Source organism: Vidua chalybeata, chromosome 6 (genome assembly GCF_026979565.1).
Source record: "Vidua chalybeata isolate OUT-0048 chromosome 6, bVidCha1 merged haplotype, whole genome shotgun sequence".
Lineage (NCBI taxonomy): Eukaryota > Metazoa > Chordata > Aves > Passeriformes > Viduidae > Vidua > Vidua chalybeata.
In genome coordinates, this window is record NC_071535.1 from 62,413,353 (window position 1) to 62,476,535 (window position 63,183).

Genomic DNA, 63,183 nt, shown 5'->3' on the forward strand with positions numbered 1-63,183 from the left:
TTGCTGTGGATTAACTTCAGCGAAATATTTCCTGAGCAATTATAAATTATTATTCCACACGCTCACATGTTGATTAATTCTTTAGTTAATTTGTCACCTGTCTGTTCTTGAAGCAGCTACCACTGTCATCGTCACTAGCTGTCACCAGACAAGAAAGGGATTCCTTCTGGAGTACGAGACAGCAACCTGAAGGAAATATTCACAGAGGTACAGATTTTCTGTTGTGTGGAAAGAAATGAGAGGTACCATAATTAAACATTTTCCAAGCACTCCTGATAAGAAAAGCAGCTGGCTGGTATGAAGAAAGTATGTTGTGTATAAATATTCTGATTTTCTTTTTAACGTAATCATTTCCTGTTCTACTTAGTGGCTGAGAATCTAACTCTTGCAAGACTACAGGTACATACTGATAGCATGCTCTGAAATACGGATTTCTCATTTCTGTTTTGAGGTTGCTGCTCAAAAAGGTAGGAAATGAGCAATTCCACTAAAGAGTCTGAGGAGACTGAGTGCACACGGGTTACTAGCACAGTAAAGGGTGTCATGTGCTAATCACTGAAATGCACTGCTGGGACAGGAACAAGAAAGAGCAGCTGGGAATGTTTCTGCAAATATTTAGTTTACATGCAACAGTTACACAGGCAAGGGAGAAGAAAATACAGAATTCTAGTTGAATAACTTAGAAAATGGTTCATGGTGATAGGGTATGGTGGCTAAGATTTAAGCAAGATTTCTTGAAAAAAAATCCAGTAACGTTGCATGTCAAAGCTCTTAAAAATAGTTGTTATTAAGATCACTAAATAAACCATTGATCCCCTAGTTCTCAAATCAGCAAAATATTATCAATTTTTAAAAAATAAGCAAATAATTCCTGATAAATTGTCAGGTATTTCTAGCAAAAATGACAACAACAAAGAAGCAGTAAAGATGAAAAAGGACAAGTACAAGTATATGAAGACATTCAGAGACAAAAATCTAGACTAAAATAAAGGTCTCAGCTCTCAGTGAAAGCTGAGACCATCAGGTGTTCGTAGAGTCGGTCCCAAACAATGTCCAGTATTTCAAATAAAAGATGGCCGTGTTGCAGAGGTTGGCTGCTGCACTGACCTTGTCAGTTTTTCTGCAGGATGCATTCCTCTCCTTCCCTGCGGGCAGTGCTGTCAGGAGAAAATCAGGTTTGCAGGAGGCTGCACTGGGGGAGGAGCTGCGGGCCCAGCACATGGACATCCTGGCATGTCCAGCAGCTGCCCTTTGCAGGGGTGCTGCACAGCCAGATGATTCAGTTCCCTGGGAAATCCCTTCAGAACCTGATCGTGTTCTGTGAACCATCAGTCCTTGTGCTGCTCTCTCTCTTCTGCCCTCCCCTCCCTAGGGCTGGGAAACCTCTCTGGGCAGAAGGGAGGAGGGAAACAAAGAGCACCTCACAGTTCAGGTAGTGGTTGCAAGGGTTGCTTGCAGAAGGGAGTTAAAACACACTGCAGCAGCTACCCTATTCCATCCACAGCCACATGCTTTTGAGAACCCATAAGGGAGCTTTGCTTCCAAAGGTGGTTCTGCTACTTAAAGGGCCTTGGCATGTCCCTCCTCTAACAGAAATGGAAGCTGCTTGTCCCTCCTAACCAAGCTCCACAAAGGGCCTGACTGAGTTCCCAAAATTCCACAGCAGTGTAAGCAGGCTTCCCCTGGGCATCTGGGCATCTCCATATCCCAGACTGGGAGTTGAATTACCCAGCAGATATGCCGTGGCATTACAGTGACCACGTGGTAATTGGTGCATGGGAAGGCAATGCTTCAGCTGCCTGCAGTAATTATTTACCAGTGCTCCCATCAGGAGGGGAGGAGCACCAGCTCTGAGCCTGGATACATGGGATAATCCTATGGACTGTCCTTGGGCAGGAAATGCAGTAATCTACAGAGGAATAACACAGCCTCCAGCTCCCCAGAGCTGACACCACCCTGCCACATCTCATCACCGTTCACGTGTGAAACAGCTGCCCATCTCCCGCCACCTCAGGTTTTCAGCCAGAAGAATTGCTGAAATACATCTTTTAAGCTTACAAGACTTTTTAAAACATGCATAAGGCTTGAACATGGAATGTTACTCAATTATTTGTAGGCACCTTTACAGCCAATTTCTGGTATGTCTCTGATGAGACATATCAAACATCTTTTAGAAAGCAGCTCAGTCTTAACAATGGACTTTATTGCATCTCCTTTTTGATAGTATGAATGTTTTACCATACAGCCATCACTGATCTCATTTCTCTTAGCTGGATTTTGTTCTTAAAAACAAAGCTTAAAAAACAAATATTTTACATTTACGTATATAAAACAGTTTAGCAGGAAGGTAAATTGCTAGTCTTAGTTGTTTGAAAGCAGTGAAAACGAGAAAAAATTAATTTGGTCCAAAGTAGATGGTAAAAAATGAGGTTGGAGTTTCTCAGTGGAGTTAGTAAGAGTTATTACTTAATAAAATTAGTTTGAGTAGAACAGTAGGTGCTGGTGATCCAGAGTTCATGGTGTATGCTTTTGGGGGTGGTGAATATGCTCCAGCTGAGCTCTGTGCTGGTTTTATAGGCAGAACACCACTAGAAGCTGCGTGCATCTTCTGGTTCAGTCCTACTCTGCACAGCCTAATGTTGCTCTCACAGGTGAACCACACTGGTTACATGGGCACAGTAGAAATTATTCACTTCACAGGCTTCAAAGCTCCCAGGCTGCATCTACATCAGTGTTTCAGTCTGATGTGCGATTCTGGGTGCGATGGAATCAGTTGATCTCCTTGGAATTGTTCTGGGACAAGGTTCTTGAGATCCCCTGGGTGTAATCCTTCACGTTGCAATTCAGAAGGTAGAGGAGAAGTCCCAGCTTGGAAAGTGTTGCCACCAGGAGAGAGAGCACCTTTTGTTTTACTATGCGGGTACTGTTTTTGCAGAACAGAAATATTCCCCATCAGCTGTGTATTTGTTTGGTTTTGTTTCCTTGTTTGTTGCCTCAATAAAACCTGCACCTGTTTGTTTTGGCAGCAGGAACATTCAGTTATCTGGCCTGGGTAAACATTTCCCACCTGCCTTGCTTATCTTTCCTCCCGTGATAAATACTCACTGCTCTTGTTGTGGGTGATTAGCAGACCAGTTAATCCAGCAGAGGCAAATTCTTTAGGACATCTGCGAACACTTCTTTTTTAACACGTGCTTTTGTGTTAGAAATGACGAGAGAGGGTTTTTATTTATTTAAGATACAAGGGGAGACAGAAAAGGCCTTTCTGGATGATGTGCTGGTATGATGAGCAGGCATTAATAATTGACACCGGCGGTGAGGCAGAAGGCAGAGCACGCTCTGAGGGACTGTGATGATATCATGGTAACCATGAGAGCAAAGCCCGAGTGGTCTGTGATGACGGCAGATGCGTGCATTGCTCTACACAAGCTGTTCCTCTGCTGGGCACTTTGCATTTGATGGAAATCCCTTTATTAAACTCATACGTAAAACAGCTACTCCTGGAAGTTTGCTGGGGACGGGGCTGGGTCAGCTCAGTGGCACAAACACGGGGAGCAGGAGCAGCTGCTGACGAGCATCGCCCCAGAAATGGAAACGGAGCGGAATTTCTGTCCTTGTGCTGCAAGGGAGGAACCTGCAGATGGATGAGCCTGTGTTCCAGAACCAGGAGGTGAGATTTTCATCCTGTGTGCCCAGGATGCAGCCTGCTTTTTATGAGATAGCCCCCATGAATTGCTGTAGTTGTGATTTCCTTTGGTAATCTCGGTCCTGTCCCAAATAAAGTGCAAAGATGTATCTCCCCTGTGGATACTGGCATGCATCTCCTTGGATTTGTGTCACTTAAAAAGAGTCTGATCATACAGAGAGCTGCCTGTATTCCTCACACAATCACAAACCACTGTACAGCAACTCCTGAGAAAAAGATTGTTTTCTCAGATCTTTATTTTTTACTTGATAATTAATACACTTATCGAAATACAAATAGTTATTATTTTCACTCTAATCATTTAGCAGCTCAGTTAACATGGTGATAGCCCCCTCAAAGGGCAGCTTTTTGACTCGGGTCCCAGCTTTTCAGGATGGTGAAAGTGGGCAGGTTTGGAGCTGAGGACAGAGGACCTCCAACCCACTTTTTGCTGAGGTGTCAGCACCTCGGTTTTCTGCTGCCTCTCCTTTTCCACGAGGGAAGGATGCATGCACACAGGGCATCACACAGAGCTGCTGCTTGTCTCACCGTGTTTAACTGAGGCCTTCTTGTACATTCCCAGTTTTCACTGCAGTTCAGGCATCCTGCTTAGCTGCATCAGCTGGAAAGAAACTGACTTTTGACGCTGGAGAATCAGCCTGGCGTGTGAATTCCTTCCTTCACTGGAAGAGGGGTCTCTGCCCCCACAGCAGCAGTGTGACAAGGGACCAGCCACCACTGGGCTCTGCTGGGCTGCAGTTGGAATATGCCTGGAAAAGAAATGTGTAGCACGATGCTGCAGAGCTTTACTTGACATAAAGCATGTTCTTGGTCTGTGCCTGGTGTGCAGCCCTGCTGTACAAGCTCTCTTTTGGGTAGTGCCTCTTTGGCACTAGTGTTGCTTCAGGCTAAGTAGGAGCAGGGTTGTCACATCTTGTTTGTCTTACTCTTTGCATAAAGGATGACAAAATCCTGAAAAGTTTTAGACATAAGATTTGTGCTCTTATTCCCAGCCTTCTAAGACATGGACTGGGCTCTCAAGTGCTGCCATTAATTGAATATTTTTGTTTATTTCTTCTTCTGCCTGAATACACTGCTGAGGCAGTTTTGAAATTCTTTTTCTTAGCTGATAGCTTAGTTTTATGGAAAAGCATTCATATAACTTTGGAATGCATAAATATGTAAACTCAAATAAATATGTACTTACAGGTTTGGAGAAAAAGGAATGTTGGTTGGAAAAAAGAAAAGCTCTTCAACACTGGGGTTTTAGTTATCACTGCAATGTAAGGTACTGAATAATGGTAAATCTAGGTAGTTCTTTGGGTTAAGACATGATCAGCTTGCTATATGAGAAAATCTTTGAAAGAATGGAAGTGGAATAATGTGTTCTTTATAATTCCTCACTGTCCAGAGGGATGGGTAAGGATTGCTGCCCGAGTTCCTCAGTTCTTCCCATACAATATCTGTAGCCTAGTTATCTGGATTCCCTCTTAGGCTTTTCCTGTTATCATCTGTTTTAGTATTATTTCCACATAAATTGAAGTATTTAACAAAAAAAATTATTTTAAATGGATAAGAAAGCATAAATCTAACAAAAATGTACTTCATTTCCTTTTCTCCCCCTTCCCCTGATACTCAGATGTTCTGTGTGAAGATGAAACATTTGAGTCACCTGGGGGAGACAGGAAGAAACATTCAGTGACAGGAAATTTTGAACTTCATCTTTATGAATGACAGACCCATTTCAGGTAAATACAAACTTTTCTGGTGTCTGTCCAGAGAACCTGTGGAGCTTATTGATCTTCTGCACTTGCACTATCTCCTCAGACATTCATTGCCACAAGGTAGGTTAAAAGACAAGTCTCTACAGAGTCTGAAAATCAGCCTTTAAAGCTGAATAATTTGTGTTGTATTTTCACCCTGCTTTTCCCCCAGGCTCAAAGAGTTATTATGTGTGGGATTTACCTACCAAAATTAACGTGTTTTGTTTCTATTAGCATTCAAATTTAGCTCAGAAGAAAGTATTCATCCATTTCACGTTTCTGGTTTGTGCCAACCCACCTTATTACAGGCTAGAAGGGCCGGAGTCAAATGCAAAAATTGGCATTAGTTTTCCCATTAAAAAAAGCAGGAAACATACAATATTGGCATAAACCGTGTATTTCCTCTTTTAGAACACAAGGTGTAAGTAAACACCATGTTTTTAGTCCAATCAATGAGCTCTCTTCCAAGAAAACAAAATGAAATGGCTCTTTCTGTTTGCTTTGTATCAAAGTCGTTTGTTGAGAACTGAGCCCTCGTAAAAGCACAATTAACAATTATTTGCTCATTTATGACAACATTATTACATCTGTTTCTCTCAGCAGGAGTGGCAGGTCAGGCTGTTCTTGCCGTGATGTCAACAGTTCATTCCTGTCCTGTGGAGTTATTTTCCACAGGCTTTTTTTTCAGGCCAGACTGATGGAGTTGACATGATTTCATAAGCAGCAGCTTGAGAGGAACCTGTGGGCAGTGAGTGGAGAGGAGAAAGTTTGAAAAGATGGGGCTGAACTGGGAGTGTCCGTGGAACCAGGATTCCAAAACTGTCCTTGCCAGGGCGGGCTTGCCTCTTCCCAGCCGAGCCTGACCCCGTGTCCAGTCACAAAGGTTTGTCTTGGAGTCCAGGCAGGGGCTCTGTGTTCTTTGGTTGACAGGCATGCTCAGTCCTGGTGTCTTGTCCCACCTGCTTTTCCAAGAGTTCTTAAGAGTTCCCCTTCAGATTTAGGCAGTTGCACTGCTTTGTTTTGCTTTGCATTAAACATTTTAGACTATGCTTTAATCTGTTTCTGTGTATTGGGGTTTTTTTGTCTGATGTTTCAGGTGCAACAAGAAAGTTGTTTAAGTTTCCAAAAAAAGTTATTTTGGTTTCAAGAATACCACGTAAATATTTTTCTTTTAGTTTCAATACTAGATTGTGACCAATTATGTATTTTTCCAGGCTGCTTGAAATAGTAATGATATACTTTTATATATGGATACTGTGGGTATTCAAAAAGATTTTACCCTCCAAAACCAGATATGAACACATTTTATTTCTCTGTTTTACTTTGAAGATTAAATTTGTATCATAGAAGCCTAGAACATCCTGAACTGGAAGGGACCCCTAAGGATCATTGATGTCCAGCTCCTGGCCCTGCACAGGACTACTCCAAGAATCACACCAGGTACTTGAAGGCAGTGTGCAAAATTATTCCACTAACATTTGGGAATTATTTATGGGTAGCAGATTTACATATTTAATATTAAAAATTAAATTTTAAATGGGAATTATGAATTGAGGCTATGAATCTCTTTTTTTTCCACCAAGCAGGCAATATAGCAGAATTCTTAATGTGAGATATTTTCACAAATGGCACTGCAGTAGCTGAAGATGGAGTAGAAATTTGAGTGATGTCGATGGACATCTGTGCATTGGTACTGAGCAGGAATGCACACCAGCTAATTATAGCATAGGATAAATCTCCCTCACTTCTCAGAGCAGTCAGTGGAGAGAGAGCAACTTTTCCAAGGGGCAGTTTAGAGCAGGAGCTTAGCACAGCTGTTCCTGTTTGTGCCCTGAAGGGCCACGTGGTAGAGTCCCGTAAGTCTCTAATTATCTGTATAACCTAAGGTTTGTGTGAGATCCAATGGTACAGCAGTTTCCCCTGCCACGTGTTAGATAAGTATTATGATATAAAATGACAGGATTCATTTCAACTTTACATAGAGTTGCAGTGTTGGTAGGTTTTATAAAAATGTCTGCTACAAAATTACACAGAAGCACATTATCATTTTCAACAAACAAAGACGAAAAGATGAGCAGCTGAACATTTAAACTTCCTTTTAGGCAGATTTCTTAAAGACAGCTAAGGGGTCAGTGAAGGAGGAATGTGTCCCATTATTCAGCAGTTAATAGGTACCATTACTTGCTATCCCTGATTAGTAAAGCTGTGCCTCTTGCTTCAGGCATGCACACCACACACACATCTCATTTTCTGGAAAAGTACTCTGAAAGATTTATTGCATCTTGCCTTTGAGTTTTAAGGGAAAAGGTTAAAAAAGTGTGGTAAGGCATTTCATGATGTGAAATACGTGAAGTCTCACGGAAGTATCACAAGTCCCAGCACTACCAGGGAGAAGAGTTCTTATGGTTTCTTCCTAAATCCCTGCAAATGTCAGTTTCCTTCGGTCAAATCACAGCACTGTGTATTCTTGTTAGGACACTTTTTTTTCCCAAGGATTATGTATTTCACTTTCTTGGCTCATCTTACTGCATCCTGAGGCATTCCCAGCTTTGTTCTCAGCGCAGTTATCAGTTCCACATGTCATCAAAGGAATGCACAGGCTGTGGGTGCCTCTTTAATACGCTCCTTTTAGTTTCACTTTCTCAATTTACTCAACAGCTGCACAGAAAAAAAAAAAAAACTGAAAGCAACCCAGATGTGTTTAAAACATGCAGTTGTATGAATACTATGCCTGATAAAACATTAATATCTAAACTGTTAGTTTAATTAAGGCAAATATAATCCTATGGCACACACCTTAACATTGTGAAAATGACAGGGTTCGCCGCTGTCCACAACCTAAAACTCGTGCCCAAAGATGTATACTGGAGAAAAGCTATCTGCTAAAAAATAGGCAAGGTAAGCTGCAGCACTGTGGTATTGTCTAACATTTAATCAACGCTCAGGAAGCCTGAGGCTGCTCTGGGGTGTACCTATGTTTCAGGAGCAGTGCTGGTTTAATTAGGCTGCATTAGGCTCCACCTCCAGCTGCTCATTCCTCTCATTCCCTTCCAGTGTGCCGGGACAGCTAGCTGTGCAGCTGAGGAGCTCAACCGACTCAAACCCGTTCTTTTCTCTGCTGGACACCTGTCAGTGAGATCAGTGCTCCACTTGGGTTCACACTGTGCATGAGTAAACACTTATGCCAGGAGGTCAAGGTGCTTTAACTGGTCAAAGGCTGTTGAAAGTTTTAGAGACAGTAGAGAAACTTTTTACACCTTCCTATGTCAGTGAGGTTCAAGTAATTCATACTTTTCCTTACTTGTACTCAAGAACTCTTTAATATGTACATATAAATCAAAGATTGTGAAGGAGTGGACTAAAAAATTCAGTCTGTCATCGTTTAGGAGTGGTATTCTCCATGCCTCTATGGAACTGCCACAGCATTTTTTTTTTTCAAATATTCTGCCACTTTATCAGGGCCCTGTAGTTGTTCAGGGGTGAACTTCCAAACCACTGAAGCAGAACAATCCTTCAAAAAATGACCCATTTTCTCCCACATTCCATGCCACTCATGTCTATCCACTCTTGGGGCAGATCTCCCTAGAAATCTCTTTGATGACTCTAAACATGGTGTGGACCCCACTGAGGAGACCTTGGAAGACTTGGGAACAAGAATATGCTTCCCTTAACATCCAAAGGGAATTCAAGTCTCAAAAGCTGTTGTAACAGGCCTGAAGGAGGAAAAGGAGGTAAAAAAAGAGGTAAAAGGCTGGGGGAAATCACCCTCCCCTGGATCCACACGCTGGATATGATTATTAATGGACTCCCAAAGGTAGTGCCGAGGCAAGGGCAGGGAGCAGCACTGCACACACATCCCAAACACCTTCACTGCCCTTGCTGCCACCAGCTCATGAACTGATATTCCACAGCACAGAAATCCTGGTCCCTCTCCCTGCTTGGACAAGGAGCACCGTGGCGGGCACAGAGTGCAAGCATGGAAAGGTGCACGGGGTCAGGGCCACGGCCACACGCACAGACCAAGCACACAGTGAGCAGGGGCACCAGACCCAGCACAGCAAATGCTCCAGTCAAGCTTGTTTCCAGCCTGCTCTGGCAGCTCTGCTGTCACCTCAACCCTTCCTGACCCACACTGGGCACCAAACACGGCCGCTGTGGTTTTGGAATGGCACTCCTGAACTTGGTGCTCCCACTGGAACCAGCCCAAAACATGCACCGCTCGCTCCCTCTTCCCTGCCTCACTCCACGCCCTGCGTGGCACTGAGAGGAGAATGGGGAGCCCCAGAGATCGGGGCTGAGGTAAGGACAATTTACAGGAAATGCAATGGGATAAGAAAATAACAAGTAACCAACAGATAAACCGCAAAAGTGAGCAAGGGAGGGGAGGGATTCCCGTGGGAATTCCCACCGTTCTCCCACAGGCGTACCTGACTGCCACCACACTGCGCTGCCCTGGGAAGGACCCTTTCCCCTGCCCAGAAAATGCCATGAGGTGGTATAAAAACCCTCTGGGTTCTGGCCGTGGCCCTCCTGGCTACTGCAGGGGTTAACCCTGTCCTGGCCAGAACCAGGACACAGGCATAGCAAGCAACAAATCATCCTTTCTGAGGAGCTGTTAACTTTTCCAGTGTAACTTCAGCCCACAAATTATTTTATCTACCATGCACTTATATCAGGAGTTTTTTTCATTGCATAGTGCATCTTTTTTTTCTGTAAATATGTTGCAGATGTCCTTTCTCACAAAAAGAAGGGGACAAGGTGAAGAAGTCTATTATCTTTGTTCTCTGAGTGACGTTCAAGGCAAATAAAGGGTAAGTATCCAAGGCCATTCTTTCTCTTGTTTATCCAGTTCTGTGTATAAGAACAGGATTTTAAGAGCCATACTAGATGATCACTGTTAACATTGTAAAGGAAGATTTTTTTTTTCCCTTTTATTCATGAGTATTTCTGTGACATGCCAGAAATTCTTTTTTTATAGCAGTTGAATGAGTTATGCTGGCCCACTTAGAGATTGTATTAGAGTATGAGTATCATAGTGTTTTTCAACATCTCTGTTTAATACAGCCTTCCTACCTGCATACTCTGATAGGATCCTTTCTTCTTTTAAGCCAGAAAGCCAATTTTAGAGGCTTTTGTTTCTAGACAATTCTTCCTGACCCCATGCCACAGTTCTGGTTGTGCCAGCTCTCCTGCACGTGGAGTTGCCTGGGTGAGGAAAAAAAGCTTTCAGGCTTTTCCAGTTTGCTTTTTAACCTGAAAACTTTAACTGCGTGCATCTACAGCATATTGCCATAAATGCTTCAAATTGCCACAACTCAGGTGACAGTATCAGAAGGGCAGGAAACATTGGTAAGGGGGAAGAGTGATGTATGGAAATCAGGAGGGTATCTTGTGAGATAGTTTGTGATTGATATTTTTAATAAAGTTAAAGCCTTTTTGAAGTTATTAAAATTTAAACCATGTCACAAAAGTCAGGGAAAATTTTTTTTAGTTATGGTTCCTCTTTTTCAGCACCACACCTTTTGGACATATTCTTAGTAATTTTATTCCTGGTATTTCTGTTATGTGCAGAAGTGGAACACATGTCCAGGTTCAGTTTTTCCCTCTGTCCATGTTTTAAAATCTTTTGATAATGTTTGTTTTCGGGGAAAGTTTGTTCTTCTGCTCTTAATGGCCCGGGTCATAATTTCTGTTGCTGTTTGATGTTTCTAGAGTGTGAATTTGGTAGCAGTAATACTAGTAATAACAACACCCCAGCAGGTAAGAAATATAAAACAGAGGATTTAATAGTCCCATCACCAGAACACGTTTTTCATGTGAATAACACGTGCCTGAAACAGCTCTCTTAAATGAAATGAAATTAAATTAACTAATGTTCAAATCTTCCAAGTCTTCCATACTTGTGGAATTTGGATTTGGTCCTTTGCTCTTGCTCACTTTGGGGCTGGGCCATTATGAGACACCTTTTCTTTTCTTCTTGTGGATCTGCTGCTTGTTCAGTTGTCTGGGCACTAGAGCTGTCAGGTAGCTGCATTTTCCACTTCTGCTGCTCAGGGGAGAAAGGGGATGGACCTTCTAGGACCAGTGACCTTCTCTACACCAATCCCTCCTCCAGAAAAGGGCTACGTTTTTTCTGATTCATTTGGCTTTCTATGGGATTGCTACTTGTACAACCTTGAAGGCAATAGCTCTTTACACTTTGAAATCAGGACAAGCTGGTTTTAATCTTTATTGCTGAAGCCATGAAAGAGCTTGCTTTAATATTGTCAGTAATGTTTTCCCAAAATTTATTTTCACGTCAGTACACTCTCTTCACACCCTCAATAATTCCACTGCCTATTCTCCAGTACTTAAAATAACTAGTTATTTCTTTAGCTTCCAGCTCTACCTTTGGGAAGAGTAGCAGATTTTCCTCTCATTAATTCCATTTCCATTATTTAATCTCAGCCATTTTTATTTTCAGTTACATGTCTTATTAATATGCTCATGTGATAGCTTTCCTAGTCATCACTGACCATTTTTATTTCAGAGTTTGACATTTTCTCTTTAATGTCTCTTACTTTTAATTTAACATAGACTATTTTTTTAAATCATCAGTTTCCCAGTAACCTATTTTGCTGTCTTTCATCCTTTCCTATATAATGAAATTTGACTAATTTTATGGTTTATCTGTTGATTCCTCAATTATGAACTGTAGAGAATATGGACAGGTTTTATGTGATATATATTACAGAAGCAGGGTTTTGGCTGTGAAAGTAAACAGGAATTTAAAAATTCATCAGAGTTAAATGAAGTGGAATCCTAAATCCACATGCTAGGCAAAGACCCTAATTTGTCTTGCCATGCATAACATAGGTTTTTCTTTAAACAGGCCTTCACCAAGAAAAATAGATATGCTGACCTCTTACCCTTAGCTCTATCAGAGGGCATGCAGAAGTGTCTCACACTCCATAGCGTGTGGCCATACACACTTAAAGCTAATATTATATATAACTAGCATTATATTTAACTAGTATTATATATATATATAGTATTTTTTATATATATAGTGTTGTATAGATTATATAGTACTAGATATAGTATTATAGCCAGTATTATATATATACTAGTATTACATCTATAAGCTAATATTATATATATTATATATATATAGCTAGTATCATTCATATCTAATATTATCTCTAAAGCTATAATTATATATAACTGCCTCTCACTCTTTGTGTAGAAAGATAACAATAGCCTCTCACTGGAGACTGTAAAGTTTGGAGGAATCACCACCAACTTTGGGCCATAAAGAGGTAGGTTCAGTTCTCGTTAAGTCTGTTCCCACTGAAATCTGCCAGACTTGAGACAGGAGGGTTTCCCTGTCAGTTCTCCTGTGTTAACCCTTTGTTCTGCTGCTCAGAGTGATCAGTGGCTGTTTGAACAGGGCTGGTGGCACAGGTGCTCTGGCAAACTGCACTGATGCCACGCTGCAGGGCTCAAGGGTTACGCTCCCCTCAACGGACCCAAAGAGCTCCAAAAATTCCCACCCACAACCACCACCACTTCCCAGCCTCATGTTGCTGTCTTTGCCTCACCTCTTCACTCCACATGCCACTGTCTGGGTGTACACGGTGACTGTTCAGGCGTTTTGATGGCATGGCCATGAAATCACAAATCCTTTTTTCTCAATTCCAGTCACTCTTTCTTCCCTACTTGCTTAAATGGCGTCGGTTACTACCTTCTGCAGCTGCTATCTGTCTGCACAAATGAGCAGGTAAGATGTTTTGCTTCAAATATGAGCAAATTTTTGAGAAACTGACCCTTGATTCCAACACTCAGTAATTTAGAAGCTGATAATTTTCTATATAAGGTTTTCATTATGGTCTCATTTATGGCAGTTCTATTATTGTAAAATTGGCAAATCTCTTGGATAGCAAATATTCTATTTGGAAGCATGACTTCACACATGTTAAGCACTACACATTTAATTTTACTGATAAGTCTGAAATTCATGTTATCTCACAACCTTACATCTTCTTTAAATTAAAAAATAGTCTCCTTCTATGTCTGCCCCTTTCCACACTGCTAGAAATGGCAAAATCAGGCTTATGAGATTCCCTTGTTCTCTTCAAGTGAAATGCAAAGGTTTAAAAATCACTGGAGAAAACATGAATTCAAGCCCTGTATTATTTACATGAATAAGAATTCCACAGATGGAGCCTGACATAAAGGTGATTCCGTGGTGTGGGTTAAGGACAAATTTCTCCAAACCTTTTTACACAAAGAGGAATATCTCACCTAGTGTTTTTCTGAGACTTGGAAAGAAAAATATCCTTTTTTCCCCTTCTGTATTGTATTTTGAGTAATTATGCATTCCAAGTATTTTCTTTATGTGTGGACTGCAACTGACTTTTAATTGGGCAGTGAGGTAGATTGGTAATATCTAATTTGTAGTCTTTGCTTCCAAGACAGGACTACTAAAGGGACCTTGCAGTAATTCCCCCAGTTTAAATTTGCAAGTGCGCATGGCTCCAGCTGTGGGCAGGCTCACAGATGTGTTTTACCACAAGCCATAGCGTGCCTACAGCAAACACCTCTATCACCGCGGTGTGCTCCGCTGGTTTCCCCGGCCTGGAGTTCATTTTCTCCCCAGGGGCTGAGCTGGGGCGGGTTTGGATTCCTGCTGGGCACAGCAGGGAGCAGACACAGCTGGGCAGGTGAGCCAGGCGCGCCCGAGGGACATTGCAGCCCAAAGGACGCGGTGCTCCGTTCAGCGAGGGGGGAGAGGGCGAGCGGGGCGCTGGCACCGCTGCTCCCGGTGACCGCCGTTCCCTGCGACGGGCCCCGCTCTGCTGGATTCGGCCGGCCCCAGGGGAAGGCGTTCCTGGCTCTGCCCTGCCTGTCCGCACGGCTTCGGGCTGCCCCGCTGACCCCGCTCCGCCTCAGCCGCCCTTTCTGCCCCTCCGGCCTTCCCCTCCTGCCCCGGCCCCGCCGTGAGGCGAGGAGCGGCCGAACGGGACAGGCCCGCCCTGCCCTGGGGCTGCCGGAGGGCCTCTGCTCGCGGCCACCGCCTGCTGCGCTCGGAGATCTTCTCTCAGGCGAGCGCAGTCCGTGTTTTATGGCATTTCTGTGACAGCGCTCGCCTGCAGGGCAGCGGGCCCCGCCGCGGGCTGCGCCTCGGGCTCGGCCCCGCGCTGAGCGGGGCAAAGGCAGCGAGGGCCAAGCCCCCGCCCCGCAGCGCTTTTGCTCGGAGGCCGCCGGAGCGGCGGCAGCGGCCCGCTCCGCGCCGGGCCCGAGCGGGACAGGGGCCGGGGCCGGCCCCGCCCGAGCCGGGCTGGCCGCACACGCGGAGCAGAGGCCGCCCGCTCGCCCGGCAGCGCCTCCCTTCCCTCCGTGCCTCCCTCCCCTCATGCCCGGCCTGTCTCCCTCCGTGCTTCTCTTCCCTCATCCCCGGCCCCCCTTCCCTCCGTGCTTCTCTTCCCTCATTGCCCGATTCCCTCCCGGCCTCCCCGCGCACGGCGCTGCGCGCGCAGCCCCACGCCGGCGCTGTGGTGACGTCCCGGGGCGCAGCCAATGGGAAGGCGAGGAGCGCGGCCTGGCCGTGTTTGAATCCCGCGGATGGCGGTTGGTGCGGCCGCGGCCCGCGGGGAGAGCGGGAGCGAGCCCGGAACGGCCGCGGCACGGCCCGGGTGAGACACAGACACAGAGAGAGAGAGAGAGACCGGGAACGGCCGCGGCACGGCCCGGGTGAGACACAGACACAGAGAGAGAGAGAGAGACCGGGAACGGCCGCGGCACGGCCCGGGTGAGACACAGACACAGAGAGAGAGAGAGAGAGACCGGGAACGGCCGCGGCACGGCCCGGGTGAGACACAGACACAGAGAGAGAGAGAGAGAGACCGGGAACGGCCGCGGCACGGCCCGGGTGAGACACAGAGAGAGAGAGACCGGGAACGGCCGCGGCGCGGCCGGGCTCACAGAGCGGGCACGGCCGGGCTCAGATCGGGCAGTGCCTTGGCACGGCCGGGCCCAGCCCGGGCTCACCGAGGGAGGCCCGGGCCGCCGGCAGGCAGCGCCTCTCGGCCGGCCCGGGGGAACGCTGCGGCCGCAGGGCCCGGGCCGGCGGCGGGCCCCGGGGAAGAGCGGCCCGCGCCGGGTGAGGAGGGCCCGGAGAGCCGGGCGGGCTCGGCCGGAGCGGCGAGCTGGCCCCGGGGCGGCGGCAGCGGCCCCGGGAGCCCGCACCGTGTCCGCTCTGGGCCGGGCCGGCAGCCGGCGGCAGCAGAAGCGGCTGTGGAGAGGAAATCCCGCTTTGGGCTCGGGCACTGCAGCCCGTGCGGGGCACGTTACCCCAAATCCGCTTCTGCTCCCTTTGGCTCTTCCTGCGACGTGGCTGTGGCGATCCGGGCAGGGCGACACGGGCAGCTCCTCCTGCTGAAGAGCAAAAACAGGGCTCGCTTTAGCCCACAGAAATGGGGTGTCTCGTCCGAAAGCTCGGTCTGCTCCAGAGGGAAGCCCGCAGGGCACCGAGTGTTTAAATTGAGACAGGAATTCCCAACTCCCCGGGGCCGTGCCGAGTTCAGTCGCCCTTTGGGGCGGCCGCAGAGCTTCCCAAGGGCTCGCTGCCCCGGGGCAGTGCCTTGGCGAGCGCTGGGCCAGCACAGGGCCCTGCCCGAGCGTGTGAGCTGCTGCAAGGAGCGAGTTCAGGCTACACTGGAACAAACCCTGTCTGTCATTGCAGAAAGGAGCCGGGTGCTGGGTCTGACCGAGTGCTGGCGGCGGGGCTGGGCAGCAGGAGGGATGACTCCTGCCAGGGAAGAAGATGTGTGCAGCCACGTCAAGGTGGTGGTCCGTGTGCGGCCGGAGAGCCAGAAGGAAAAGCAGGGCAGCTGCAGCAGGGTGGTGCGGGTCATTGACCAGCACGTGCTGGTCTTCGACCCAAAGGAGGAGGAGGTTGGCTTCTTCAGCAGGAGGAGAGTGACCCACAGGGATATCAACAAAAGACAAAGGAAAGACCTTAAGTTCATGTTTGATGCCATTTTTGATGACAGCTCATCCCAGTTGGAAGTTTTTGAGCATACTACCAAAAATCTAATTGATGGCTTCCTAAATGGATATAACTGCACAGGTAACTTTGTTATTTATCTTCTTTAATTGAAAAACTTGAGGGAATTTCTCAGAGTTTGAGCCGTTCTGTCCAATGGCTGCAGGAGCGTTAAAAAAGCCTGATAGAAATAAAACATTGTGGTTTACTTCACAGATATGAAAGGCTGACTTTTTAGCATATGGAAGTTAGGATAGCTCTACTCCACTTTAACAATAGGTTTGTGTTAAGGTTATAATAGACTTGGGAATTTTATCTGAATTATATGTGCTAATGGGACTCCTCTAGAGTTATTCAAGCAGAAGCAGTTGTGTCACTGAGTGTGTGACATAACCTGCTTTATGAACTCTTTAAGATCCTGGGGTTTTTTAATTGGCTGCTGGACTCTGGTGAGGAAATGAAATGCCTATCAGCAGTAAGTTGGTGGCTTAGGGTTATGAGAGTAAGCAAATAATATTTTAATGTGATGTATCAGTGAATGAGTTTTGAACTGAAAATTCAAAAATGTTATTTGGAAACATCTCTCTCTAATTATAGATCTGAAAGGTAAAGCCTAAGTAAGAAACTTGATCCATTTATGAAACAGTTGTGCAGAATGACAGAGGTCTGTGAATGTTCATTTGACTTTGGTGTTCCTGATTAGCTTACATATAAATTACATATTTTTGCTTTGTTTTTTTTTGGGGCGGAATTCAGTGCTTGCATATGGTGCAACAGGAGCTGGAAAGACTCACACCATGTTAGGTTCTCCTGAAGACCCTGGAGTCATGTATTTAACTATGGTGACACTTTATAGGCGCATGGATCAATTAAAACATGATAAAACATGTGACATTGCTGTCTCTTATTTAGAGGTGAGTTCCTGCATTTGGTATGTTGCTTTCAATAAGTCATATTTGTGAGTAAAGACAAGCTGGTTTTGCTTTCCTCTGGTCCTTTCTGGGACCTGACAAAATGTGTCCTTATAGGAGTGGAGCTGCCTCGTGCTCTGCAAGCTTGGTGTTCCTAGGCACCTGCCAGTGTTCTGCAGAAGGCTGCCCAAAACCATCACTTCTGACATATTTCCTGATTTTTCATGATTTGTGTCTTGCTGATCAATTACGTGCCTCTGAGCATCTGTTGATGTGCACAAGGAAATATCATTTCAGGGCAATATTTTAGGACTTCACAGTAGCATCCTAGAACACTGAAAAAGCACCACAAAATGATGTTCTGTTTTTACAAGTAAATGTTTTGGCACTGCTGCTGAATGGTGCTAGTCAAATGGTTATCTTTTTAGCTCCCTCAGAGCCTTAATGGACTCTAGCTGGTATTTGGGAGGGGTAGAAGGAGATGGGGAAAGTTTGCCTTGCCATATGCTTCCACAGACCAAGAAATAAGAGATTTAAAACTTTTAACAGAAGTAGGTTTGAACTAAGAAATGTCACTGAGTAGGGATTGTGATGCACGACGGAGAAAAAGAAATGCTTTGCGTTCATGCTTGTTGCAAAACTTTTTGTAAAAAAAAGGTAATTTTTTTCAATAAAGAGTGAAGATTACTTGCTAAAAAGAATTACTCCTAAAATCTAAAAAGAAATCATATGAATTTAATATTTAAGCTTGGTATAGGAAAAATGTAAAAAAATTATAGCATGAATTCACTTCTTTGTCTTAAAGGAGTATTAAAAAGGACTGGTGATTTCGGTTTATTTAATTCTGTCAGCTATGGGAGGATATTTTAATAAAATCTTTTGAATTCCCTTTCAAAGGTTTACAATGAACAGATTCGTGATCTGCTGGTCAACTCTGGACCTCTGGCTGTTCGTGAGGATGGCCAGCAAGGGGTGGTAGTTCAAGGTCTGACACTGCATCAGGTATGTAAATGTCTCTAGAAACTTAAAATGTGCTTGAGATATTTGAGAAAGATTCCCATTGTTCCATGAGAGAGTTTTATGGAATTTGCTAATTTCCTAGTGGGTTTTTTCTGGCCATAAGCACTAGTAACTTGAAAATCTAATTAATTAGTTAAAAGCACATTGTGGAGAAAACCCTGCTGGTCTCATTGAATGCAAATACAGAAGCATTCAGTCCTTGTTATCAAAAGGGTACATTGGCTTGGTGCTCATCCAGCAGCTTTTGGAAGATTTCTTTTTGGGCTAAAATATCTTGGCATTGCCTTCATTACCACCTTGGAGTGCTCTACACAGCTGTGAAGTCTAAAGGTTGTTTTTGTTTGTAAATAACCACGTCTGAAGAGTTCCATGTTAATTTACTTTTCCAGGCCATCACAGCAGTTCTTTGGTAAGGTCAGTGATAGAACTTAGTTTTCCAATCTGGATATCAATTCCTGTGGAGCTATTTTCTTGTAGCTTTCTTGTGTATGTTACATGCTGTGACAGGAAACTATATTCTAAGTTTGGCTAGCTCTGTGAACATCCTTCTTCCCAAACCTTGAGTCTTGTGAGGAAAAACCTTTACTTGTACTAATGCATTGAATAGTGTATACTAATTTAAGTCTAGACATTCTTAAAAGAGGCTGATTCTAACTATGGAGAATCTCTCAGATTTGTTTAAATTCTAAACTAAAAATATTTTCTGATTTAAGTTGCTGCACTTAAGTGCTTGCTTCTCATACTTTACTGCTTTTTAAGCTGAGAATATTTGTTTGAAGTGCCTCAATTCCAAAACAGGAAATTTCTTACTTCTAGGCAGCTAAAATTTGAAGTTTTAACTTTTTTTGAAAGTGAATGTTAAAGTAAATGTATTTTAGAATCAGTGTATTCCTATAATTGATGGAAAAGAAAAGAAACTTGTATTTGTCATGTGTTCTACTCTTAAAGCCTAAATCAGCAGAGGAGATCCTTCAGATGCTGGATTATGGAAACAAAAACAGAACCCAGCATCCCACAGATGTGAATGCCTCCTCTTCCCGGTCCCATGCTGTCTTCCAGGTGAGATGACACAGCCATCTCAGTGGTCTCTACTGGGAGTTGCAGGTTTTGTTTAAAGGTGGATACAATGGATGCTTTTGCTTTTAAACGCTGTTGAGCCTCAGTTTGGGGAAGGGGGGATTGAAGGTTTTCAGTTTACTCTTCTTGTTATTCCTTTTTCCTTGGAAGTATGTAATGGTTCTTAGTGCTTATGTTGGAAAAAAGGAAAAAAGATCTCTAAATCTGATTGTTTGAACTTGTATATATAAAATATGTACTTATACCCTCTTAACTTACATTCCTTAGAGGAAATAACTTACGTTAAATGGTCATTTAAAACTTCAATAGACTTCCATATTGTAATCTTAAAAACCGAAAGTTGTTGGGTTTTTTTAATGCTTTTTTGTATCAGGATGTTGCTTAGCATTTCTTTGGGGAAAATAATTTACAGAATGCAGTTATGTCTGACTAGAAACTAAGAATCTCTAGTACTTTCTTATTTTACTTTCTTAGTTAATGTTAATTTTTACAATCAAGTGATTTCCTAATATCCTGGTATGGATCAAGTTTTAGAAAATTGAAATGATGATTCTTAGTTTTCAGAAAGGAGTTTTGAATGAGTTGTGCAAACATGCTAAAACTTAAGACTTCTCCAAAGATTTTCGGGGTTGGCTACTCTGCCTTATTCTCCTGTCTTCTCTTTTTAAATACAACCTGTGCTATTTAAAAACTAGTCCTGTTATCAACAATGTCTTTTTTTGTTGTTGTTGCATACTGCAAAGCAGTATCTTGACTTGTTCATTGCACTCTGGGTTGAAAAATATTAAAGTACAGTTGATTCTGGTCCTTGCATTAGAGCCTTTAACTGTTGGGAAGTTTTTAACAGTATCTACGGACTTAGACAATGCTAAATAACTATAACAAAGTTTAAAAAAAAACAGCTTCTAAGTATGGAACAGAACAAAAGTCATTGCCATTCTAAAAGCTTCTGTTTTCCTCTATACCTTAAACTTATGTTTGCACTTGCCCTTCCTGTTTTGAATTTCCCCTGCGCCTGCCCTTGCTGTGCATTGTACAGGATTGCACAAAGACTTCTTTTGAAGTGGTTTGGCTTGAGAGCTGCATTGTCAGGGATGTGTGCTGCCTTTAGAAAGGCTCCAGGTACAGTGCTGCAGACAGATCACAGTGAGCTGCTGGTTTCTGGTTGTTTACTTGCTGGGATCTCTTATCTCCCTCACCTTTTCTTAGGAAAAAGCTTGCATTTTATTATCTGGCAGGCTTTTTCTCAGTACATTTCTACAAGTGGCAAGCAATTAAATAAATCACTTCAGTTTCTCATCTGTTTCCACAAATCTGTCACATTCTGCATAGCAGAATTCTGTCTTTGTTTCCAGAGATGTAAGCGATGAGAAATCCCCAGTGCTGTCGTGATTGCTCTTCATTTTTAATGTTGCTATTATTTTAAGAGTTTCTTTTTTGTAGAGATAGGTTATTTTTGGCTTTTCTTGTTAACTTTATGGGATCAGGATATTATCTGAAACTGAGTCAGAAATTGGTAAGTCTTGGCCCAGGACATTCTGAGCTGATTTTATAGATGCAAGTTTTGCTTTACTGTACCATATGTCTTAGGTTTGAAATATCTATCTGGGTCAGGCAATTACTGCATCTGAGGGGAAAATCTGAATTGCTACACTGTTCTATTGAGAGTGTTCTGCTTTGGGGCATTTCCTGTATCTTTTGAATTTTTACAAAGGTTTGAGTCATACAACAGAGTTTGGCTGTCACTCTACCTTTCCCTCCTTCATTAATGATAGTTACTGTGTTGTTCTGGTAACGTGTTCCCAGCCTGAGGTTCTTTTTTTTGTCTATTGTACTGGAAACAGTACAACTGAACTTAGTTGTATTGTTTGATACAGAAACATATCTGTTTGAAATAGATTTACGTTTCATGGCAAGTCATACGAGTTTTATTCTTTCACAATACTTGTCAATCTGTTTTCTGTTACAAGGTACTGTGAAGACTTCATTTCTCATGCACAAAGCTTGGAGCTACAGAGGTAGTGAGATCCTGTCTTTACTAGTCAGTCACCTTGTGTTCATGGCAGCTCTTTCCAAATTCACTGGCCAGAAGGGCATTCGTGAATGTGCCACTAACCCTTAGCCATATTAACAGATGGGGAAATAGATACTGAAAAAGTATAAAGCCATCTAAGGATAACTTTGGTTCTTCTTACTGACATGTTCATGCTTTGCCTGCTTCCGTATAAACCTGAAGAAAGAATACCTTCACCAGCAGAAGGAAGCAGAAGCATTTAGTTCTTTGTACATCTTTGTACTGTGAAAATTTCAGGAAAGATGGGATGAAGGGGAGCAAGTGGCTTCAGGAGGCATCACGTTTAAAAAGATCCTGGAGTTTACTTTCACAGCAGTAAATGAGTATTGTTTCCTATTAATGGGAGATACAATTAAATCTAAATCATTGAAAGGTCAGCCTTTTCCTGGTTTATCCCTATACATCTCTTTATGGTGTACTCCTAAATGTGCATTTGAAAAAGGAACACCTCTTTCAATTTAAATTTCAGGAGTGTCATATGCATTTTTTGGTGCAGAAGAATCAAGAGCCGTGAAATTAATTTTTTCTTGTAAAAAAACTCACTTATCACTGCTGCTTTGTGAGCCTGGGCCAGTTGGTTGCTTAATCCTCTGCAGCAGGACGGGAGAGAGAATCAAAAGCAAGAGAAGGAGTTACCTTGTGCTTCACTTAAGTGAAGGGAAAGTGGAGGGGATGCAATACAAATGTCTTGAAACAGTTGTTACACTATGAAATGAATTTACTGCTTAGATTGGTTAGTGGTCACTTTTTAATTGTTTTCTTCTTTTTTTTTTTAATTGTAGATTTACCTTCGGCAGCAAGACAAAACAGCTAGCATTAATCAAAATATTCGTATTGCCAAAATGTCTCTCATTGACCTGGCAGGGTCTGAACGTGCCAATGCAACCAGTGCCAAGGGGGCTCGTTTTGTGGAAGGAACAAATATTAACCGGTCCCTGCTGGCTCTCGGAAACGTCATTAATGCCCTGGCAGATCCAAAGGTGTGTGCTGCTTGCCCGTGCAGTCTTGGCCTCCTGGGCTTCTGAAAACATTTTAAAAAGTGCTCAGCTGACTGAATAATGTGGTTTACATTGTTGATGCTGCTCACATCATCTTTCTCATGTAAGATTGTCTTAAGGGTTTCCACCGTCATATCTGTGATAGCTGACAGCCAGTCCCAGTGAGAGAGAATTCTCAAAATGACATGCAGCTGCCTAAGGGTAGCATCAAAGATGACTGCTACCTGCTTTTCTTATCTAGCTTCTTCAAAATCAAACATTTATAGAGAAGCTTGCATGAGTACACGAGTAACCTTACAATTAACCTTTAATCTTAGGGGGGAGCAGCTTTTATAGGACAAACCAGCATCTCTTCCAAGTTGTTCTTTTAGGCTCTCACATACATCCATACACACACACATCCCTGCTCAAAGCAGCGTGTCAGTCTCCTGATCTGGCTCACCAGCTCAAGGCAAGGAATGATAAAACCTCCTGAACCTTTGTATAAGTCAAGTCCATTGTCTACCGTAACACTCTTTATGTCCTTGTGCTCCACTAGCAAATTCCTCCTTCAAATATGCTGGGAGAAAATCAGATTTAATTTCCCCTACTGGTGCTGCATGTCCTCCTCATCACCATCTTGTTGGAGGGGAAGGTGGAGTTTAAAATCTGTACCACAGACACATGAAAGAATCACGTTGATTTATTTGATGTGGGATTGGGTTCCTAGTGACCAGACTTTGTATCATGAAATGAAAACTCTGTAGCTTCACAAAGCAGAGTATGGGTTGCCTGGAAAGGTGTGAAATCTCCATCCTTGGAGATAATCAAAACCCTACTGAACATAGTCCTTGCCATCTTACTCTAGCTGACCCTGCTTTGAGCAGCAGGATTGAATTAGAGGGATTTTAGAGGTCCTTTCCAATCTGGATGATTTTGTAAACTGAAAGTAATTTAATGTAGTTTGCTTTTTCTGTTGTTGTCCCATCACAGAAATAGGAGTTACATATCCAGACATCAGAAGGTAACTTAGCTAATACATGTGTTGGAAAGGTGTTGAACAGTTCCAAGATACTTAAACTGTTTAAGATGTACAGATACTTGAAAGAAAAATTGCTTGTGTCAAAGAAAAGTTTCATGGCTGTTCATAACACGTGTTCTGTGTTACTGTTGAAATTCTAAGCAGACTTTTATTTAAAGTACAGTTAACTAAACCATACAAATATCTATCACTCTTTTTAGAGCAAGAAACACATTCCTTATCGAAACAGCAAGCTTACTCGTTTACTGAAGGATTCTCTTGGAGGAAATTGCAGAACAATAATGATAGCTGCTATTAGCCCATCTTCCTTGTTTTATGATGATACCTATAATACTCTGAAGTATGCAAACCGAGCAAAGGATATCAAGTCTTCTGTGAGTATATTGCTTTTACTGATCTCTTGTCAAAGTACAATAATGTGGTATTAGAAAAAAAATTCTTTTTTTTGGAATATTATATTTTCTTCACTTCTGACTCAAAAATTTGTTCTGTTAGATGTTCTTTCTTTACAGTCAGCTCTTTCTTATCTGACTGATAGGTGTAGTAGATACAAAGTAGATCCTAGGTCTGGCCTAAAAGCAGCATAGCTTCCTTAATGAGATGAAGCTGCCGGTTTGAAACAGGTTGTTTTGTGAGCATGGAATTTGGAAATAATCCTCAGCTGGTAGAATTCACCTCCTTTTTTACTATTTTGCTATTACTTTCTCAGAGAACTGAAAAGTATATTAGAGAAATTTCTGACCAGTTGTACAAGAGCCAGTCCAGGTTTGTACAGGTAGAATTTAGCTGGAGTCAAGAAGCTCAGCGAGATTGTCCTGATAAATGAAAAGCTGGAATGTCCTTTTCTGCTCTCTATTGTTTAATTTTATTTTTCATCATCTTTTTCATTGATTTATTTTTCATCATCTTTTTATGTGATACGGGGTTCACTGTAGTTTCCATTTGTTGCATACTTAAAGGTAGCTTTTATAATAAAATGCACAAGACAGACATTTAAATAATAAAACTCATCTGAATAAATGCAAAATGTGCTTGCATATGTAAATGAAACTATTCTTGGTTTGTTGAGGGAAATGTCCTGGCCATGGGTGTGCAACAGATGACAGCAAAAGCTGACAGTCATATTCTCATTGTGCAAGTCAGAATTTTATTAATCTCTTTCCTCATAGCACTGTGTATGTGTAACTATGTAGTACATACACACAGCGTGCTTATTGTGCATGAAAACATGAAGGAGCTGCCTTTAAATTCTAACTTGTTTCTTTACAGTTGAAGAGCAACGTTGTTAGTTTGGACAATCACATAAGCCAGTATGCTAAAATTTGCAATGAACAAAAGAAAGAGGTATGTCAAAAAGTCTGTTGTTAAGAGGGTGAAAGGTTAACTGTTAATTTTGAATATAATAAATAGTTGATGGGATTAAATCTGTAAGGTAATATGGGTCTAATGTATTTTGAAGGCAGAAAATTTAGTCTTCCGAGAGGAATATCACCTGCTGCCATTTGTAAAGCTGTTCAATATCAGCACAGAATGATAATTTTGGGAAATAAACAGAAAAACATATTTCAACTGAAAGGTGCCTCTTTTGGTTTAGATCCTAATGCTGAAGGAGAAACTGAGAGAATATGAAGAAAAGCAAGCAAGTATTCCTGAAAATCATAATACTGCAGAACTTTCAAACAACCAGCGAGTGGAAATAGAAAGGTAAATGAATCACATTTGCTTCCAAGCTGGAGTTTGCTTCACTTGTAAAAGCATTTGTAAAACAAACCTACTCTTTTCAGTATTAGTTTTCTCATTTTAACATTGCTTTGCTTAGATCTAGGTATGGCTTTGCCTGACGTGTTGGCTCTTTTTAGAACAACTTGGTGGTGGTTTTAAAACGAAAGGGGAGGACGTAGGAAATGACATGTGACAGGAAGGAGCACAGGAATGCTGGCTTCCAGCAAAGCTCCTGAACAGGTTGTGTTTGTGGGTAGGCAGAATGCAGCTTTGCATAAATGACAGCAGCTCTGCGACTGTTGGCAGGCACTGACTGGAGTGGGATCTTTCCTGCAAGGCTGGAGAGAGACAGAACCTGGAAGGTTTTCTGCAAAGGGTTCGCTTTATGTTTGTAGATTCCTTATTTTCTATTGCTTTAATACTTCTTGGCCTCTTTTTCTTTCTGGTAGTGTTCCTGTCTATCTTCTCTCATGTGACAGTCTCATGAGAGAACACAAATGTAACAAACCCAAATGTGAAGTATCAATTTGTTGCAGAAGCCGTTGTGTTCCATTAAGTGAGTAGGTTTTGGAGAGAAGGACTTTCTGGATGTGTCTCTGCATATCTCATCTCATCATTCTGACAATTATTTGCCTAAGTTGATTCAGCTAACTTTTTTTTTATTTGGCCCTTTGAATGTGCTGGTTTTTAACCTGGAACACTTTCTGAGGTATAGTAAGAAACCATTCAAAGCAAGATATTCTCTAACTGTGCTTTATTTTAGTGGCATTCCAGACATTTCAAGAAACCCTTTCATTCAGGTTATTTAAATTAAATTTTCAAAAGAAGTGTGGGCTTCTAAGTCATGTTGATAGTTCTGACAGTTTTCCTGCATATTTTTGCACTGTATGTCTTTAAGATTGATTTAATTTCCTGTGATTTGCCCTTTATTTCATTCTTTGTGTGTGGGAAGAGTCAGTCAAGGGCAAGGTCTCTAAAATATCTTTTCAAAAGGCTAGACGTATTCCACGCCAAGGTTTGCTGGTCAGAGAATGTTCCCTTTGCATTTTATTGTTATGGAAAATCCCAAGGGTCACATATAAACCTATCCCAGTCCCTCTGGATGTCAGAAATGATGTCAGAAATACCCTTTCTCATGAGTATCCTGCCAGGTTCATCACAGTGTTGTGGTGTGGGTAATGAGTTGGTTTCTCCCATTCATTTACAGGTTTTGAAGGTATTGTGCTGCCTTCTCCCTTTTAGTTGGGACAGGGAAGAGAGCCTTGTCCATGATCTTGTATTTCAGTCCAACCACCCATGGTTTTTGTATCACTGTTATCTAAAGAGACTCACTGAGTACACTGCTTGCTTCTTCAAACATTCCTCCTCCTGCTGAAGCTTGGAGATGGGCTGTCTGCCAGCCCTTCAAGTCTCGAGCCTGTTAGGGTAGGCAGTGGGCACTGGCTCCAGAACTACAGCCAGCAGGTCCTTGGGCTCTTGGACACCAGGTAGTGTAGGGAGTTCATACTCTGGGGATGCCTAGAGGGTAGCTTTGTAATGTTTTTACAGTGCAGACCAGAGGGTAAAGGTAGCTCCATGAGAACAGAAATGTGCTAATTGAAAGGCTGAATCCGCAAAGGCTTCTGTACTTCATGCTTTATTTGGAACACTGGTGAACATAAGTACACCAAAGGTTGGTTTAGCAGTCATGGCTCCTCATAAGCAGGGTACAAAGAATCAGAATCTCCAGCCTCCTCTGAACTATACCCAGCTTTCTACTGTGATGGAAACTGGGAGGATTCACTTTGATTCCTTATTGCTGTTTCCCAAGCAGCTGGGAGGAAGCATGTTTCTGTGGGTGCTATGGAGGACAAAAATTCTCCAAGCAGTGTGCAATCAATCAATAGTTATCCAGATATATAGACAGGAACAGTGTGGGGTAAGAGCTCTGATACTCTGCAGCTGACTGTTTCATTACTCTAGAATCTTTTAGGTTAGAAAAGACCTCAGAGGTCATGGACTCCAACCATTAACCTATTACTGTTCTTTAAAGTAATAACACTTAGAAATTCTGTGAGTGTTTTAGTACATGTTTTACCTAGATAAAATAGCATCCTCTAGACACTGAGTGAAACCTCTTGTATTTCTAAATCTGCAGAGAAGAATTATTTTCTTAATTCTGTTTCTTTTTAAAAGGTGAGTAGCAAAACATTCAGAATAGAATAAAAGACTTAGTTATTCAAACTTTAGACTGTGAAATAGAATTGCTATTTCTGAAACACTGGCAAGAAGTCAAGTACATGACAAGAATGTCTCTAACTTGTTCTGGAGTTGAACCTGGGCTTTTTTTAGCATTTTTACAGTTTTTAATTGTATGGGGTTTTTTAATACTGAAAACTGTATAACCTCAAATGTTGCATATCTTTAGAACACTTGCATGTTAAACTTTGATTTTTATGTAAAGTTCTAACAACGTAGGATGTAATGAAATACTTTGTCTATGAGGTTGGTTATTACTGAGATGTACAGTGAATTTTTGGCCATTCTGTACTGTACAATTTCAGTATTCAGGAGTGAAGTGAGAAGGTACCACCAGTGCAAGTTACATTGCAGTATGGCAGTGCTTCCAGGCCTTGTTGTTCTTGGTATCCCCAGTCTGCAGCACAAGGCAGAAGAACCAGATAGCTGGTTACTCAAGAGCTCCTTGAGTACCATCTACCCCAGTTTGGTTTTACCCTGTTAGCCTGGGATGTGTTAAAACATGGTGAATGGTCTGATTTTTGTCGTCCATTAGTGATGGAAATGGTACAGCCCATTCAGGGAAAGTGAGCATCCAAAGACCTTTGTGGTTCTCTTTCTCTGAGGATGGCTAGCAGGGTTTTGAGCACCTTGTGTGTCTATGGCAACAGTAGTCTGAGCTGTTTAATAAATTGATGTAAAAAGTAGAGAACATAGGTATTTAGTATCTGCTGGAGTTAGAGAAAGGCATCTGAAACTTCTTCACATGAGCCTTTTAAATCCCAGTGTTGTCTTCATAATTATGACAAGATTTATTTTTAGTGACTCCTTCAAGACTTCACATCCCATTTTCAGTTCCATTACATAAAATTCTTACTGATGTACTGACATTTTATTTAGTGCCTATCTGTAATAGGCTTTACTTATTTCCTTTTAATTTCTTTATTTTATTAATTTGGAATTGAAAATTCCCCTACCAAAGAGATGGTCATAAAAAACCTTCAATAAATAAGTAATTATTATCCTTTGATTTTAGGTACAAAGAAATACTTAAAAATGTTTTTGCAAACCGTGAGGAAATCAGAAAAGAGTACCTCAAGGTGGAAAAGAAACTGAAAGAAAATACACTAAAGAAATATTACCAGAATCAGTGTCATGAACAAATTCAATTGATATGCTCTGAAGAAAGAGTAGAAAAGGTGAGTTTTCTGTAATGTAGTGCAGGGTATCATCTCTTCATTTTGGTATACTTGTGTGACTTTTTCTTAAGTAATTGTGAAATGAATTAACACATAAATATTTCATTAAAATGGGACACACAGATTATCACTCCTCTATTACTACTGATGTAGTGACCTAATTTTTGAGGTCAAGGGCAGAGTATGGTTGTCTCTAAACAGACAAGGTACCCTTTGCCTTGTTAGGACACTGCCTTGCTTACATCCAGCTTGCTGTTGCTGGTTTTGTGCCTTCTGCTTGTCATAGTTCAGAAACAGTACAGCCATCAGAAGAGTTTGATATTTGAAGAGAGAGGATTTTCCTTTTTACTCAATGCTTTATCCTTCCTTCAGCAGGCTTTTTGTAGGACGTACTCGAGTTACCAGGAATTACTTGGTTATGTTATATAAAAATAAGGAAAAAAATCTGTATAAAGAAAGAGAATTTGGTGAGCATAATTTGAAAGTTTCCCACTTAAATGCTGATTATTTGGGGGGGGGATTTTTTTTTTTAGGCCACTTGCAAGCGGGATCTGAGGCTTTCAGCACTTAACAGCCACTGTGTACGCATGCAGAAGAAGAGAGAAGAGCAGAGCAATCTTTTTGAGGAAAACACCAAATGGCTGCATCGTGTTGAAAATGAAATGCGCCTCCTGGGTCCAGACGGGTGCATCCCAAAAGTAAAGTGCCTCTCACTGTGCCATGCTTGGGGATGGGGGGAGAATTGGAAAAAGGGTAAAACCTCTGAGTTAAGAACAGCTTAATAATTGAAATAAAGTAAAATATAAGGAGAGAGTCTACAGAAAGAGGCAAACATGTTTGGGCATGCACAGATAAGCATCCATGTGTGCCTGTTGGATTTTTAATGCTGATTGCAGCACATACCCTACTGGTCAAAGGAATCTACAAAGTTATATTTATGCATGTAAATAACAATTAAATAATTCGTACTTCTCTACTGTAAAACTTTCTTAAAATAATATAACTCCATTCCATCTTTACTTTTCAATATAGGTTGGTCTAATATTATTTTTAGTTGAAGTTTTAGTTTCTTTCTCTCAGTTGGACGTACAGCTCTTTGATTTTCATTTTTATTCCTAATTTCCTAAAGGAACTTTGTCAAGATCTGCAATATTGCCATTTAAACCTAGAAGTTCAGGCCCTTAAAGCCCAGATTGAGCACATGTTGACTCTGGTGTCCCTTCAAGATCAGTATAATAAGCAAACAGAAAAGTAAGTATGGTTTCATGGCAGGTGGGATAAGATGTTCTGACACTTGTAACTTGAGAAGACCTATTTAGAGAATTTTGTTTTAATTGAAACAGAAGCAAGATTTTTCTCAAACTTGTTTTCTGGGTTAAAATTGTGTTTCCTTAAGGGAACTTGTCTTGCCTCTTGGTGTTTTGCAGAGTCCTAAATACTGCACTTCCAGTGCTTCGCAAGCAATACCTGATGTTGAAAGAAGCTGGCTTGACAAATGACTTAAGTGAGACTGAATATGCAGAGGTTGAGCAGCTGATTCAGAGACAAAAATCAGTAGCTTGGGCTGACCAGGCTGAAGAAAAGAATCAAAATCAAAACCATGAAATAGAAATGTCAGCTATCTTTTCCTTCCCACAGCTTGCGAGCAGACCAAACACCCCATGCAGTAAGTGTATCATTAATTTTTTCTCTGTTGGAAATACTTTTAAATATCTCCTGCAACAGTCAGATATCATCCATAAACACAGATGTGCACTTCTGCAGATACTGAAGCCAACTGTAAAATTGAGTCTTAGACCCACTTTCTATGAATCTTACACCATTCTCAATTAGCTATAGGAAAGATATTTACTTTTTCAGTGGCTAGGCACACACTGCAACAGATGAATTCATCCTCTTCTTATAATGTACCCCATGTATCAATGTTCATAGATCCTGTGAGTGCTATTAAAAATGGCATTTCAGTCTTTCATGTGACATTGATGGGAAAGGAATCATAGTGTTGGTTGGTTATAATTCTGTTAAAGTGACTTGAAATGTTAAGCAGGTATAGTTTTGTGTAGTTTCTAATAGCCTTGAGGGAGATGAGATTTACTGTTAATTACAGATTCTCTTGGAATCAATTTACTACAATATTTTAGAAGTTTGTTTCCAAGAATCAAAGGATTTGCCATATCTACTGTGGAACTGGCTGTTTTATCCTGATGGCCCCATTTTTTTCCCCATAACTCTATAAAGCTGGCTTTTCTTCTTTAGCTGTCAAGTGAGTTGCCCTGGAGCATAGTCTGGGTAAAAAGGGATGAAGAATCCTCACAGACAGGGCTGTTCTGATGGATTACATGCCAAATTTCATCCTGATAGTGCAAGTGCTCTGGGGCCCATGCTTGTGTTCTGCGCTGTGGACAGGGAGCACTCAGCACCCTGAGGCTTTCTCATTACTGCTAATAATCTGTAACTGACAGACATCCATAGGTAACAAGGGAAAAAGAGATAAATACTGCTTCAAAAAGTACTTCAGCTTCTCAAAAGCTGGCAGTTCCAAAAAGAGCATTGACCCCTGGTGAACTGTGAAATGAGTTCCCTCCTTTTGATAGCTTTCTTCTTCTATACAGCTTGACAATTGTTGTATCCAACCACATATTGTCCCTCTTCTCCCAAGGAGTGTCTGTGATTTTTAGCATGTGTTTTTGTTGCTGTTGATGGTACCAAATATGTGAAGTTCAGACTGTGTTGGCAGTGGGCTGGAGTTGTTTGGTTTGTTTGTGTTTTGGTCAGTTTGGGGGTTTTATTCATGAGTGGCATTGGTTTGATTTTAGTTTGGGTTGGTTTCTCTTTTTAATGTGTGTTTGCTTTTGTTTCTACAGAGAGAAGGAAAAGGAAGTTAGCAGATTTGCATGCTTACACTTATTCTGCCCATGTTAGTCAGGGATTCATTCAGCAAGGTTGAAAGCTGGTATTTATTTTAAATCATAGGCATATGTTTTTAGATACTGGGTTTTTTGGGTTTTTGGGGTTTTTTTTTTGGTTTTTTTTTCTGACAGAATAGATAGGGACACTAATCCAGAAGCTCTGTAATATCCTTTGTAACAAAATATTCATTGTAATGATCCTGTCTTGTCATATGTAGGTTATCATGAATTGTGAATTTTAGTGAATTTTAGTTTCTGATGCTACTAAACTATGTTGGAGTTCTTGATTAATCTACTTCTTTCCTACCTTTCTTGAAGTTTTGTGTTGGAAGAGGCCTGGTCGGTTCTTAGGGAAATATTAAAATTACTATTATTTAAATTCTACATCAGCTGTTTAAACATGAACATTTTATTTTATTAGACATTATTTAAGGGGTTTTCAGGAAATTTGTGTAGGTTTTCCAATTTTCTTTTATCCTAAAGTTGTTGAACCTTATGTTCAAGTAGGTAAATTATTTTCAGTTTTCAGCTAAGACAGACTTTTTTCAGTTGTAAATGGTGCCTTTGCCTGAAGATTACCACAGCAATCTTTTGTGGTATTTTTATGATTTTTATTTGCTTTTTGGTCTTTGCAAGAGGAAAGGAGGTATTTACTGCCACTCCTTTCCCCCTCTCGTTAGATACAGGATAAAACATGGTAGAAACAACTGTTCTCCAAATTTTGCAACCTTTAGGGAAAGGTTACTTAAAGTACTAATGGTGTTGATACAATCACTTCAATACAAGTGGGGAGGGAAAAAGTAATCCACTTGTTAGTGCTTGAAGTTCTTTTTTCTGTTCAGCACAAACACAACTAAATAGCTCCTCTTCAATTGTTTTTGTTTGTTTGATGGCAATGCAGTGATTCCTTTCTGTGAAATGTAAGTCTGGAGCATATGGATTGAGGAAGAGAGTGTACCAGGTCTGCTAGTAACAAATCTCAGGTGTTGCTTTGTTAACACATTTGGAAGACAATTTTTGAGGTAAAATCCCTCTGCAAAGATGAGATAGCACTCATGTATAAAACACAAAGCATTATGAGAAAAATGTTCATTTTTCTTCAGTGTAGGCTTACAAAATAAGTAATTGTATCTCAGAAGTATCTAGGGATGTGTGCAGTATCCATCCCTTGTCCAGTTTGCAAGTTTCAATCATTAACTGCAGGTCTCTCTTTAGTTGCTGTGTGCTGAAATGGGCAGTGATGCAGGAAACCATCTGTATTTAAAGACAGTGCTGAATTCTGTGTGTTGCAGAACATGAGGCTGTAATCATTGCAGAAACTTTTTTAATGATACAAACTTTTGCCTGCAGTTCTTTGAAAGAACCATGACAATGTTCAAATGCAAATTAATTATTATTTGTTTTCACATAAAAATTAAAATATTTTAAGTCAAATAACTTTTCTGATTACAAGCACTTTGACTCTCCAAAAGGTCAAAGCAGCTACATCATTTCTGCAGGACCTTAAGGTCTTGTGTGTTTCTTTGGAATTGACTACCTTTGTTTGGTCCTGAAGAACAAAGCCAAGCTAGTAATTGACGTGGGAAGAGAATCTGAAAATTGCAAAGAGAAGGATAGCCAAGGTGACAGGGTAGGGGGGTTTATTCTAGTTTTCTTTAAAGTCTTCTACAGAAATAAGTTCTTGGAATATCATTCTGAATGTTCTCACTTTATTATATTAATTGATTTTGATATGATCTTGTTGTAAGGTCCTTTTTCCAATCAGGAGTTTCAAAATAGCAAAGAATTTCAGCTGATTTGCAGTAATGCCCAAGTCTTTGTAATGAAGATTACTCCTTTGGAAAGGGTCTCTCATGTATTAAATAGTATTAAAGTTGTAGTATGAGAGGAAAAGATAAAGATGTTTTCTGGCCATTCATTCAATGGTCAAATTATCAAGGTGGTCAGTTCTAGTGAATCAGCTCTTGATTTCTAGTGAAAGCTCATTAAAGATCATGTGCTTTGCCAAAGAAAATGGAGGGCTTCACTACAGGAGTTGACCTCCTTCTGTCTTCTTTTTCCTTTAGCCTTTGAAATCTTTAAACACCTTTTGTAAAATCCTGACCTTAATTAGAAGTTGAATTTGTTGCTTTTTACAGAAAATGCTGGCTTTCCAATATACTTTTTTCTTTTTTTTTGACACATACATTAAAAATTTCGATTAAGCTTGTGCACGCTTCATGTAACTATAAATGTGCGATGTCATGAACAATTTGACTGTTGTCTCCAAGAAAGCACGAGTTCATTTCACAATGTATTTGGGCACCCATTCTTAAGTGTTCATTAATGGGGAGCCATAGAGTATTCCGAGTTCAGGCTGATGGCTGGAGAGCTCTGACTGGCACTTGCACGTATTTCTTTGAATGGGGAAGTTCTTGGCACTGTTTCAAGCATCCCATTTCCAGAAGCCTTACTGTACACATTACCACTGAGAGGATGGAATTGATTTATAAGGAAAAAAAAAAAAAAAGGCATCCGTTGCCTCCCCTTGTCACAAACATTCTGATCTGAAAAGTCAGTTTTTTATTTCGTATGGCAGGGAAAATTGAGGTATAGTTGCACATAGTAAAAGATTTTATTAAAAGTAGGAAAAGCATGTGCCTTGACTAGGAAAGATTTCTGTTATTGAGCAGCTCTTCCATACTGTCTCAGGTGACTTCTGAGTCTTTTTTCTCATGCTGTGTAAAGCAGTACACCTGATCACTGGGACTTGCAAGAGTGCAGCCTGGATTTGAGCCTTTTTCAGCTCACAGCTGTTGTTTGTGAACCTGTTGTGAAACTTGCCATCGCAGTGATGATGCCTTTGGGTCACAAGGAATATTAAAGAATTGAAATGCATCGACTAGACTCATTTGCAGTTTGGAATTCCATGAGTCAGTTGTTAAAGGAATGAAAACATATGATTAGAATTGTAATTTGATCAATCAGTGGTAGCCCAGAAATGTTTATTGAAATGAATACATTAATATCTAATTTCACTTTAGCAGAACAACCTGCTAGACTTAATTTAGCACAGTTTCCAGAAATAATCCCCTTATGCATGTATTAGCATGAGTTCCAGAAGAAGACAAGTCTTGGCCATTATTTTGTCCCTAATGTCAATTAGAACTAACTCAATTCATCAGAGTTGTTTTGCCATGAGCTCTGCTCACTTTTCCTGTGACTCATGTTTCACACATAGTGCTGCTTCTGGTATTAGTGCACAGGGCTGTAAATATCTGATATTGCTGTGTTTCTTGTCACATAAATCAGTACTTCTGAGTAGTCTTTTGGGACAAATGATACAGCAAACTTAGGACCAAAACCACCTCGTATCACTGGTTGGGGGTGGTTGATCAGTGGGTGATGGCTTTTATGTTTAATTTCTGAGTGTATCTCTTAAATTGTATCTTAAAGAATTCTGACAATTATCTTTTATAAACAGCAACCTGAAATTAAGGATCAGCAAATATGCAATCTCTTCTCTAAAATATATTTGGAATAATGTTTCTTTTTAAAGAGATGCATTGTAGGTGTGAAAGTACTAGTTAAGGAAATGAAACTTCCAAATTTTTCTTTTAAGCTACTTCATCAAGTTAACTGTGGCTGTTCTGTAAAGCATATAAGTGATTCATTTCTGTATATTAAATAAAAAATATTACTGAACTATGATGATGACGATACTGGTGCAAAAGATTGAAGTAGCTATAAAACATGAAGCAAATATAGCCTATAAACGTAATATCCCTGCCTTATTATGGAACACGTTCGAAATTTTTGTTTTAATAGTTGGAGCATGTTGTTTATCTCTCAGTAGGAAAATAATGACAATACTTAATTAGCCATCCATTCAGGAACTAGTTGGATTTGTTCTTTAAGGAAATGTAAATAGCCCTGCTTGCTTCTCCAAGCATCATCCTCAGTACCATGGATTTAGAAATTTATGGAAGTAGTGAAGTTTCTGTAGCAACTTCTGTTTTCCAAGTCCCTTGTACATAAACTTCTCAATAGCAGCTATTAAAGCACTTGCAAAACAGTCAGCAGCTAGCTTCAGGATCTTGCTCCCTTAGTAAGATGGAAATAGAAGCACTGGCAATTCTTTGTTTTGTGGCTCCTAATGTTTTTCTTGCTGCATGTCTATTTACCTGAGATCATAACTGGAGCTATATACAGTAGAACTGTATATACTGGAGCTATATACAGTAGAAGCTGAAGTGGAATTAGGATTTTGGAGTTGGTTTTGTCCATCACGTTTGGTTTCTGTTATGCAGTGAAGCCAAGTTAAATACGATGTTGCTGGTTTGTTTACCTGTTTACTGTGTTAGGAGCAACCTCATACTCTCACAAAAAGCTGTGGGAAGGGACACTTCTTAAGTATCTTGTATTATTTCCAAGACTTCAATGATGAGAAAAGCTTGTTGTATTCTAACTTAGTTTTACAATGAGTTTTATTCCAGAAATAAATGGATTTTAAAAATAGGTCTTTGTTTTTACTAACAGCTTATATTTGCCTTATATAGAATTCCTGCAACTATTGTTATTAGTTTACTTGTATTACAGTACAAAATGCTCTCCATTATGATGGAATTCATCAAATTATTTATGTTGGCAGTACTTTTGTGTTCTTTACGTATTTAGTTAATGATTTAAATGCTGGTATTTACAGTTAATTTTAAAATGCTTCCAATATTTAGGCCTGTAGAAGCTTCTAAACCTTGGCACTCCCACCAAAATGTTTCTCCATCAGACTTCCTTCTAGTAACTTTAGGACATTAGCAAAACCTCAGTGTCTTACAGTAAGCAAACTTTGTGAAACTGAAACCTCCCTGTCCTAATGTAGCAATGGACTAATAGAATTCTAACCATTCTTTTTCCTGAAACAGAGATTCAGATGCATATAAATAGGAGTAAAAACTAATAAATGAATATTTTAATGTGTCCTGAGTCATTTAATGGATAGTTGTTTCAAACACTAGATTATATAAACCTTATTCTTGTATTTAAGAATATAAGATGTCAAAAGTCTTTTAAAAAAAGGATTGGATTCAGTTTTTGGTTGTGATGACTGGAATGTTTTTTTTAAGATTTGTTAGTCTGTTACACTGAGGTATATATTGTACGTATTAGAACAAAATTAAAGAGCAAGTACACAATGAAGCATAGCATTGTTGATAGTGATAGAGAGTAGATGTTTTAAATTGTTCATAAATAAGTTACTTGTTTACTACTAAATCCAACCAAGTCTTGGAGAAATATGTCTTTATCACAGTGGGCCTTTTTTTATTTTGGGGTGAGGTAAAGATTATTTGGGGAACACTCAGGCCCTGTTTTACTGCTGTTTCATTGCACTGCTCATGGGGAATATCCTGACTTAGCTTAGTGTTTAGATTGCAATGAGCATCTCAGCAACCTGCTGCATTTCACCTGGTGAAAGGTGGCTGTGGATCAGATGCTGTACAAGATGATAATCTAGTTTGCATTTTAACAAAGAAAAGGTCCTTTACATACATACATAAAGTGAGCTGTACACGGGTGCACACATAGACAAATCCACAATTCAGTTATTTCCTGTCAGGTAGTTCTCTCAGGCCCAAGTTTTCCATGTATGTGTTTCTTCAAAGCTCCATGTAATTGTTCATGTAATTGTCCACACTGCTTTTCCCATGAGCAGTTTAAACATTGTTCATTCTGACACTTAGCCCCTGGGAGAGGAATTAGTGTTTGCTTTGGTTTTTCAATGGTTTCGTTATTGACTAAGTTGTGGCAACATAGAACAGTCTTGTGGCCTATATCTAATTGACTTGGTACTTGTACACACTGGGGTACTACCTGTTGTGTCCTCCTGCAACAGGTCTAGGTTTCATTGTGGTCTTTAAATCCTTGGCTGTCCCTTAGAGCTCTGTTTTCTGTCTTCTAACTGGGTATCATCTCATCTAGCTGGGTATCCAGTCGTATGGCATGTCTAGTAGCAAGGTGTGTAGCAAAAACAGTGTCAAGATCATCCCTTCTTGGCTTTTCTTCAGTGAGGATCTTACTTGGGCCTTTCCCAGGAGATCTGATTTCTGGGGGTGCTTGGGGAATCAGCTTTCTGAAAGTATCTCGGCAAATTGGGTTGCAACTGGGCAATGAGGTCAAAATTAAATGGGGCCTGTGAAATGGTAAGCAGACAAAAAGCTACAACTATTTAAGCCTTGCTTTCTGTAACAAATCAAGCTTGTGGAGGTGAAATAATATAATACATACATGTTTTTAATCAATCTTTGTCGTGTTCAAAGAATGTTTTTGAACAGTTAAAATGCCCTAAGTGTTACCACATGAGAGAGAACTATAGAAGCATTCAGACTAAGGAGTTCAAACTAGCTTTCTTAGTCTGAGACACAAATAGAATGAAATTTAGAGGAAATAAATATTTGTCAACACTGTTCTGGGAATACCACAGCTAATTCCTGAGTAACTTGCATCAATTTAAAAAGCAGGAGTTCTTTTTGCAGTTTAGTTGCTCATTAGGCATGAAGTAGGCAATGCAGAAAGGAGAAGTATGAGTCTGGCTGCCAGCTGAAGGGGATCCAATCCATAGGCATTTTAAGGATACTAGGCTTCGTTTCTTAAATTTGCACTGGAAGTTAAATATAGAAGCACTTGGGGTTTTGACAGCCCTCTCCTGCTCTTGATTTGTTTAAAAAAGAAATTTCGTAGCTTTTTGGTATTATAACGGTGTAAGTCACCATTTGAACAGTGAGCTGTGTCTCAAAATGATCCTCCTTCACTGAACGCTTGAGTAAGAGAAAGGCCTTTTCTGTCTTGCTTTGGACATTGCCTTTATTACCATTTACTTGAAAATAAAACCATTATGACTCTTCAAGAAAAACTGTTTCAATCAGGATGGATGAGAATGGCCAATTACACTGTATTGCTTGCTTTATTTTTGAGGGTGGGGGAGGTTTTTAGTCAGGAGCTTTGCTCCCCACAGCTGATAGAGTAGGGTGACAGAATCCTATAATCCTATAACTTCAACTTCTTTGTTTGCCCCTTTGCAAAACACTGCTTTCTCATTTGCAGTGTCAGAAAATTTTGTCCTTCCAGATGGTTCCGTGTCATTCCTTTTTCAACAGTCTCTCATTATTCTGCACAGTACTTGCTGGGGAAAAAGCCTGGCTCTGATCAGGAGTCAGCTCCAGGTTGCTGTGATTGTACCACCTTAAAGTCTGAGTTTTGTCATGGCAGTGCAATAATTTTCACTACTCTTACTCTTCCATCCCCCCTTGCCATGTGTCAGATCTTAGTTGTGATGATTTCTCTAACCTCTGGGATTAACTATGCCAACCTGTGCCCGTTTATAACACTTTGAGTGTCACAGCAAATGCCAAGCTAGACAATGCTGCAGTAGAAATAATTTCACTTACATGGTCAAGTTGCTATGTATATGAAATAAACAGTATTTGTAAGAATTTCTGCTCCTGTCTCGCTAGGGAAGAGGAGGGAAGAAGCGAGATTTAGGTAGGATGTGCAGTTAGATGTGCTAACCATCCTTACTTATGTTTGACAGGCACCTCTTTTGGTACACCATCACAGGAACTGAATGGCAATACACAAGTGTTAGAATACACAGAACCACCACAGAAGAGAACTAGGAGGAAGCTGATGGCCTCTCCAGGGGTAGCTCCAAGTCCCCCTGCCTCCAGCCACGGCAGCCTGCAGCACCTGGAGGATTCTCTTGCCAAGGAGGTCTACCCTCTGGTCTACACGCCAGACTCGTGCAGGAAGGCAGCGCAGGGCTGCTGTGCTCAGGCTGTGGTGAAGGAGGCTTTGCACCTGGCAGGCCTGGGGACAGTCAGTGCCTGCAGTGCAGGTGGGGCAGCCAGGAAGGGCAGCATCTTGGACACCACGTGCGACGTGACCCCCGAGAGCCACGAGGCCGTCATGAACTCCACTGTCATTCTCTGTGAAGGTACCGATGAGACATCTGAAATGTCTGCTTACTCAGCTGGGAAGGAGTCACAGCCCTGCAGCAGCAGCATTGTGCAGAGGTATTTTCCTTTTACATGGGTGAGAAACATTACCAAGTCATCTAATCCTGCCTGTCTTTACAGCTGGGTTTTCCCATTTGTATCCATTCGATAAATAAACCCAACATTTTGCAAATCAAACCCTCAATTGTGATCAACATCAAATTCAATTCTGCCATTATTTGAAAACGTTAGTATGTTAGTGACAACAAATGAAGTTGAAAGCTTATCCTATTTTAGAAGATATGTACCAAAAAGAAAATAGAGCATTTGCTAAATTGATTGTGATGCCTCAGGCAAGTTACTTTCTCTAAGCCTTATGTATTCTGTCTGTAAAATGGGTACTTAACCTCTCCACATTGTGAAATGCCACGCCTAAAGCTGCTGTGCATGTCAGAAGTCTGCAAAGCCACCTCAAGTAACGTTAATGAAATTAATTTCCAGTTTTGGTTTTCAACTTGCCATATATTTGTTTACAGTTAAGAACAAATTCACTTGACTTTTACCAAGAATATGTTTTGCAAAAATATAATTCTTTTATTTCAGACTTGATCTTTCTTCCCTAAGAAGCAAAAATTCTGCTCCAGTATTTGAGAAGCCCTCATATATGGCAATGACTTCAGCTGCTCAGAGAAAAAGAAAGATATTAAGGTAAGATTAAACTAACCCTATTAAAAATGAATTTTCATTTCTTATTTTCTTACTTCAGTTTTGTTTTAATATTTCAAATCTGAAAGCATCTTATAGAAGTCATTTGGGCCTGCATATATGACATGTTCTGATTCAAATATGCTTGAATTCAATTGAATTTTTTTGTTGCTTTTCTGGGTAACTTCAGTAGATTTTTTTCTTTAGTCTTGGTTTAAGAACTTCTGTTTTAATAATTATAAACTAATATCATGTCTTGTGTAGCTGCTGTCTATTCAAAATAGAAAGATGGCACATAATTCTGAAAAGAGAAATTTCATCACCAATTGAAAATCTACGTTTTTTGAAAACGTTCTGCCTTTGCTGGAGCACATTAGAAACTACCAAAATAGAAAGCTGGGAAAAAATAGACACAACAATACTTAGGTGATCAGCTTTGATTTTCTGATAATTCATTTTCAGTCTCATATATTGCAACTTCAATTTTGCAGTCTGCTCTAGGAAGAACTTTTGTATCATCACTTCTGGTTTATGACTGTAAAAGGGGTTTATGAGCAGAAGCAGCAGAAAACCTGGAACTGAATAGACATTAAGTTGAATTGTATTTTTTTGTGTATGTATTTCTTTGGTTGGTTGGCTTTGGGGTTTTTTTCATGTATTTCAACCTGATTAGCTATGAAACAGCTGGTCTTTCTTTTTTTTTCCTATTTCCAAAAGCAAAAATTGATACAACCATTTTAAAATCATGTTACAAATGACTTGTTGCTAGACAGTGAGTGGAGCTACCACCACCCAGGTCTTACAAAGAGTATCTCAAGACTGGTGGGACAAGGCTATAGAGAGATCACAGGACATGGAAGAAACTTAAGTGCCTTTTTGTTTATTAGCATCTTTAAAATAGAGAATTATCCTAGAAAATCAGATTCATCTGGTCTAGTTTCGTGTTACTGTTCTGATTGTTATCAATTACTGTTCTAAACTGTCTTGCTCTAGGATAAGAAATAAATTCTTTTGCTCTAGGATGAGAAAAGAGGCACTGCTCATATTTTCAAATAGCTGATTATGAATTTAGCAAAATAAATCACCTGTTCTCTGCAACCAAGCTAGTTTTTCCTGCATTCTCTCTAAGGAGAGGTATGGAATCTTTTGAAGCTTGTTTTATCTAGTCTTTAGGTAAAAGTTCTCAGGCTTTTGAAGTATTTTTTTTGGTAATAACTGTATAATAATTTTTATATATATATATATATATATATATATATATATATATATATATATATGCTTATTTATTCCCAAAAGATGAGCTGTTTCTGCTCACCTTGTTTCTTCTGTGTCTCAAACATAGTTCCCAGTACACTACAGAAAAATCCCACAACTTCTGTTCTTTTTATGGAGATCATTCTGCCTCAGTAACTTGTCTGTGGACTGAAATTCTTTATGGTTTTGTCTAGCAGTTGGTGATGAAGAGATGGAATGAAAACACATTTATGAAGGAGAAAAGGAATATGCTCTTACTTTTCAGAGTGCCTTCGTTCCATTCTCTTCTTTACTTTTTCCCTCTTTTCTCTCCTGTGCTTTCCCTGATTGAAGTGGCTCACTCCAGTCATTCATCTACTAATGCTAGAATAAAACCATAAATTTCAGTCATATGGTCCACATTAGAAGCATAATTTGAAACAGCTGTGTTCTCAGGATAAGGGAGTAGGGGCAAGTCAGTCATAGGAGACTATTTTACCAAATAATGGTATATTCTTATTGGCATAGGTTCTCTTGCAAGAGGCATGCATGAGTAGATTTTTTAGGATTGGCACAAGGAAAGTCTTAGTCTTTGCTGCTTGCTATATATTTTCATTTAGGCAGAAAATTATTATTAAGAAAGTGTGAGTTAGGGGACTATAAAGTGGAAATAATACAATATTTATTACAGGAATAGGAAAAGCTTAGGAACTTGGGACATAAATACGATTAGCTTGTTTACGAGGCTGTCTGCAGAGTGGAACCAAGGAAGTTTGTGAGGCAATTGCAGAAGGGTGAGATCAGATAGGTTCATAATTTTCACTGCAGACCTTAAGTCCATCGCATAAAGTGCTGTGGATAAAATATAGAGGTTTTGGTTTAATGAATTTGAAGCTGTAACAGTTTTCTTGCAGCTTAGTTAAAAAGTATTGTCTGCTATGAAGCCACCCCCTCCAACTGTGTTGGAGGCTGTGGAAAAGTTATTGTAGCAATAAAAAAATGCGATTTGTTCAATAAACACAGCTTGGTCATTTCAAGGATTTTGTAACATGCCTTAAGATTATTTCTTAGTATAATTTGTATGTGATGGCCATCAAACTGGCTTCTATGGTTTCAAACAAAACTGTGACATATTGTCCTGCCTTTGAATACAAGTGCCAACATTACTACTTATTTTCACAGTTGAAGCATTCTTGTGAATTTTTAAAGAGGAAAAAGGGGAATAGTATCCATAGATAGACATAATAAATTTGTTTATTCTTTGCATTCTGTTACGATTCTATGAACACTGGATAATATTTCAAGTATTTCTACATTGCAAGGCCAGAAGCACTGTTAGCAGGGACAGTACTGAAAGCAGACTCCTTTCTGGCACCTTTTGCAGCTCCACCTCAAACACGGTGCTGGGCAGCCTGCAAGACGCGGTTTCTGCCAAGCGCTCTCGGCAGGACGTGCTGCTGAGCCACGCAGCCCTGCGAGTTCCCCAGGTGGCTGGTGAGTGCCAGAGCTTGGGTGGGTGACACTGCCTTTGCTGCCTCAGGTTCAGCTTCTCGATTTTTCACATTCTGGGCTGCTTTGGTGTGTGGGTCTGGGCTTCACATGAGGGGATGGGGAGCTCTGTGCACAGAGCAGGGAGACAAAACAATTCCTGCTCCAGCTGGGCACCAAGGACAAATGATCCAAAGCTCAGGCCCAGGAGCACAAACAGCGTGGGCTGGAGAGAGAAAAACAAGCAGGATGGGAGTGCCTGGGCTAAAGCTGGAATGGGACAATGAACTGCAAGGTGCAAATGGAGCAGAGCTGATCCCAGTGAGAGCCCCCGGGAGCGCTCGTGCATTTTGGGACCATTTTGGTTCCTCTTGGCTGCAGCCCTGGCTGGGCTCTGGTGCTGCCCAAGGTGGATCCATGGAGGAGATCCTTGGAATCAATCCCTGCTTTGTTCTTTAGCTCTGCCCAGCTCTGCTCCAGGGCAGCCTTCACCTGGCATCAGTTTCTGGTGACCACAGAGGCACAGGAGGCATCACCTTGGTGGCAGTGATTGCACAGCAAGTGTGAGCTGAGATTGCCTCTCAATTCACTTTGTCCACTCAGTAGCACGTATTGCTGTGATGGTACACTAGGCCAGTGGTTTGACTAGCATATCCCTTTATTTAAAAATAAATCAGAATGTCAGTTATATAGATAGTATCCAATCAAAATTCAAATTACTACAAGATTGTTGGGAAACCCTTTCTCCCAAGAGCCAAGGTCTTCCACCTGAAATAGTTTATGTACTTGTTGAGAAATTTGGTGAGTTTCATTACCAATTTTGTCTTTGCCCAAGTGTGGTTTATCAAGAAATAAAATTCTCTAATAATTTTCATCCTGTTTTTAATTCTTTGCTTTATTTTACAATACCAAACTGATTTGTTTTAACAGGTAAAAGGTTTTTTCAGAGATTTTTTTTTGTCTTAAATTTTAGGGCTATTTTGGGCAAAAACAATAACAGGAAAAATTATTTTGCTTCTAACATACTGCTGATAATAATATTAGCAAGTTCTGTTGTGTGATAGTTTGCCTTAATTATTTGGCTTCTCTCTGAGGTGCATAAATCTTTTCTGTAATAAAATCAGTTACAAATAGTTTTTTCAGCTGATGTTCGCAAATGTCTTCATAATTTTATAAAAACCTCTGCCTTTTCTAGTGCATGGCACTAAGTTGCTTGGCACATGCAGCAGGTTTGTAATATGCTAAATATGTACAATTTTCCTTCATTTCTGCCTCCTTTTCCTCTCTCTTCAAAGATACACTTGACTATATTCTTGGGCTATTTAGAGGAGATCCAGTATTAGTTTTAAGATTTTAGAATTTTTTGCTTTTTAAAATTTTTTGCTTTTCTTATGAAATAGAGAAGCAATGTGAGAAAACATTTCCATTGTGTGGCTTTTCCCAGTGGTATGGGCAATACACTGGCTTCACAGCACATACATGTTTTTAAGTAAAAATTGCTGTGAGGGAATGTGAGGCAAAATGTCTTATTCTGTGTTCACAGGAAATGTTGAGGTTGTATTGCAAGAAGCTTTCTGGAAACTGAATATCTGAGTCTAAGCTCTGTCCAACCAACTTATTTGGCAAATTGCATACAGGGTTATATCAGTGTCAATGTCTGCTACCACAGACCAGGTTCTGAAGTTACCACTCTTCAATCCCTACTTGGAATTAAGGATCTGTGTAATGCAGAAGCACGTTCTGAAATGAGAATAAAATTTTGATTATTCAGTGTTGAACTGAATATGAAATAGACTTTATTTTCAAGAGTGTGCATTACAAGAGCAGAATAAACCTTAACCAAATACCTAAGAGGAAGAATTGTTTTCAGATTAAAAAGACAAAACTTTCTATAATGACAGTGTTCATTTTTCAATGTTATTCTATAATAAGGATTAATAACATTGTTTCATATTTCTACATGTTTTTATAGACCATTGTGCTTTTTTAATAGCATCTCCTGTCATTTGAGGGTCTAATCATGGGATTTGTAGACAGTTAAAACACTGGATTAGTGAGCTGAGTGATTACATTTTTGCATACTAAAATTAGGCTTTCAGTCAAGGAAAGAAATGTGTAAAAATTCTTAGACCTATTCTGAAAAGGAGGTCCATGTCAGCTACAGTCTACTCGTGTTTATTGAAGGAGTGTCTCTATTTCTAATAACATTTCTTTCTTCACTAGGAATTAAAATGAAGAGCAGGAAGCAAGAACAGAATCTACCAAGGAACTTTGTTAGAAGCCTTTCTCAAGGAAATGTCCCACTGGATGTTAAATCAAGGACATCAAAAAATCTTTTACTTCGTGTTTCCAAGCAAAAAAATAGGATTTAGTTCTGTGTTCATCCCTATTTCAAGCAGGAATGATGGATAGCAAATGTGAATAGGCTGAATTGTGATTTCCTCTTGTAAATAGTTTTGAGAGTTTCGGGATGGAAATCTTAGAAAAATTATTTTGACCCCCTAAATTATTTTCATTGGAGTAGCTTCATTGTGTTAAAATAGATTTTCATTTGGAAGCAAGTTAGGCAGATACTAATATTAGAAGGTGTTCATGCTTAGCATTACAATGCCTCAGATGTTCTTAGATTGTTAGCATCTGTGGATGACATACGGAGTTCCAAGAGACAGAAAAATATTTCCAAAAGGGTTTTTTTTTCATTGTTTTTGTCTTTCTGGTTTTTAGCCTGTTACTTCATTGTAAATGTTCCTGTCCTGTTTTTTCAATTTAATTTAGCTGTAAATATGTTTTTTATTAATTACTTCAAATAAATCCTAATATTATTAAGAGCTCTATAATGTGAAATGTATTTCTAGCAAAAAATGTTCCTTTCTTCTCTTAGGAAAAATGTCTAAATCGATTTTGACAAATATTGTTATAAGTACATGTTGTTTATAATGTCTTGTAGCAAATTAATATTCAGAGACAGAGCAATTTATGTATAGCTGTAGTACAACCTTGACAGCCTGCCCAGCCTTCAGAATGCCATTCTGGTGCGTTTGGCCTGTGCAGATGAAGTGAATTTCTCCAATCTGAGAGCCAGAGGAAGAAGTCCAGGAAGTGGTTTGTGGTGTCAGAACTGTCTGAAGCAGGAGCTTCCCACCTGATCAGTGCAGTAGTGTGGAGCATGCTGCAGAGTTCTTTCTTGACACACTGGAGGAGCTTTTTTCAGAAGCCTCTGGAGAGGAAATGGGAGCTGCCTGCAGGAAATGTCAGGATTACTTGTGGGAGGAGCAGACTGTTGCAGAAGCAGTCTTCATTGGGGAAGTTCAAAGAGGAAGGAATGATTTCTTAAGAAATAGGCATTGGTAGTTAAAAATACTAGGAGAAAGAAATTGAATCCTCCTAGATGCTTTCTAAAAGGGTTATAGGTGATACAGTTGTGGTGAGCCTGGGATCTTGTAGTGTCATGAGAACTGAGACAAGGCTTGTGTGAAGCCTAAAAACTAGGATTTGGGCTGTGTCCACATAGCAAGGTGATGTGATTTCAGCAGAAGGAAGAGGCAGGGTCACTTTACCATTTTCCTATCATGATGAGCAGGAAGATTTTGGAATTAATTTTAATTTATGATTTTGATACAGCTGAAGTTGTAAAGACTATTTTTAACTTAAGGAATATTTTTCAGATTCTCAGTGTTTAATGTAAAATGTACACAGGGAGCTTCTTTTGTTGATATCATGTGTACAAGAGGCATGTTGGGTTTTGCTAAATATAGTTGTTAATTCCACTGCTCTTGTGACATGTAAGACTTACACGTAGATGTCCATAGCAATCTTGACAAGTTTTTAGACAAGCTTGTGCGTGCACCATTTTGATAGTCAAAACAGAAAACTGATGAATCTCATGTTTTCTTAATGTCTTTGGCATGCACTTGAGTGGAATCACTTGGTTCAGTTGCAACACTTGCAGGGACAAAAAAAATTATTGAGAAAATTAAAACCTGACATGAGAAGTGATTCAATCAGAAGCTGATCATAGATTTGTTAGCTAGGTAGGTATTTGCCACTTATAACTAGCATAAATTGTTTCCAGAGATGCAGCAGATTGAAGTGAGATTTGTGTATTTCATATTGCTATTGAGTAATAGTCTGCACTGTTCATTGTACATCCATTTGTTTTCTTATGTACTGTGAACATATCTAGACTTCATAGGCAGAAAGTGCTTCCCAGCACATTCCACACACGTTACTGGCACAAAACTTGTGGTAACTTTTCATTGCCTAAGCAGTTTTTCTGTCAGATTGCCAGTTAGGTAGAAAGCAAAGCAGTGGAGGTGTGGTATAGCCCATTTCATTTTCTTGCCAGGCTGCCTTGTCTTTACAAACTAATGTAGTAATAGCATTTATCTGAAGTACACGTTTTGTTGATTTCACTGTTGTACCAGGCAGGGTTAAGTTGTGTCAGTGTTGCAAGTGTGAAAAGAATGTTAAAGATCTTGTCCCACTGGGAAATTCTTACAAAAATACTTAATGCCTGCAGGGTATCGTTTGTACCATTACTCATTTACTTGCTTATTATAACAACATTAAATCAACATAAAATGCTTCTCAGACCATTAACTTGGCCCATTCAACTTAGCAAACTTTAAGCCCATTTGATTTTTAGTTACTCAGGAAATGGCAAGAAGAGGGAATTACAAGAAGAAGAAGACAGAAAAGCACAGGTATCACTACCCTGTCTGGGTTCCAGCAGTGTTCAGACAGAAACTCCAAGATGAAGGTAGGGTCAAGATGAAGGCTTCACCTTATGGCAGGCCTTAGGTAGCCCTGAGCCTTGCCCCCAGCTGGGGCTTGTGGTCATTTGGCCACTCAGGAGCTGGGTTAGGGCAGGGAGGAGCATTGTGCCAGCCTGGGACAGTGACTCCAGGGCAGTTCATAGGCTTTAATATGTCCACAAATCATTTCAAAAAGGGGTTCCAAGGTAACGTGACAGAAATTCTTGAAATTGAGGTATTAAGTTAGCTGAAACAAAAGCTAACTGTGAAGAGATGGAGAAGCATGTTAGTTAGTTGCTGAAAGACTGGGAAATCAAATAATAAATGAAACCCAATGTCAATGAATACATAATAATGCACAGGAAGGAAAACAGCCCAAACTGTACTTATGTGGCAATGGGTTCTCAAATAGATATTATTACTCAGGAAAGAGACCTTGGAGTTATTGTAAAAATGCCATGAAAACGTCATCTCTGTGGTCAAAATAGCACAAAAACAGGTGGGGAACAAACCATTGTGCAAATTCCTTGCCTGAATCTTGGTGTTGTCCTATACATTTCAAATAAATGTGGTTGAATTACAAAGGGTATAAAAATGGATGAGAGGAGCAATTAAAGCTGTGAACAGCCTGAATACAAGTCATGTAGCTTAGGAGCACTTCACCCTGGAAGCGAGGAGTTGTGTTCAAAGTGTATGAAATAACGAGTCATGGAAAGAGGGACTAGGCAACAATTATTCACCGTTTCTTACTGTATGAGACCTAAATGGCAAGTTCAAAACACATGACATTTCTTCCCTGAATAGCATATTTGATGACGAAGTCTGGAGTTTAAAATGTAATGGATGTCAAAAGAGTTGAGTTCAAAACTGATTACTCAAATCTGTGGAATACTTTGTTCTTTAACTCTGTCTAGCCTGTGTTCTAGGTGAGCCTTCACAAGGCATCAGCAGTGCCCAACAGCAGCTGCTACTGGAAGCCTGAAAGAAGGGGAAAGGGGAGAATGATTTTCTACCTTGTGGTACCTGACAAGAGTAATTGAAGGAGTTCTTGCAGGGGGAAATTGGGGGCTGTATTTGTACAGTACCATTTGTAGGCACACAGAGCCCCATCCCTAATGGGTGCAGCTGTGCAGGACAGGTGAATACAATTGAAGGTAAGGAGCCATGGAGTGCCCAGGTGTGCTGAATAACCACACAGGGAGCAGAGGCACACAGGTGCAGTGCATCAGCAGGAGGGGATAAGAGGTTGGGCTGAAGGACAAAAAGATCAGCCACTTGCAGCCTCCTGGAGTGCCCTGGTGCTGCTCTGTGTGGGTTGGAGCTTTCTGGAACTGTCTGGTGACACTCTGGGATTGTGGCTGTCCCAGCTGGGACGTGTGCTGTGACACAAGTAGGGTGTCAGTGGTACAGGTGCAGTAGATGTCAGGGTAGTTCTCCTGACATCCTGTGTAGGGGGCAGAGGAAAAAAGGGTGGGAGAGACCCTCTTCCAGAAGGAAGCTCAAAAATGGGAAGCTGGCTTGGATTCTTTTGGCAATGCACTCACCTGGCAGGTAAGTCTTGTTCCTAGAGGACCTTAAGGTTTGGTGTTCTGGATATCTCCTCCCAAATGAGTTTTATGTTTACTCTCCATATACTGTGTGAATTTTATGATAATTCTATGTGTGTGTTTATAATAATTCTGTATGTGTGGATTTATAATAAGAACAGATTAAAGTTTCTGACCTTTTAGCCTGCCTGGGGCATCTTTCTGAGACTGGGAGTCGTAGGTGGGAGTCCACCCTTGTGGAGATGAAGAGGTCCAGGAACCATCATGGGCAGCAAGTGCTGTTTCTGATCTCAGCAGGGTAATGGCTTTGTGTAAATTAGGAATTCCCATTTTGGGGAATGTAGTGGTTGTGATTTGTTAATTGGAGAATTTTTTGAGATTGGTAGACTGTTGTATAGAAGCTTCTGTATTACATCTGTAGATGCCTCTCCTGTAAAACTACCACAGTGACAGAAAAAAGCTACAATAACCTAAAACAAACCACAAACAAAAATTTAAAAACCAGAATCCCCATATATTCCAGTGAAGCTCTAAAACTTGGAAATAGTGATTTTCATCTTGCATCATAATCTTATTGCATAGTCTGGCTTTCCTTTTCTTCTGCTCACAGTCTGTCCTCCCTCCAGCTGGCCTTTGAACCAGGCATTTCCCAGGCTTCCTGATTCCGTGACACTTTTCTGTTCTCGCTCGCCCAGAAGAGAAAAGAGACCTTGGACATGATCCAGGGGCATTGGTTCTGTGATTGCCATGGGATATTTCATTTCAGACTCATTGGCATGGTAACGATAAAGACATTTCTATGCAATGAAGAAATTTTAAAGCACTGGAAAGCTCTGAAAGCTGGATTGCCTTCACACAATTCATGCATCCAGAACTCAAAGGTGCTATGGAAACTTTATACTGAATATGATAAAATAGATCGAAGTTAGGGAATATTTCCCTAATGAATCAATTCCCACTCCTCAGTCCCTGGTCTAAGACATTTCAGAGATGATCAGAATGCTTGCACATGATAATTTGTGTCTCTCTAAGTCTTCCCCTTTGCACACAGGCATGGGTTTTTGCTTTAGATAATTTTGGGGGAAAAACTTTTAAAGGGTTTTTTTTTAAGAAATTAAATTTAAGTGGCTTTTTTTTCATTGATTTGGAAAAAAAAAATTTTTTTGGAGAAAAGTGGGGAAAAAAAATGTTTATTTAAGAGGTAAAGCATTTACCAGCACACAAAATGAGCAATATCAAACAATAAAACTTCTTGTTGCTGTAAAAGATACAATAAACTCAAAGGTTTTTTTTATGGGCTGTAGCTTGGTTTGCTTAGTTGGTTATTAATTTTTTTGGCACTGAAAGTGTTGTGGTTTAGGTTTGGTTTGGTGGGTTATCAGCGTGAGATTTTGGTTGGTTTTGGGTGGTTTAGTTTAGAGGAGGTTTAAATAGGTTTAAAAAAAAGGAAAAAATGACAGTTTAGGGAACTTTCCTGCTTGAGTTAGCTAAAACTAACTAAAATAAAGGAGAGCTCTATTTTGTTGTTTGTGTTGTAGACAACGTTGTTTTGCAGTAGGAATGTGCAGTTTTCTTGAAAACAAGCTCTGGGGTTTTTTTTTTTTTTTTTTGTTTTGTTTTCTTTTTAGAACTAATCTTAAGGGTGTAAAACTTGGTTTTGAGTTACACAGACAAATGGGGATACGAGTATTACAAAGTTACTTTGGGATATTTTACTTTTTATTTTTATTACTAAAACTAATCTATATTATAGATGCATATCTATAGCATACAGTTATATATAGACAATGGCAGTAACATCTAACAAGCAGTGGTATTTACACATAGTTCTTACCTCATAATTAGATTTTTTGAGGTGTATATTGTATTGTTTTTTTATTATTATTATTTACTGTGTGTAACTTGGTGTTTGAGTAAAAACAACTTTATGAATATCTTTATGAATATGTTTGTTTGTATTTGAGGTAGAATTAATTTAAATTGTCTTTTTTAATAAACTTTTGACATGCATTATTGGGACTTTGTTTATTGTATGTAGGGGTTTAGATTGGGTCGGGTTTGTTTGGGTAGTGGAACTTTGGGTGTTAATTAATTAGGTGGCTTTTGTTAGATGTTGCTCTTAATTTTTGAAAGACCCCCCCCCCCCCCCCATGTTTTAAGGTGGTTTTTAACAGTCTCTTGTATTTTTTTTACTGTGTAGTTGGTGTATGATGGGGATGTGGTATATTTATTTAATGTTACGTTTTTTAGTTTAGGTGTTGATAAGATTGTTTTTGAAATGAGTTCTGTTGTTTGATTTCATTTTTTAGGGGTTCTATGCTTTTAAAGGATGTGGGGTTTTGATTTCATTTTTTAGGGGTTCTATGCTTTTAAAGGATGTGGGGTTTTGATTTCATTTTTTAGGGGTTCTATGCTTTTAAAGGATGTGTTTTTTAAGGTTTAGAATGGTGTCATGGGCTATAGTCTCAGGTATAGGGTTGGTTTTTTCTTATTTTGTGGTGACTTTACTGTTGTGAGCACATAGTGTTTGTTTTGGTGTGGTTGGGGTAGTGTGATGTAATTAATTTGCTAGGTTTTTTATGTTTCTATTTGGATTATTGCTTATTACATTGGAGGGGTTTTAGTTGTTTGGTTTGTGTGATGATAATATATGTTTTACAGTTATGGACAGCTGGAGAAATACTGCTTATGCTTAGCTTTACTCTTTGGTTTTGTGTTTGCTTATAGGTGGTATTTTTGTTTGGCTGGAGGCATTATGAGTTTATTTAGTTAGCAATAACTTTTTTTTGTGTTGCTAATTTAAATCTGGTTTTGATATTTTTATTTTTGTAGCTTGATTTACTTGTTTGTTGTTTTGGTGGTTTTATTTCTGGGAATATAGGTATTTTTAGGATGGACTTTTATAGGAAATTTTTTACTTTGGTAGTGATTTTTTTTTTTACTTATGAGAAGCTTAAATTGGGTTTTTTATGTTGTTAATTAGTTTTTAATTTTTTTAGTTTTATAGAGTATTGGTTACTATTTATGAATTAGTGCAGAGGTAGAGCTTGGGGTTTTTTTAGTTATGTTTAGGGCTAGTTGAATAGCTTTGAGTTTAGTGAGTTGGTTTGATTTACTTGTTTTAGTAGTTTTTGTGATTTATGTGTGGGGTTTTACATGGTTGGTTTTTATTTTTGGTTGATTTTCACAGTGGGATAGGAATTATTAGTGAAAAGAGTGTAATGTGGGTTTTTTGTTGGTAGTTGGTGCAGGTTTTTTTAGTATGTGGTACTTTTTGTTTTTTTTTTTTTTTGTTAGTGAGACTAAAGTTTTTTCTTTTCAGGCTAATTTGTAATTGTTTGTAAAATTTTAGGGTGATTTAGATTTTTAACAGGGGTGTGTTGTGTGATGAGGGTAATCTTCATGTGGAGTTGGTGGTAGAGGGAATGTTTGCTTTGGATATCTACTTTAGCATTGGTAGTTGTGTTGGGAGGAGTTGTGCTTTAGTGCTTATTGTCCTTGAGGTGGGCTGGAGTTTTTATAAGCTGCTAAATGGTTTTTTGTTGGAGTGCAGTTGGTTTTAGTCTCTTTGTAGTTTTGACTTGCAAATCTTCGTGGCTGGCTTTGAGTTTCATTAGGTACTTTTTGTTAAAGGTTTCAGGATGGATTATGGTTCTTGGTTGTAGGGGACATTTTTTATATTTGGTTTTGTTTGGACTGTGTTAAGGGTTACTGTAGGAGCGATTTTTTTGTTTAATTTGGGTCAGGGTTTGTTGTTTAGGGTTTTATTGGAAAGTGTTCTTTTTGTGGGTGATTAGGTAAAGAGGGTTTATAATTTGCTTGTGTTTAGCTTTGTGCACTTTTCAAAAGCTTATAGTGCTTAGGAAAGTTTGTGGGGTTTTTTTGTTGGTTGGTGGAGATATTGTGATTTTTTTTAATGACATTGGTGGGAATTTGATGCTGTTTATTTTGTTCTTTTATTTTTAGGAACTGGATTTTTTGAGTAGGTTTTTTTAATTTTTTAATGGTGAAATTGGCTTTTAGGAGAATTTGGATTATTTTTTTTTAAACATTTTTGTTGCTGTGTTTTTTTACTCAATGATGTAATTAATGTATTGTAGTTGTTTTGGAGCTTTACTCTTTTTTAGTGTGGTTTGGATTAGTTTATGGTAGATGGTAGGACTGGTTTTATTTTTGGGGTAGTTGGCTGTAGGTGTATTGTATGGTTTTGGGAGAAGGTAAATTGAGGTTTGTGTTTTGTTAGAGGAACAGAGAGAAATGTACTGGTAATGTTAACAGTGGTGTGGTATTTTGTTGCTTTGGATTTTAGCTTGTATTGGGGTTTTAATGAGTTTGGTACTGTAGTGTTTAATGGTGGAGTTATTTAAGGTATGATAGTTTATAGTTAATTCTTATTTGGTTTATGTAGGTTAAATGGGGTTGTTGAAGGGTGAGTGGGTTTTGTGGATTATTTTTTGGCGTTTTAGTTTATGGAGTATTGTTTGGATGGGAGTTACAGGATTTTGAGTTGTTTGGTGTTGCTGGCAGTGTCTTGTTGAGGTGGTAATGGGTATTTGTGGGGTTTTTTTTGAGGTGGTAATGGGTATTTATGGGTTTTTTGTTGAGGTGGTAATGGGTATTTGTGGGGTTTTTTTTTGAGAAGTTTTATTGTAGATGGCTTTTCTGATAGCTGAGGTAAGGTGTTTAATTGTTTGATGCTTTTTGTTGTAACAGTTGTTGTTTTAAATGTTTACCTGAGTTTCTTTGGGTTTTTGAGGAACTGACTGGAGGAAGTCTGTGCTTAAAATGGATGGAGTTTTGGGCTAGTAACAATAGAGTGGCTTCTTTTACTTACTTTTAGTTAGGTTTACTTTAGTTTGTACTGAAGTAAAGTTTTGTGATCTTTTTGTTGCGCTAGCAATAGAAACAGATTTTGTATGATTTGATGGGGTTAATGTGCATTGTGTACAAGTGCTGACTAAGGTTTTGTATTTTTGTGGTTTTGATGTGCTGGGTTAGTGAATTTATACAGTTTAAAAATCACATGTTTTCTAGCTTTTACTTGGCTAGAGGCAGGGCCCCTCTAAGCTTGTTTTTTTTTTTTTTTTTCTTTGGGTATATGTTTTGGAGGTTTTTTTAAGGGGATTTGATATATTGTTATTGTACTTGGTAGTTTGGTTACAGGTTACTGGAGCTGGATTTTTTTGGTGGAACCTTTTTCTTTTGAGTCTTGTTTTTGGTTTTTTTTTTTTTTTAATTTAACCACTTGTGTTAGAGTAGCAGTAGATTTTTTAAAATCTTATTTCTTTTTTTTTTTTTTTCAATTGCATAGGAAGGACTACAGCTGACCTTGTGGGGTGTACCTTCTGTCCCTGTTTGGGGACATCTCCATTTGCTATTAGAACTTTTGATTTGTATCGTTGAGATTTGGGGAAGGTCCTTTTTAATTTTTTCTTTGAGTTTTTTGTGATTTTGTTTTCATTTCTGCGGACCTGTTTTTACAGTTGTGATTTTTGTACGTGTTGGGTTATGTACAGTATTTGTGTATGTTTGGAGCTTTTTATTTATATTAAGTGTGGTTTCTTCTTTGCTATTTTGTTGTTGTTAAAGTACAGGTGTATTTTTGTGGTCTGAGTAGTACAGGTTTTCACTACATCACAGATGTACATGGCACTGTTTGGATTTATGGTGTTTAGGTTATTTGAGAAGACAATTTCTGCTACTGCTATTTTTTGTAAGTGTTGAATTTTTTGTGTTATGGTTTTTTATTGAGTTTGTTGTATACAGAGGTGGTTTGTAGATATTTTTGTGTTGCACTTCTTAGGACCCGTGCCCAGAGATTGTGAGAGTTAGCCCCCCTTATTGTTCTTTGGTTGATAATTGGATTATGTGAGAGGGATTTGAATGTTCTGCTTTGGTGCTGTTTAGGATTGTAGTTTTACTTGTAGTATCCAAAGAGGGATTAACTAACTAACTGTAGATTTATTAGGTCTTTGAGTGTCATTTTTTTAGGCTACGAAGGTTTTTTAGGGAACAGGAGTTAATAGTGGTTTTTGATTTTGTGTTAGTTGCTTTGACTTTTGTGTTAGTGCTTGGTTTTGAGGGTCTTTCCCCTGGATTATTATTGTTGGTCACTGGTTCTTTCATGGAATGGGCTGACCATTCACAGCAAACCTTGTCAAGTTCCTCTGTGCTGAGTGCTTGTTTTGAGACAGCTGGAGCTTGGTGTCAAATGTTGAACGTGTGCAACACTTTGCATTCCCAGCAGCAACTGGTGGAACCAGGCTCTTTCCTCTGAACATATAAAAAACCTTAAAAAAACCCTTAGCTTTTGGAAAACTCAGAGCCTTAGACTTTCAAAACTGGCAAACAAAATTAGCTGACACTCTGAACATTTTGGCTTTTATCTTAAATATTCCATTCCCCTTGTGTAAAATAGTGATAAAAATATCCTCCAACTTCAAAAGGATGCTGAGAGGATCTGTTCATTAATGTTTTCAAAGAATTCAGATGCTGTAGTGAAATCACCATACAAAATCCCATAAGGAAATGAATGATTCTGCATTCACTGTAGGCTTTGGGTTACGGTGAGTCAATAACACATCAGATTACACACTGCATGAGAGGGGTATCAACAGAATTTTTTTTTTTTATTTTTTTTTTGGGAAGTGTTGCCCACTTGAGGCCATCTGTGTGCCAGGGGCAGCACAGAAAGCAGTGTTGAGGCTGTGGGGAAAGGCATCTGTGCTGCAGGAATGGACATCAGAGACATTCAGTTGCACCCCTAAAAACGTGATTTTGATTGGGCAGTCAAAAGTTCTCCTAGTATCAAATTTAGCTAGTGCTGTTAATATGTGTCCAAGTGAATGAGATGTATTTGTTTTGTCATCCACTGGGAGAATCCTGTTAATAAGGTTTAAAAGCAGCCCTACACTGCCTGAAGCTCACACCTCAAGCACCTGTCAGGGAGCTTTACACAGCACACAGAGATTGCAAGGAATGAGGATCTCTAGGAACAACGTGGGAAATGCATTATTATTATAATTGCTGTCATGAACCTGAGACTCCCATTACATCAGATAATCTGGGGGTTTACAGACTGGGCAGCACCAAACTTTTGTTTCATGGAGTAAAGTGAATAAGCCACTCAGAATTGTCCCAACTATTCAGAGCTGTAGGAGCTGCAAACATTTAAGCAGCAACTGCAGTTAAGAGCTGTGCTGGTTCCAGTCCAGCTGCTGTAACAGAAGATGGAATCAGAAGGGGCTGACAGAAACCTGGAAGTGGCTGGAACGTGACTTTATTCAGCATCTCCTTCAAATGTGTACAGTTCAAGAGTGAAGAGTGGCAGAAAACATTAAAATTAGTGGGAGCTGGTGGGTGTTACTGATCCATGGGGTCAGCACGTGCAGGGCTGCTAAGAGGCAATTATATAAAGATGTCAAAAGAGTCATTCATATAGAAATTTAGGTTAATTTCTTCAACTGTTGCATTAGGCAATTTAGCCAATCAGGTGCTCAAAACTGGCTTGAGAATTTAAGGAATATATATTTACTGAGCAGATTGTGGGAGGTTCAGGTTCTGCTGTGTGGTGTGGGCACTGGCAGCTCTCAGAAGGAGGAAGATGCTATGTTGTGGCAGAAGAAGTGCATTTTTCATCTCTAAGGCAGGCACTAAGGACTGTGAGGAATGGTGTTTGCACCTGCCAATTTTCAGTAATAGAGATGACAGAAAAATAAGGGGGGAAGGAAAAGGACAAATTTGAAACCCAGGGGGTTTTTGTTGCAATATTTATTTCTCAATGATTCAACTTTTTTTTTTTTTTTCTTGAAGACAAAATATTTGTTCCTTTCAACTTTACACTCAATAAGAATAATAGCTGTAAAGTGTATCTGAATCCAGGACTGAAAGAGTAAAATTGGGAGTCCAAGTGTCCTAATTTAATTTTCTCTTTGGGGGCTTAAATTTTTATTTAAGTTTTACCAAATTGTGTTATAAAAAGATTAGCCTAAAAAAAGCTCAGCTCTTTCAGCTCCTGAGGGGAACCTGAAGCAGCAAAGGGAACATGCTTTCTAGACCCTGCTCACTTTAAGGAAGAGAATTAAATCATGTAAGACCCTGCCCCTACAGAATGATGCACAATTAGTCCTTTTGCTCTCAGCATCATCATCATTATTTTCTAAAAGTGTTTTAGTGTTTGTTTTTGCACACTAGACAATCTCAGTCACCCAGAAAATATCTTTAGATGGCCTTTACTTGGCTCATGTAAAGTGTCACGCTCATTAACAAATAAGCACCAAAATGTAACACCAAGTAAATTAATTTTTAAAAGTTAATTAAACTGGAAGTAAAAGTTAACAAAGGGAGAGTTAATTTGCATTCCTTAATGTGTGCAAGAAATTGGTGGCTATCCATGGCTAGGCATTTCTGGAAGTGTTTAAATATGACTTTAAGAGTAGAGCTTGCTTCTAAAATTTGTAGGTGAAAAAAGTGAATTTGTCATTCCTGGATTCAATTATGTACACAAGGTAATTAAGCAATAGATGAAAAAAAGGCTGCCAGAGTATCTCAGGAATTTTTTTGAACACAGAATTTTGAAGAAGCCTGTGTGGTAAAACAAAGATCTAACACAAAGCTCTGGGCTGGCTGCTGGGGAGAATGAAGGTGACAAAATGCACAGCTGCTCCTGCAGCCACACTGTGCACTGCCACTGCCAGTGTCCCTGCTGCTGGCAGGTACTGCTCTGAGGAGCTGAGCATGCTTGCAGACGATGCTGAGCTATGAACCCACCTTTCTTCCTCCTCATCCCTCAGAAATCCATAGGAAACTGATGTATTATGGCAATGAAATCTGCTTTCTTCTCTAATTAGAGTTTAATTTTTTCTCCTTTGAAAGCATATCACTTGTTATGGTGTCAGGAAAATTAATCCACAAACATCAGAGGTTTTTGTCCAAAAAGGAGACAGAGGAGTCCTTTTACTTTGTTTGAATAAAGGGAGAGGCCATGGGGCATTCCCCTGGGGTCTCTCCAATTTATGGATAGAGCTTATTAGAAAAAGCAAAGATCTTTTTCCATTCATCAATCAGTGGAATCCTTCCCATTGTTCCTTTTATCTCTCAGTGCTAGTTTTATCTACCAGCAGACCCACAGCTTGTTCGTAAAGACAAATCTGTTATCCCCCTCAATGGGGAGAAAACACCTGAAATTCCTGCTCTGGCTGAATGCAAGGGAATGCAGAGAGCGAGTGCCAGGCCTTCCCTCTGGCTTTTGGGAGGAGGCTTCCTCATGGGAGCAGGGAGGGATCCTCAGGTGCCCTGCTGCTGCAGGCAGGGGTGAGCCCAGGGCACTGCTCAGCTCTGCCCGCGGCCCTGGTGCTGAGCTGGACCAGGAGCACTCTGTACTCTGATCTCTGCCACGTCTAGACAGATATTCATAATGAAATAGATGTCTGGATAATGAAGCAGGCTTTCTCAGCCCTAATGGGATTGATGCCCACAGAGGCTGGAACAAGAGCAGCTTGCCTCGCTCCCTCCTGGGCTGCTGGGTTTCACGGGTAAGATGAGCACGGGCAGGCAGGGTGGCTTTGCTTTGCCCTCACCTCCTCCCCACGTGCTCAGCCTCAGCTGACCCGGGCTGGGCTCTCAAGGCTCAGCTCTGGGCAGGGCTGCACGAGCATGTTGACTGAAACAGTCAGGAGGACTTCATACAGGACTTAATCTCATCCAACAGGCTCCAGAATACAGGGTTGTTTTTTTTTTTTTTTCCAGAATCAAATTCCAGTTTTTAAATGCTGTGTGCAGACACGATCTTTTAATGAATGATGGAGCATGTGTTTACTTGGATATTTTTATGCTTCTTGGCATGTGGAAATCCTTCCCAACTGAACTACGAGGGACTGCAGCTCCCCAGGGCTGCCCTTTCATGCTTCAAGAGCTCCTTGAAGCAGTAGGTCAGACTGGAAGATGTTTGTAGGAGTGCTAGCAGTGGGGAGAGTGCAGGCAATGGCTTTTTGTTCTTCATAGAACTGGACAGCAAAAGAGAGCACATTCCTGATGTCAGGAACAAGCTACGAGGCGTTCTCATCATCAGGGCACAAAAAAATTGCTGTGGAACAGAATTACAGCCAGAAGTCGTGGGCATCTCATCCTCCTTCCATTCTCATCCATATGCAGAATGGCTCCTTGGTTCTTTCTATATTAAGAAAACCTGAAAAATGCAGGAGTTGGGAAACTTTGAAATAATTATGGAAATGTTTGGCCGTTTCTCTAGTGGTCTTTTCAGGAGGTAGCATTAGAGTGCTTTGGGGTTGGTTTCCATTGGCTCTTGGTGAGAGGAGCCCAGGTGCCCCCTGGACCAACCCTGCCTGTGCTGAAAGGCACCTCCCAGCCAGGAGAGCTCCCAGTAACTGCCCAGGATGAAGCCGTGTTCCAAATTTCCCTGCTTGCTGCTGCCACGGTGGGCACGGAGCCAGGGCAGAGAACTTGCAGATGTGCTCAGCAGGCGTGCATTGTGCAGCTTCACTTGGAGCTGATGACCTTTCATAAGGTGCCTGTGTGCTGGGCATGCAGCAGCTGTAATGTGATACAGAACTCATGTAAGTGTATCTCTACAAAACCCCTTAAATAATGCATGGGCCTATTGAAGAAAGTATAACAAAAGGAGGGGGTACAGATTAATAGCCTCCGTTTCCATTTTTTTTTTCTACGAAGGTAAAATTGTCATTTGTCCATGTTTCAAGTAAAAGATTTCTGAAATTCTTTTAAAATTAAAGTAATTTTTAAATTAATTTGCCAAAAAGTACATTTTCAATATGCCAAAGTCTATAAACTTATTTTGTAATACTCATAAATACGTGTGTAGATTTAAAAGGTGTAAAATTAAGGCAACAACAGAAGAGAATCCAAAAATTTCAGATCGTTTGTATTTAAACAGTTTTTCAGAAGTTATTTTTGAGGGTTTTTTGGTCAGCCCTTAGAGTATATGTGTGAAAAAAAAAGGCACTGTGCATTTCCCATAGCATAATCATGTGCTTAAAGGCAGGAACCTTTTTGAATCTGCAGTTGTACTAATAGCATTCCAGTCAATAGAACTGTTTGCACTGGGTGAAATGTTCCCTATGGTTAATAGGGCATCCAGTGACATGAACTTGCCGATAAGATTTATCACTAAAAAGAATATGGAACAATATTTGCATTTTTGAACTACTTTTAGAGGCAGGAAAGCGTTTAATCTTTGCATTAAATTGGATAGCATTCATTTGTGAGCCAAGGGCTCTCCCTCCTCCTCTCAAACTTCTATGGCCTTCTTTGTTTTAAAATTATTTTAACTAGGGAAAATAGTACCCTGTCCCAAGTGGGGCAGGTATTTTGATTGTGTGGAAAAACTGCAGTGAGCAGAATTAAAGCAAACACAGAAAAAAATTCAGAAGTGCAAAACATGTGTGGTCCCCTCTTGGGTTTGTTCACCTGGTTTTCTTATAAAGAAAGTATTTTTCATTGTCATTAACAAAGCCATCATAAAGCAGGTCCCTTTTGTCTGTCATCATAAAAATAAACAGTCCTTTTAAAATCTTCTTAAATGTCAAAATTAATTTGCATTAGTATTGCAATCCCTTTATTTGGCCACAATGAAAAAGCACTTTTAAAAACAGCTAAATTGTTACTAATGATGAAGTTAAATCTTTTAGATGAGGACTGCTTAACTTCTGTCTTGTCTCCCTATCTCATACCAGGAGGTATTTCAGAGGATGCTCCAATTTTCTAATCTATACAAGCACAGTTTGTCTGGAATTTTACCATCTTATTATACTGTATTTTTTGCTTTCCACTCAGGAGAGGAAAAGGGGCTGATTTCTTGTCTTGGCTGCTGGTCTGGGACCTTGGTGTGCTTTTAGATGGCCAGTACTGTTAAAGGATGATGTTTCTGTGTGGTCTAACAGCATTCTTTGTCTTCTTTAATTGGGATAGTCATCAATAAATTCTTAATAATGTGTCAGTAAGACTGACACCCCTCCTTTATCGGTAGTGTAATAAATATTCATATAAATAATATTTCTACATTAATATGTTAATAGTATTTTTAATATTTTATATTGTGATTAAGGTTTATCTATTTAGATATTCATATAGATAAACAGTAACTTACAACAGTCTATTGGGTCAGGCCTAGCTATTTTTAACTTGGGTGTGGGGTTCCAGACTCAGTTTAAGAATAAGAAGGGATTTATAAAAACTGCTGCTTTTGCTGGGAGGTGGGGAGTTGCTGCCACGGATTTGACCCTTTGTTCTTGTCAGGGGGATGCAGCACATGCACCTTTCCTGAGCAGTATCCCTTTGCTGAAATAAGGACATCACAGACTGCTGTGATTTGTGAACTCTGTGATTGTGCAAATGGTTCTGTTTCGGAACTTGCTGAGAAACCAGGTTTTAAGTTTCAAAGTTTTTAACGGTTGAACCACTCAGCCTCTTGGGTCAGCACAGCTGTGACCTCACCTGACAGGATTTCTCTTTCTGTCTCTTCTTTGACTGTGACTTTGGGACAAGTAACATCACTTGCTTTTGCCATACACTCCCTAGTGGCTCTCTGCATTCCTGTTTGGCTTTTTGTTGTTGTTATTTCGCATTTTCACTGTTTAGACTGGCCATGAGCTATTGCAGAAATAACTAGTATTTTCAGGAGCTGCCTTTTCCTAAGGCCTGAGCACAGGCCTTTGTCATTGCCTCAGAGTGCAGATGATCATCACTCCTCTGGGTGATGTCTAACACATTTTGTTATTTAAACTTAGTCACAAGTTCAGGTTTTTGATGTGACATGAAAGGTGTATTAGGTCACTACAGACACCTGAATATCTGGCCATAATTGTTGGTGCAGACATTAATCATTTCAGTGGCTTTTCAGTACAATTAAGTCCAAGGGTAGAAGTCTGATCCCTCCAAAGGTCACAGCTTGCTATTGTCAGAGGGTGTGAAATTATGGCTAAATGGTGGCAGTGGTATGGCAGATGTGACAAGCCTTTCTGCTCCTTACCTGGCACCTTTCAGTGACTCAGTGGCCAGCAGACCTGTCCCCTCCTCCCTTGCCAGGAGGGCTGGTTCTGCTGTTATCCAGAGAAGGGAGAGCCAAGGGAAGCTTGTGACTGCTGAGTAGGCAGAGAGCCCTGGCTGTGCTGTGAGCCAGACCTGGGCACCTGAGCGCACCCACGCCCCAGCTGGGAGAGGAATTCTAGACTGCAAGGCCGTTTTTTCAGAAAGCCATCAGGATGCAAGAGAGGCAAAAGATTCCCACCAAGGACCCAATAACCAAGCTTCTGGGGGCAGCTTTAGGACATGCAAGAGAGAGTAAGACTTAGTGGGTTTTATTCTGCACAGAAAGCCGCCCTCTCACTTGATTTTTTTTTTTTCTTTTTAAGGAAAAAATTGCGTCTTTGTAGACTTTGGTGGTTTTTACTTTCATTGAAAATATTTTTGTCTTTCAGGTTGAATTTACTTTGGACCTCAAAGCTTTCCCCTATGGAATGAGAAAGAAGCACCTCATAAGGTAGGGATGTATTATTTCTCTTTTGAAGATGGGAAAACTCATGCCCAGTGACAAGCTGGAGTATCAAATGCCTTGACTGAAGTCTCAGAGTAGACCTGGCAACACCCAAAATACAAGTTAAAGGATGTTATGTTGAACAAGACCTTGTTTCTAATACCATGTCACCCTTCTCATTCTTTTCTGGTGCTTTGACATGGATAATGAAAATGTGATCCTTGAAGATGGGGGTTGTTTGAACAGGCTTGCTAGAACAAATGAATAGTGTGTATATATCCATATATTTTTATATATATATATATATATGGGAGTTCATATCTCTCAAAAGTCACCCAAGATTTTGCTTTGCTTTGC

At 40.0% G+C, this 63,183-nt stretch overlaps 1 protein-coding gene and 1 long non-coding RNA gene across 6 annotated transcripts; one reads left to right on the plus strand and one right to left on the minus strand.

Moving 5' to 3' along the window:
- Positions 1 to 11,209: 11,209 nt before the first annotated feature.
- LOC128789854 (uncharacterized) lies at positions 11,210 to 14,706 on the minus strand. The gene is made up of 2 exons (XR_008431550.1): positions 13,029 to 14,706; positions 11,210 to 11,494 (listed from the first exon to the last, which is right to left on the minus strand). It is a non-coding gene; the product is annotated as an uncharacterized LOC128789854 (long non-coding RNA).
- A 282-nt stretch (positions 14,707 to 14,988) lies between these two features.
- On the plus strand, positions 14,989 to 45,843 carry KIF18A (kinesin family member 18A). 5 transcript variants are annotated; one of them, XM_053946103.1, is made up of 17 exons: positions 14,989 to 15,358; positions 16,172 to 16,558; positions 17,231 to 17,388; positions 18,283 to 18,387; positions 19,354 to 19,464; positions 22,339 to 22,536; positions 23,776 to 23,949; positions 24,845 to 24,919; positions 25,170 to 25,279; positions 28,551 to 28,713; positions 29,247 to 29,411; positions 29,843 to 29,964; positions 30,141 to 30,379; positions 39,187 to 39,667; positions 40,193 to 40,297; positions 42,912 to 43,021; positions 45,239 to 45,843. In XM_053946103.1, exons 2-17 carry the CDS (start codon positions 16,231 to 16,233, stop codon positions 45,385 to 45,387), a joined length of 2,793 nt encoding a protein of 930 aa, XP_053802078.1. In that variant the 5' UTR covers positions 14,989 to 15,358; positions 16,172 to 16,230; the 3' UTR covers positions 45,388 to 45,843. The 5 variants fall into 5 exon arrangements, with proteins under 5 accessions (XP_053802078.1, XP_053802082.1, XP_053802079.1 ...); XM_053946107.1 differs by having other exon boundaries at positions 40,214 to 40,297; XM_053946104.1 differs by having other exon boundaries at positions 14,989 to 15,238.
- The last annotated feature ends 17,340 nt before the right edge of the window (positions 45,844 to 63,183 follow it).

Excerpts from the sequence above, each read along its gene's own strand:
- KIF18A (XM_053946103.1), top strand. The coding sequence starts at position 16,231 with ATGACTCCTGCCAGGGAAGAAGATGTGTGCAGCCACGTCAAGGTGGTG. Across the intron at positions 29,965-30,140 it reads TATAATAAGCAAACAGAAAA|AGTCCTAAATACTGCACTTC; the intron begins GTAAGTATGGTT and ends GGTGTTTTGCAG. Across the intron at positions 40,298-42,911 it reads AGAAAAAGAAAGATATTAAG|CTCCACCTCAAACACGGTGC; the intron begins GTAAGATTAAAC and ends CACCTTTTGCAG.